This window comes from Mirounga angustirostris, unplaced genomic scaffold (genome assembly GCF_029215605.1).
Source record: "Mirounga angustirostris isolate CCGP_5_RB_7025 unplaced genomic scaffold, mMirAng1.0.hap1 SCAF_148, whole genome shotgun sequence".
Taxonomy (NCBI): domain Eukaryota; kingdom Metazoa; phylum Chordata; class Mammalia; order Carnivora; family Phocidae; genus Mirounga; species Mirounga angustirostris.
Window position 1 is genome coordinate 1 of NW_026991856.1, and position 71,192 is coordinate 71,192.

A 71,192-nucleotide genomic window follows, 5' to 3' on the forward strand; every position below is an offset into this window, starting at 1 on the left:
CACCCAGGCGCCCCTGAAATGATCTTTATTGAAAAAATATAAAATTACATGAATAGGAAAAAGATCTGATTAGTAATCCCAGAAAACATATAGGCGTGAAAAAAAGACATGAAACTAAAAGAATTAACTCTAGAATGTCCAAAGTTAAAGAATTAATAAACTGGAAGAAAGAACTGAGAATTTTACTCAGGATGCAGTATAAAGAGAAAAATTGAAAGAGTTGTTTATATGGAGTGTCCTTTGAGAATCACCGTTTCATAAAATTTTAGTGGATTCTAGTAAAAGATAATAGAGGGATAGTGCAGCAAATTAGTCAAAGATATAATAGCTGAGAAATTTTAATATATATAAATAAAAATTGATAGAGAAAATACTAAACTTTAATTATCAATCCAACAAAAATTAGCCTGCATGAATAAACTAGGCAAGCCTCTAGAAAGTTTGATCAAGGTAGATGTGTACACACATAAAAATTAGGAAAGGAAGAAAAAAGAAACCAGGAGAAATCTCTGATGAAAGAAAAATACAAAATAAGGTGGTCAGTGTAACTCAAAGTACATTGTAACGACAATAAATGTAAATAGATTAAATCACTCTATTAAAAATCAGAAATTATCAGCATGGATATAAAAAAATCAGTTATATGCTGCTTATAAGGCACACTGCTATACACACATGCACACAAACACACTCTGAAACAGAAAATATAAAAAGGAAAAAAAAGAAATATACTAAGCATATATGAACCAAAAAAGAGCTGGTGCAACAATATCTGTCAAAATAGAATATGAAGTCAACACATTAATGTGAATAAAGCAAATAAGCTATACTTCATGAAAAGGCTATAGAAGTGATAAATTTGTATTTGCCTAACAATATAGAGTTAAACTCTAAAACACCAAAAGCCAACAACTACAAAAATTCAGAATTACAAAATAAAATTGAAAAGCTCATGTAAGCATAATGGCAAAATTTAACACCTCTTTCAGAAACCACATATTTGGAGAATATACAGAGAATCTGAGGAACGCATAGGACATAATTGTGAATTTACATATGCCTGCACCCAAAAGACAACACAACAGAGGATACACATTCTCCTAAAGCATGCATGCAACACATTAGATATGTATAAAATTAACTGTATACTCTCAGTCACAAAAAGTCATAGTTATTCAAACCATATTATCTAATTACTATGTAATTTATTTAGAAATTAACTACTACCACTAGTAATTAAAATCCTATAGGTTAGAAAATCTGAAAAAAACAAAAGCTTAAACAATGAGTAAGTGAAAAAATACTTCACAAAGAGAATCATAAACTGTAATGGTTTTATCAACAAACTAAAATATGAAAAATTTGTGAGATATAGATAAAGCAGTACTTAGAAGTTATGAATAGTCTTATTAAATATATTTACTAAATTTAAATGAGCTAGCATTTAATCCAAGAAGCTAGATGAAGAAGTGAAAACAGTAAGAAAGTTGAAGCAATAGAATGGTAAAAGCAAAACACAAATTAATAACCTAGGAAAAAACATTAATGGAGATGATTTTTAAAATCTATTTCTTTGAAAGCTAATAAACTAGGCAAGCCTCTAGAAAGTTTGATCAAGGTAGATGTGTACACACATAAATGCATTATCATATAATGGAATACTAGACGGAGTGAACCAGGTCATCCATACAGAGGAATCACAAAACCTATGGTAAAAAGATAAAATTGCTGAATGATAAGAATTTCTGTAGTTTACTTATTCATTTAACAATGTTTTGTATGTTTATATATACAAATTGTGTGTGTGTGTGTGTATGCATGGGTATGTTGTGGATATTTATGTAATAAAGTCACCTCTAACATTTTCTTAAGAAGTGTAAAGCACGTGGTGAAATGTTAGCATTTTTAAATCTTTCAAGAAATTAAATTAATATATGTGTGCTTGGAGTTTCTTTTTACCCCCTTTACTCAATCCCATTCTTTCCTTCCACAGAGGTAATCACTATCCTGAAGACGGTGTTGTTTTGTTTTTTCTTTCCCAACTAGTTTTATATTTTTACATTTTGGAAAAACTCCCATTCTTACAAAGCAGTTTCGCTTTTTCCATTTTAGGAAATTACAACTTTCCTTTGACAGTTTGGTTTTCTAGTTGTTTCTTTTATTTGACAAAGGAATGATACCATTTTTTAAAGATTAAGCCAACTAAATTAATACTGACATTTAGGCCAAGGACCATAAGGAAGCCAATTTTTTCTTAGCACCAATTATGTTGTGGGTAAGTAAAACAAAACAAAACTGGAAAATAGAGTCACCATCCACTATAAATCTTCAGAGTATTACTGGCCCATTCGGCTTAAGCATAGAAAGAATTACAGAAAAATATAAAAGGCATCGTTCAGTGCTCTCTGAAAAGAAGTGGCTTCTTGTACTAATATATATTCCATTCACCAAATTCTTACATGTTGCTTTTGTGGAATAAACATTGAGTGATTATATATATATCCCACTTAATTTATCATGGTAATTAATCCCAACCATCCATGATATTAATTTGCTGATATTGGTAGCCTGTGAGTCGCTTTCTTTCTGGAATAAAATAGGAGAGTCATTCTAAGTACCTTTATTTTACTTCTGGAGATGTTTAACCTTAACTACATCACTAAGTGCAGATTGACTGATGACTACACACATCTTACTCCCAGGTACGGTAAAGGCCAATATCAGAATGTCTAATTGCCTTTTATTCATTCTAGATTAGGCAATTAAGTTCTTTTACAGTTTATCAGAGTTCCTAGGATCTTTTCCTCAAATTTAAGAAATAAATTGTTATTCTCAAGGAGACATTATGCTTGAGTCTCCTGAAGGAAATACTAACATTTATTAACCATTTTCCTAGGTCAGGAATCTCTTGAGTTGCCATTGACAAATAAGTTCAATTTCAGCTTTTCTTTACCTTCTGGTATTTCTAGCTCCTCTTCTTTTCAATTTTTTTTTTTTTTAATATCTTCCTTGGCTTAAAAACTCACAGATGCATTGCCCAGCCATGTTTTTTTGCCCCTTTTATTCTGGATTGTTGATATTTAGAAGAAATTTAATACAAAAATGCAATTATTCCCAAATGCATCACACCGATATCAGATTTTTTACATAATGAATAAAAATAATATATCCCAGAACTTGTGAATAAGGCTGTGAAGTCATATCTAAAAAAATTGGTCAAACTGATGATGTCTTATTGCCACCCATTGAAATTCCATATGTGCTGTATTCTACCTCTTCAGTTTTAAAACTTGCAGTTGCTACCAATGTGTATAAAATCTCTACACCCTTCGAAAATTGAACATATTCATTCATATTTTTTTGAGTAGAAATTTAGCCAGGCATTAAAAGTAATATAAAACTAACACAAGATACAGTTGTTTACCACAGGAATTTGGATTTGCTGAATAATGTATGAACACACTGGCATAATTCCCGACGGTGCAAAGCAGCATACGAGCCAATGTCTAGTAGGGGCAAGCGCTCATGTAAAGAACAATTAATTTGAGATCAGGAAGGCTTTGTGAAATTCTGGGAGTGGAGAACCCAGATGGCTACCTAGTTAGTGGGTGGAAACGTAGAGACCAAGGAGAGGTGAGGATTATAGTTAGAAAAGTGAGTGTGACTTATTCAGGGGCCAGTAACGTTTCTGACCTAGCTAAAGCAAAGGATCTACAATGGGAAAGAGTGAAGACAAAATTGATTACTAGAGCAGGTTGCATTGTGGAGGATCTAAAAAAGGACATTTTTTTCTGAAAAAAAAAAAAATTCAAAGATCTATTGATGGCTTCTTAGCAGGTGAGTGAAATGGTAAAATCTGTGAGTTAAGAAGAAATAAATTCAGAGCGATGTTTATTAATGTATGTTCCCAGGATCATTAATTAATGGGGTTACTCCAAAAGGGCCAAGCAATGTCAAATAAGTGTGGAAAAAACTGGAGCATTTGACTTCAAAAGGAAAATACAGAATTTCCCTAACCTATTTGACCAGGGAACCCTTTCTAGGAAAACTGTGCTTGGATCATATATTCTATATATATTGATACCAACCTCAATGTATACATTGACATATGTAATAAATGTCCAATTCTGTGTTTTTAAATAGCTCGCTTGGTGTCTAGTTTGATTCTCTGTTCCCAGATTGGTAGAAATTCAGGATCTCTTAATTTCCCCCAGGAGTGTGTCTATGTTCTGGAGTCTTCTAGTGCCAGGGAGTTAGAAGGCTATGAAATGGCGAGGTGGCACTTATCTGCTGCTTTGGGTCATTGATGTATACTAGCATCTGCTGAGATGTCCTCACTGTTCTCTGGTCCTGGGGAATTGGTCAGTACTACTGTTGTTGAGACATGTCTTTCAAACCTGGTGGCTCTCTGTAGTTCTTCCATACTATTCTGGAATTGATGGGAATACTTTTCTTACTGATCTGTTCCATGCTGAGGTATAAGAAACTCTATGTGGACCCACAGGGGCCCCGTCTTTCTTAGACAAGTCAATTAGCTATTCTGTGAGGCCTTCCTGCTTTCTTTTGGCTTCTATCCAGGAAAAGGGGCAGATGTCCCATGTACCTAATGATTTTGGGCTTTTCCCATGAGATTTCCACCTAAATCTTCTACTCTATGCCATGAGTAAGTTTTGTTTCCTAGAAAGCTAAATTTTTAAAACTCATAAGCAACAAAGGGCTCCCTTTTCCTCATATTCTCCTATAGCTTCTATTCCCTGAGGAAGTGATTTAGTTGTCCGTAAGACAGCTTAAGACCGGGACAAGGATAGAGGCAAAGAATACCTGAGGTAAAAAATCAGTTACTATTTCAAAGATACTTCCTACCACACTTTGAATGCCTTTTAGGAAATGCTGATTATAATCCACTGAGGATTAAAAGCCGATGAATAAAAGGATGTGTGTAGTAGTGGTGCTGCCTTGAGCTTTGATTATCATGTGTGGTCTTAATAAATAATGAATGCCTCCTTGTCTTGTAAATCACTGTCTTTGGCATGGTGCTTTGCACAGTCCTCTCCCACATTAACTCTTGAAAAGCCTTTCTTGCTTCTGGCAACTCTTCCTCCACCATATGCAGGACAGGCTAGCTCGTTGAAGACATGGGGACCAGCTGAGAGCCAACACCAATAAACAGACTCCTAGGTTAGCTCCAGATGAGCTGCCAGCTGACTGCAGGTGCTCAAGTGACCTCAGCTGAGACCAGAACTGCTCAGATGAGCCTCCACTGAAGTGTTGATATGAATCATAAACAAGTAAAATGGTTGTCTAACCCACTGAGTGATGGAATTACTTTTATTGCATCAGTATAAAAATATGCAATACACTACAATGCAACAAAGTACATAATATGAGATGGTAGGTATTGAAGACAGAGGAGATACTTTGTGGGAAGATTTCCTCAATATGGATAATATGAGATGAGGCAAAAGAAAAATTCTAATGGGATGAGCAAGTTCCTTGGAAGGGGCTCATTTTTCATTCATTGGAAAAACAGTTCATTTTATTTTCTATTTTATAGGAACTAAAGAAAACGGAAGAGTCAAGTGTCATTATGTAGATGGTACTCTTCAGTGACTTAGAAAACTGTAGACAAGTAGCTGGGTGGAACCATGCCAGATGGGGTCTTCGTATCATTCTGCCGTTGTGCCTTTTTGTAAATCACTCTCACTCTCACTGGCTTGGATTCAAGAGGTGGATTTCCTGACACTACTGAAATGAAAAATAAACAGTTGTCTTATATAAGCATATTCTCAGACATTACACTAGATTTATCTTAATTCCTGATGACATGTATTTTCCTAAAGATTTCCTCAAAGCAATGACAAAACCGTCATAAAACCAAGAAATGTCAAAAATATAGAGGGATTGATGAGATGTGTCTCCAAGTTCTGAATCGAAAGTCTATTATAAGGTGGACTGCTACGAGTTAGCTGTGATTAGCTAGGCTCAAATATACTAGCTCTAGTCTCAGGGGCACTTCTCCTAGTCCTATTAATGGCTTTTTTTTGAAATTTATTTTACATCCATCACCTTATTTAATCTTTACAACAATTCTAAGATTTAGACAATATTTTTATCCACAATTTTAGAGAGAAAGAACTGATGCCAGTTCTTTTCAACCCAGTTCAAAGGACACTGGAATCCTGTGGTGCCTCAAGAGCCCCTGAGCCAAAAGAGGAGGGAGGGGAAGAAAGGCCACTTGCTCTGGCTTCAACCAGAGCACATCTAATATACATAACTATACACATTGTGTTTAAAAATTAGATATTCTAAATTTCTAATTATATATTATATATATAACTAAACATATATGTATGATATGACATATATATATGGCACCCATTCAAATTTGGTTAGAGAAATTCCCAAACACTGTAGCATACCATGATGAGTCCTAATGCCCTTATGATCTACACTAGAAACTTCTTGAAGTTAGAGACCTCATCTTATCCTTTCTTTGGTCTCACAACAGTGTGGAACCTCCCTTGACCTGTGAGCCAGCCTTCGGAAGAAGGAGCCCATGGAAATCCTTGCCCTGGCGATGCTCTGGGCTCCAGAACAGCTCTGTCTAAGCATCTCCCATGACCCCTGGCAACCTTGCTGTCTGCTTCTCACTAAAGCCAATTAAATTACTCCCGGTACCTGCAGCCTTCTCGCTGTTACCACGACTCATTGAGTTCTCGCCAAAGAGGGAAGTGATGTCTTCTCCAAATATCCTGAGGCAATTTTCAATGAGAAATTGTACAAGAGAAATCTGTAACACAAAAAGACAAGAATGGGGTGCTCTTTTCCATAGGGCATAGTTATAAATCACATTTTCTATACAGACCTTGGATCTAAGAAAAAATGGGAAGGACTTCCCAGTAAAATTCAGACTTGATAAAAATACGTAGAAACCAGGGGCACCTGGGTGGCTCAGTCGGTAAAGCGTCTGCCTTCGGCTCAGGTCATGAAAGCAGGGTGCTGGGATCAGCCCTACATCACGCTCCCTGCTCAGCGGGAACCCTGCTTCTCCCTCTCCCACTCCCCCTGCTTGTGTTCCCTCTCTCGCTGTGTCTCTCTCAGTCAAGTAAATAAATAAAAGCTTAAGAAAAAACCAAAAAAACAAAAACACATAGAAACCAGAGTTCTCTCAGAAATAACTTAGAAAGAGTGATACTTTCCCGTGTACTTTGGGTATACATTTTAAAATACTGCTCATCCGTGGGCTAAAGTTATAATGCGTGGCCTAGGTTAAGAGCTAACATTTTGGGATCAGTGGTTACATCTTTAAGCCTAGGATAAATTTGGGGGCCCATCAGTTGAGCGTCTGACTCTTGATTTCGGCTCAGATCACAATCTCATGGTGGTGAGATCCAGCTCCACATGGAGCCAACTTTGGGCTCCGTGCTCAGCAGGGAATCGGCTTGGGCTTCTCCCTCTCCCTCTCCCTCTTCTTCTGCCCCTGCCCCTCTCACACTCTCTCTTTCCCTCTCTCAAATAAATACATATCAAAAAAATAAATAAAACTAGGATAATTTTCAAAGTAGCCTACCTTATTAAAGTTTATTTATTTTTTGCTTTTAAATTTTGTTTCCAGTTTTACTGAGCTGTAACTGATGTATACCATCTTATGAAACTTTATAAAGTATGAACGACAACTTAAGAAAACCATTTCTTAAATGAAGAAGTATCATAAAGTTGGGAAGCAGGGATTTTGGTGGTGTTGTGAGGGAAAACCCACACAGCTGGAGAGAAAACGTATCTGTCTGTCTAACTTCAGTCCCTTCTCACGCATTGCTTTGCCTCATGCTGGCTCTCTCTGGGTGAGCTTGGGGAAGACCTGTCATCTTATTAGGATATTCTGGAATCTCTTGCTAGTTTCCATATGACGTAGCAGAGGTGAAATAGTAGCCGAGTACTTTTCTAGATGAGCCACAATTGGCAGAGGAAGGCCAATGTGTTTGGAGGCATGGGGGCTCATATTGCCCAAGCCACCCAGGATGTGCCAGTGATGACCGGAGGAGCTGGCTGTTGTCGCCATTGTGTAGTGAGGAAACCATGGCTTTGCCCAAGGTTACGAGTCCCTCAGGGATTAGGCTGAGAGTTGAACCTTGACTGGTGAAGTTCCAAAGCCCAGGTTCTTTCCTATCGTATCACACGACTCTTCTCTCTCTCGTTTAGTCAGTCTAGTGTTTAGTCTCCTGGAGGGGGAAGAAGTGACTCGACTGCTCCGAGTTTCCCGTTTAACGACACCCCTTCCCAGACCCCGCCAGAGTAGGATAAAGAACTCTGCCACTCCACAGGGGCCTAATGAAAATGTGCACTTCACAAAGTTCCATCCGTCAGAGTTACTACTGCACTTGTCTGGTTCAAAGTAGGGATTCTACCCCCTGGGGGACAAAAATGAGAGCTCTCATTACCTTTCTTATCAAGTTGTCTTCCAATTCCAAGCTGCCGGAATCAGGTGGGTAAAGAACACTTGGGGCTATACAAACGGATAAATTATAAGCTGTCATCTGATTGGATGAGGAATGTAGCTCAATGTTGTATAGCACTCCAAAAAGGTATCGCAAGAGAACAACATTTGCTCTTGGCAGCTGGCCTAAAAGCCTAAGGTCAGAAAAACACACTTTTAAATTAGGCAAGTAATTCCACTTAAGAGGTTGGAAAAACAGAGACAGGGAACAGGATACATCCTTGTATATCTAGCACACAACCCGCTCTAGCAGAGTTCCAGGCATGAAGGTATACAAAATTGTTGCACTGAATTCAGTTCCTGAGCCAGATAACAACTTCTCTGCTTAGTTAAATGTTTCACAGACTTTTAAGGTCATAGCCCTGGAAGTCAATGCTCTAGCATCTGTCTTGGACCAGGGAATTTCGTCTACCAGTTTCATGGATCCAGAAGGGGTAAAATGGCCAAGGAGTCCACATTAATAAGATCAGGAGAAGAACAATAATAGCCCTAAAGCATGCCTCTATTCTGAAGCTGGACCCCATGGGTGTGAAGAATTGAAACTCTTTGGCGTTGGTCATGATTTTAGTAGGCAAAGCTGCAAAACGTAAGCCAATGTTTTCCTGATAGTATGTTGGGTGTATTTTGGAGATGTGACCAGAGTAGAGTAATTATGGCATCATTACCTCTGGGCTGCAGTTATCTTCTCCTCTTTGTTGCCTTGATCAATAACACTGAGCCATTTGTCATAGAGATCGGATAAAAATATACTTCCTTGGATATTTCTAAGAAAGTCCTTATGGAGATAAAAAAATATGTATATATATTATAGAAAATATTTATTGGAAATATTCCAGAGAAAATATGTAGTTAAAAAATTCAGTTCAGCCCCCACTTCCTTCACAGATACCCAAACTGGGACCCACACGGAGCTCGGCTTCGACTTTCCATTGACTTGCTCACGCAGGAGCAGGTGCTTGGATTTTCTCCCGCTAAAACTTAGAGGCATAAAAGCAGAGCTTAGCCTGTGGTGGAAATGAAGATAAAGCTCCCTTCTATCATCTGGAACTTATTTTGTGTGAGTGCTTTTTTTTTTGCAAAGTACCACAAACTGACAGGGTCTGGCTATAGACCATCCTAAATCCTATTAGCTTCCTGGACAGAAATACACATACCCATGTTGCTTGTTTTAGACAAGGTGCTAGCTCTTAATTCTAGCAAGAAAAGTCCTGAAACAATCAAAACACAAACAGGTGGGCTCTTGCACACATATTAGGAAAGAACTAGGTCTTCTCACTCGGGGTAGGTGTGCTCCCTGGAAGAAAGCTACTCTCACAATTGCTTCATTCTTCCTTTTCTTAACTGTCTAAAAGTCGAGAGTCTAATGGCAGACTCACTGTGGTCCTGAGGATAGATTCATTTCTAGTTTAGGACAATTGTCCAGTTAGTTTGCCATGATATTATCAAGGCCAAGGTTGCAGAGTCTGATTCTCCACCAAGATCCGTCAACTTCAGGAAGAGAAAACTTTAGAAATGTCTAAGCACCATACCCACAAGTGCACACCCTCTTCCTAGTTGGTGCTGATAACACAGAATCAGGAAGGAACCTCCTAACTCTTGCTAAAAAATCGATTCCATGTGTGCACCTTACAGAGGGCAACGCTCATCTTGCTACCTAGTGTATCATCATTCTTCTCCTGTCTCCCAATGCCTACATGTATATTACTACTGGATATCACTATGGCCCCAGAGTAGGAGTGGTTACCTAAGTCATTTGCTATTTATCACATCTTCGAACATTAACGGGGGACAAGGGAAGACCAAATGTGACTGAGATTCAAAGACTGTACTCATTACTACATTAACATAGGGTTGTTCAGAGCTGTTAATTAGTGCCAAGGTGGATGGATTAAATTTTTTCCCTGCTCCATTTCTTTTGGAAACTTTGCCATCATTAGCAGGGTGGTGAGGATGTCTGTTTCGGTAAACAGTGTGTTTGTGTCAGTGCGTATTTTGAAATTTATTATCATGACTAGTAGTCATTTCAGTATTAGTATTTTGCATGGAGTCTTCAGGAGTGGAGGTGGGGAGGGCGGTGTGTAGTGAAAACAGAAAGTATTTCTAACACATGGGGCTTTTAACTCCTAAAGTAGCTTCCTTAAATTTTGATTTTGTCAAGCATTTTCAGCTTGTCAGGTTCTTAATCTGTTATGTCCATTACAGTTCTTGAGCAGTCATGATGAAGGACACCAATCATAGCTTCAGTTACTCACGTGTGGATAATGCTAGAACCTTCCCTACCTTGAAGACGGATGCGACCACATGAACAGATTCGCTGTACGGGTTCACTTTGACCCCAGAATTTAGTTTTTTCTTTAGGACTCTGCAGGATTTTATATTGGCTGATTTGCGGAAGACGCCTTCTGTGAGTGGCCCTTTTTGATTAATAAAGGAAAGCATATCCTGTAGGAAGAAAAGAAAAGTATATGGCATCTCATATCCACAAACGCAGAGCACAAGCTTGCCTCCGTTTTGAAAGAGGAGGGGAATGTAATGGTACACTGTTTTTGAGCTGGAAGGACTAAAGTCAATTTAGATTGTTTTTTTTTTTCAGTGTCTCTCTATATACTTTCTACCGAAATATCTATTTTACAGTCATACACTGAAACATTTTAAACACTTCTTTTAATCAGATTTTCCTTTCCACTGAGTTTCCACTTTTAAATCAAACTTCTCTGCTTCAAAGCCTTTGGGGAATCACCATCTGTTTCCTACTTTAGCATTTCTTTCTCATTATTCCCTACATAGATGCTCTTCCCCAAGTATGGAAGTCTATTTAGGAAATACTCATTTCCCATTTGTTTATTTCTCTTTAAGTGACTGTATACTCCTTTCCTACTTGTTCTATTTCCTTCCCTCTTTTAAAGTCAGGCTCAGGAACTCTCTTCTCCTTCTCTGATTACCCTCCCTTCTCATGAGTCTTTCATTGTCTTTTGCTGTATCTTCATGTCCTCTCCCTGCTGTGTAGAATCTTAATAAGGGCTGGACTCAGGGAATCCAACGGATCTGAAGTCTATTATGCTACTTATCTATTGTGTGAGCTGGGGCACACGCATCCTGTACTGAGGCTTTTCTGATTCGTTTAGGCAGTGCGGAGGATGATAATCCTAGCTAGCCCCTAAATTTGCTGTGATGCATGGACCTGGGGTAGTAGCTAGCAGGTAACATGCTAGCTAAGGTGATATATTTCTTCATAGCTAGCGGAACGTTCCCTACATCCTGTACAGTACTTGCAGAGATACCGAATACTCAGTGAATGTACACACTGACAATTCACTACAGCAGTTTGAGATAACACCGGCCAAACTCTGTGGCTTTCATTTGACATACTCTGTTAGGATTAACAGATTCCTATTTGCCAGAGGATGAGTCTATGCTCGTGTCAGATGTTTGCAGTTGTTAGACTGAGTAGACTCTGCTGAAGGAGACTTGAGACTCATGTGAGGAGGAAGGCAATGAAGGGAGAGTGTGAAGATGAGGTGGACTCTCAGAGATTCACATACACAGAGTCCATTTTGACTCATCTGAACAGGCCTCCATGGGTCTTTGTGGAAACAAGACAGAAGTGGAATGGACAAGAATGTCTTTTCCTTTTGTATTTGCCTCATGAGTCTGCTGGACCTAAATCAGATTCTGTTCTTTGAAATAACAGTAACAGAGCTCCTCTTCCAAAGCCAGGGACTATGTAATGACGTCTCCATTTGGGGATAGATTTGGATGAGGACGCTTGGCCTTTCAGTTTCCGCTCCTCAGGAGGGCTATAGAAGACCAAAAGGAGATGACCTACCAGAATTGGAAAGGGCAGGTTGTCTTTATCACAGATATCCATGAGGGAAACTCCAAAGAGCTGTCCTGGCTTTGCGGAAGGTGGGGCTGTGCACTGGGTGAGCTGGCAAGTGCGGGAGCCCCACCAAAAGGCCCTGTCTCTGAAAAAATGGCTTTTCACAGTCTTCCGGCCGGAGTCTAAGAAGAAGAGAGAGTACTAGTAGTAGTAGTTGTTGTGTAATACGCTGAACCTTCTTTTTCCTTTTTTTTTTTTTTTTTTTATAGATTTTATTCATATTTTGACAGAGGGAGAGAGACAACGAGAGAGGGAACACAAGCAGGGGGAGGGGGAGAGGGAGAAGCAGGCTTCCCTCAGAGCAGGGAGCCCAACGCGGGGGTCGATTCCAGGACCCCCGGATCATGACCTGAGCTGAAGGCAGACGCTTAACAACTGAGCCACCCATGTGCTCCAGGCTCATCTTAATTCCTAATGACTTGTATTTTCCTATAGATTTCCTCAAAGCAATGTGGTAAGCATCATAAAACCAAGAAATGTCAGAAATATGGAGGGATTGATGATACGTGTCTCCAGGTTCTGAATCGAAAGTCTACCTTCTAAGGTGGACTGCTGCCAGGTAGCTGTGATTAGCTAGGCTCAAATCATACTACCTCTGGTGTCAGGAGCAGTTCTGCTACTCCTATTAATGGGTTTTTCTTGGATTACATCCATCATCTTATAGAGTGTTTACCACAATTCTAAGATTTAGACATTATTTTTATCTACATTTTAGAGATGAATAAACTGATGCTGAGCTGGAATAACTGGCCAAATATAATATACCTGGTAAATGGGGGCATAGGAATTTACACTCTGGAGAGGTTGTTTGACATCAAGTCAAGTCCTTTTTTCTCAATGATGCCAGTTCTTTTCAACCCGTTTCAAAGGGCACTGGATTCCTGTGGTGCCTCAAGAGCCCCTGAGCCGAAAGAGGAGGGAGGGGAAGAAAGGCCCCTTGCTCTGGCTTCAACCAGAGCACATCTTATATACATAAATATATATATTATGATTATATATTTATATAGAATAAGTATCTAATTATATATTATGTATATATAACTACATATATATGTATGATGTTATATATATATGTGTGTGTATATATATATATATAGAACCCATTTAGAATTTTGTTAGAAAAAATTCCCAAACACTGTAGCATACCATGAAGTGTCCTAATGCCCTTATGATCTACACTAGAAACTTCTTTAAGTCAGACATCTCATCTTGTCCTTTCTTTGGTCTCACAACAGTGTGGAACGTCCCCTGACCAGTGAGCCAGCCTTCGGAAGAAGGAGCACATGGAAATCCTTGCCCTGGCGATGCTCTGGGCTCCAGAACATCTCCCATGACCCCTGGCAACATTGCTGTCTGCTTCTCACTAAAGCCAATTAAATTACTCCCGGTACCTGCAGCCTTCTCGCTGTTACCACGACTCATTGAGTTCTCGCCCAAGAGGGAAGTGATGTCTTCTCCAAATATCCTGAGGCAATTTTCAATGAGAAATTGTACAAGACAAATCTGTAACACAAAAAGACAAGAATGGGGTGCTCTTATCCATAGGGCATAGTTAGAAATCACATTTTGTATACAGACCTTGGATCTAAGAAAAAATGGGAAGGACTTCTCAGAAAAATTCAGAGTTGATAAAAATACGTAGAAACCAGGGGCGCCTGGGTGGCTCAGTCGGTTAAGCGTCTGCGTTCGGCTCAGGTCATAATCCCAGGGTGCTGGGATCAGCCCTACATCGGGCTCCCTGCTCAGCGGGAAGCCTGCTTCTCCCTCTCCCACTCCCCCTGCTTGTGTTCCCTCTCTCGCTGTGACTCTCTCAGTCAAGTAAATAAATAAAAGTTTAAAAAAAACACAAAGAAACAGAAACACATAGAAACCAGAGTTCTCTCAGAAATAACTTAGAAGGAGTGATACTTTCCTGTGTACTTTGGGTACACATTTTAAAATACTGCCCATCCGTGGTCTAAAGTTATAATGCGTGGCCTAGTTTAAGAGCTAACATTTTGGGATCAGTGGTTATGTCTTTAAGCCTAGGATAAATTTCGGGGCCCCTCAGTTGGGCGTCGACTCTTGATTGTGGCGCAGATCACGATCTCATGGTGGTGCGAAGCAGCCCCACATGGAGCCAACTTTGGGCTCCGTGCTCAGCGGGGAATGGGCTTGGGCTTCTCCCTCTCCCTCTCCCTCTTCTTCTGCCCCTGCCCCGCTCACGCTCTCTCTTTCCCTCTCTCAAATAAATACATATCAAAAAATAAATTAAACAAGGATAATTTTCAAAGTAGCCTACCTTATTAAAGTTTACTTATTTTTTGCTTTTAAATTTTGTTTTCAGTTTTACTGAGCTGTAACTGATGTATACCATCTTATGAAACTTTATAAAGTATGAACGACAACTTAAGAAAACCATTTCTTAAATGAAGAAGTATCATAAAGTTGGGAAGCAGGGATTTTGGTGGGGTCGTGAGGGAAAACCCACACAGCAGGAGAGAAAACGTATCTGTCTGTCTAACTTCAGTCCCTTCTCACGCATTGCTTTGCCTCATGCTGGCTCTCTCTGGGTGAGCTTGGGGAAGACCTGTCATCTTATTAGGATATTCTGGAATCTCTTGCTAGTTTCCATATGACGGAGCAGAGGTGAAATAGTAGCCGAGTACTTTTCTAGATGAGCCACAATTGGCAGAGGAAGGCCAATGTGTTTGGAGGCATGGGGGCTCATATTGCCCAAGCCACCCAGGATGTGCCAGTGATGACCGGAGGAGCTGGCTCTTGTCGCCATTGTGTAGTGAGGAAACCATGGCTTTGCCCAAGGTTACGAGTCCTCAGGGATTAGGCTGAGAGTTGAACCTTGACTGGTGAAGCTCCAAAACCCAGGTTCTTTCCTATCGTATCACATGACTCTTCTCTCTCTCGTTTAGTCAGTCTAGTGTTTAGTCTCCTGGAGGGGGAAGAAGTGACTCGACTGCTCCGAGTTTCCCGTTTAACGACACCCCTTCCCAGACCCCGCCAGAGTAGGATAAAGAACTCTGCCACTCCACAGGGGCCTAATGAAAATCTGCACTTCACAAAGTTCCATGCGTCAGAGTTACTACTGCACATGTCCGGTTCAAAGTAGGGATTCTACCCCCTGGGGGACAAAAATGAGAGCTTTCATTACCTTTTTTATCAAGTTGTCTTCCAATTCCAAGGTGCCGGAATCAGGTGGGTAAAGAACGCTTGGGGCTATAGAAACGGATAAATTATAAGCTGTCATCTGATTGGATGAGGAATGTTGCTCAATGTTGTATAGCACTCCAAAAAGGTATCGCAAGAGAACAACATTTGCTCTTGGCAGCTGGGCTAAAAGCCTAAGGTCAGAAAAACACACTTTTAAATTAGGCAAGTGATTCCACTTAGGAGGTTGGAAAAACAGAGACAGGGAACAGGATACATCCTTGTATATCTAGCACACAACCCGCTCTAGCAGAGTTCCAGGCATGAATGTAGACAAAATTGTTTCACTGAATTCAGTCCCTGAGCCAGATAAACACTTCTCTGGTTAGTTAAATGTTTGACAGACTTTTAAGGTCATAGCCCTGGCAGTTGATGCTCTTGCATGTGTCTTGAACCAGGGAATTTTGTCTACCAGTTTCAAGGATCCAGAAGGTGTCAAATGGCCAAGGAGTCCAGATTAATAAGATCAGGAGAAGAACAATCATAGCCCTAAAGCGTGCCTCTATTCTGAAGTTGGGCCCCATGGGTGTGAAGAATTGAAATTCTTTGGCGTTGGTCATGATTATAGTGGGCAAAGCTGCAAAACGTAAGCCAATGTTTTCCTAATAGTATGTTGGGTGTATTTTGGAGATGTGACCAGAGTAGAGTAATTATGGCATCATTACCTCTGGGCTGCAGTTATCTTCTCCTCTTTGTTGCCTTGATCAATAACACCGAGCCATTTGTCATAGAGTTCAGATAAAAATATACTTCCGTGGATATTTCTAAGAAAATCCTTAGGGAGATAAAAAAAAAATATATATATATACATAAATATAAACTATAGAAAGTATGTATTGGAAATATTCCAGAGAAAATATGTAGTTAAAAAATTCAGTTCAGCCCCCACTTCCTTCACAGATACCCAAACTGGGACCCACGCAGAGTTCGGCTCTGACTCTCCATTGACTTGCACATGCAGGAGCAGGTGCTTGGATTTTCTCCCGCTAAAACTTAGAGGCATAAAAGCAGAGCTTAGCCTGTGGTGGAAATGAAGATAAAGCTCCCTTCTATCATCTGGAACTTATTTTGTGTGAGTGCTTTTTTTTTTGCAAAGTACCACAAACTGACAGGGTCTGGCTATAGACCATCCTAAATCCTATTAGCTTCCTGGACAGAAATACACATACCCATGTTGCTTGTTTTAGACAAGGTGCTAGCTCTTAACTCTAGCAAGAAAAGGCCTGAAACAATCAAAACACAAACAGGTGGGCTCTTGCACACATATTAGGAAAGAACTAGGTCTTCTCACTCGGGGTATGTGTGCTCCCTGGAAGAAAGCTACTCGCACAATTGCTTCATTCTTCCTTTTCTTAACTGTCTAAAAGTCGAGAGTCTAATGGCAGACTCACTGTGGTCCTGAGGATAGATTCATTTCTAGTTTAGGACAATTGTCCAGTTAGTTTGCCATGATATTATCAAGGCCAAGGTTGCAGAGTCTGATTCTCCACCAAGATCCGTCAACTTCAGGAAGAGAAAACTTTAGAAATGTCTAAGCACTCTCCCCACAAGTGCTCACCCTCTCCCTAGTCAGTGCTTATAACACGGAATCAGGAAAGAACCTCCTAACTCTTGCTAGAAAATCGATTCCATGTGTGCACCTTACAGAGGGCAACACTCATCTTGCTACCTAGTGTAGCATCATTCTTCTCCTGTCTCCTGATGCCTGTATGTATATTACTACTGGATATCACTATGGCCCCAGTGTAGGAGTGGTTACCTAAGTCATTTCTGGACCTTGCTATTGATCACATCTTCGAACATTAACGGGGGACAAGGGAAGACCATATGCGACTGACATTCTATGACTGTAGTAATTACTATGTTAACATAGGGTTGTTCAGAGCTGTTCATAAGTGCCAAGGTGGATGGATTAAATTCTTTCCCTGTTGTATTTCTTTTGGAAAGTTTGCCTTCATTAGGAGGGTGGTGAGGATGTTTTCATGGGTAAACTGTGTATGTATCGGTGTGTATTTTGAAATTTATTATCATGACTAATAGTCATTTCAGTATTAGTATTTTGCATGGAGTCTTTAGGAGTGAAGGTGGGGAGGGCGGTGTGTAGTGAAAACAGAAAGTATTTCTAACACATGGGGCTTTTAACTCCTAAAGTCGCTTCCTTAAATTTTAATTTTGTTAAGCGTTTTTCAGCTTGTCAGGTTCTTAATCTATTATGCCCATTATTGTTCTTGAGCAGGCTTGATGAAGGACTCCAGTCATAGCTTCAGTTACTCGTGTGTAGACACTGCTAGAACCTTCCCTACCTTTAAGACGGATGCGACCACATGAACAGATTCGCTGTATGGGTTCACTTTGACCCCAGAATTCAGTTTTTCCTTTAGGACATGGCAGGATTTTATATTGGCTGAGTTTCTGAATATGCCTTCTGTGAGGGGCCCTTTTTCATTAATAAAGGAAAGCATACCCTGTAGGAAGAAAAGAAAAGTATATGGCATTTCATATCCACAAACGCAGAGCACAAGCTTGCCTCCGTTTTGAAAGAGGAGGGGAATGTACTGGTACACTGTTTTAGAGCGGGAAGGACCAAAGTCAATTTAGATTATTTTTTTTTCAGTGTCTCTCTATATACTTTCTACCGAAATATCCATTTTACAGTCATACACTGAAACAATTTAAACAGTTCTTTTAATCAGATTTTCCTTTCCATTGAGTTTCCACTCTTAAATCAAACTTCTATGCTTCAAGGCCTTTGCGGAATCACCGTCTGTTTCCTACTTTACCATTCTTTTCTCATTATTCCCTTATGTAGATGCTCTTCCCCAAATATGGAAGTCTATTTAGCGAATACTCATTTCCCATTTGTTTATTTTTCTTTAAGTGACTCTATACTCCTTTCCTACTTGTTCTATTTCCTTCCCTCTTTTAAAGTCAGGCCCAGAAACTCTCTTCTCTTTCTCTGATTACCCTCCCTTCTCATGAGTCTTAAATTCTCTTTTGCTCTATCTTCATGTCCTCTCTCTGCTGTGTAGAATCTTAATAAGGGCTGGACTCAGGGAATAAAATGGATCTGAAGTCTATTATGCTACTTATCTATTGTGTGAGCTGGGGCACATACATCCTGTACTGAGGCTTTTCTGAATCGGTTAGGAAGTGTGGAGGATGATAATCCTAGCTAGCTCCTAAATTTGCTGTGATGCATGGACCTGGGGTAGTAGCTAGCAGGTAACAAAGTAGCTAATATGATACATTTCTTCTTAGCTAGCAGAACGTTCCCTACATCCCGTACAGTGCTTGCAGAGACACCGAATACTCAGTGAAGGTCCACACTGACAATTCACTACAGCAGTTTGAGATAACACAGGCCAAACTCTGTGGCTTTCATTTGACATATTCTGTTAGGATTAACAGATTCCTATTTGCCAGAGGATGAGTCCATGCTCATGTCAGATGTTTGCAGTTGTTAGACTGAGTAGACTCCACTGAAGGAGACTTGAGACTCATGTGAGTGCAGGAAGGCAATGAAGGGAGAGTGTGAAGATGAGGTGGACTCTCAGAGACTCACATACACAGAGTCCTTTTTGACTGATCTGAACAGGCTTCGTTGGGTCTTTGTGGAAACAAGACCCATGTGGAATGGATAAGAAAGACTTTTCCTGTTGTATTAGCCTCACGACTCTGCTGGACCTAAGTCAGATTCTGTTCCTTGAAATAACGGTAACAGAGCTTCTCAGCCAAAGCCAAGGGCTGTCTAATGACTTCTCCATTTGGGGATAGATTTGGATGAGGACACGTGGCCTCTCAGAGTTCCCCCTCCTCAGGAGGGCTGTAGAAGACCAAAAGGAGATGACCTACCAGAATTGGGAAGGGCAAGTTGTCTTTATCACACACATCCATGAGGGAAACTCCAAAGAGCTGTCCTGGCTTTGCGGAAGGTGGGGCTGTGCACTGGGTGTGCTGGGAAGTGCCGGAGCCCCACCAAAAGGCCCTGTCTCTGAAAAAATGGTTTTTCACAGTCTTCCGACCGGAGTCTAAAGAAGAAGAGAGAGTACTAGTAGTAGTAGTTGTTTTAATACGCTGAACCTTCTTTTTCCTTTTTTTTTTTTTTTTACACATTTTATTTATATTTTGACAGAGGGAGAGAGACAGCGAGAGAGGGAACACAAACAGGGGGAGGGGCAGAGGGAGAAGCAGGCTTCCCTCGGAGCAGGGAGGGAAGCCACCCAGGCGCCCCAGACTCATCTTAATTCCTGATGACTTGTATTTTCGTAAAGATTTCCTCAAAGCAATGTGGTAAGCATCATAAAACCAAGAAATGTCAGAAATATGGAGGGACTGATGATACGTGTCTCCAGGTTCTGAATCGAAAGTCTACCTTCTAAGGTGGACTGCTGCCAGGTAGCTGTGATTAGCTAGGCTCAAATCGTACTAGCTCTAGTCTCAGGGGCACTTCTCCTAGTCCTATTAATGGCTTTTTTTGGATTCCATCCATCATCTTATTTAGTCTTTACCACAATTCTAAGATTTAGACATTATTTTATCTACATTTTAGAGATCAATAAACTGATGCTGAGCCAAAAAACTGATCAAAGGTAATATAGCTGGTAAATGGGGGCACAGGAATTTACACTCTGGAGAGGTTTTTTGACATCAAGTCAAGTCCTTTTTTCTCAATGATGCCAGTTCTTTTCAACCTGTTTCAAAGGGCACTGGAATCCTGTGGTGCCTCAAGAGCCCCTGAGCCAAAAGAGGAGGGAGGGGAAGAAAGGCCCCTTGCTCTGGCTTCAACCAGAGCACATCTAATATACATAAATATATATATTATTGTTATATTTATATAGTATAAGTATCTAATTATATATTATATATATATATATAACTACATATATATGTATGGTGTTGTATATATATATATAGATATATAGCACCCATTTAAAATTTTGTTAGAAAAAATTCCCAAACACTGTAGCATACCATGATGAGTCCTAATGCCCTTATGATCTACACTAGAAACTTCTTGAAGTCAGACACCTCATCTTATCCTTTCTTTGGTCTCACAACAGTGTGGAACCTCCCTTGAACTGTGAGCCAGCCTTCGGAAGAAGGAGCCCATGGAAATCCTTGCCCTGGCGATGCTCTGGGCTCCAGAACAGCTGTGTCTAAGCATCTCCCATGACCCCTGGCAACCTTGCTGTCTGCTTCTCACTAAAGCCAATTAAATTACTCCCGGTACCTGCAGCCTTCTCGCTGTTACCACGACTCATTGAGTTCTCGCCCAAGAGGGAAGTGATGTCTTCTCCAAATATCCTGAGGCAATTTTCAATGAGAAATTGTACAAGACAAATCTGTAACACAAAAAGACAAGAATGGGGTGCTCTTTTCCATAGGGCATAGTTATAAATCGCATTTTCTATACAGACCTTGGATCTAAGAAAAAATGGGAAGGACTTCTCAGAAAAATTCAGAGTTGATAAAAATATGTAGAAACCAGGGGCGCCTGGGTGGCTCAGTCGGTTAAGCGTCTGCGTTCGGCTCAGGTCATGATACCAGGGTGCTGGGATCAGCCGTACATCAGGCTCCCTGCTCAGCGTGAAGCCTGCTTCTCCGTCTCCCACTCCCCCTGCTTGTGTTCCGTTTCTCGCTGTGTCTCTCTCAGTCAAGTAAATAAATAAAAGTTTAAAGAAAAAACAAAAAAACCCCAAAACACATAGAAACCAGAGTTCTCTCTGAAATAACTTAGAAAGAGTGATACTTTCCCGTGTACTTTGGATACACATTTTAAAATACTGCTCATCAGTGGGCTAAAGTTATAATGCGTGGCCTAGTTTAAGAGCTAACATTTTGGGATCAGTGGTTACATCTTTAAGCCTAGGATAAATTTCTGGGCCCCTCAGTTGGGCGTCTGACTCTTGATTTCGGCGCAGATCACGATGTCATGGTGGTGAGATCCAGCCGCACATGGAGCTAACTTTGGGCTCCGTGTTCAGCGGGGAATCGGCTTGGGCTTCTCCCTCTCCCTCTTCCTCTGCCCCTGCCCCACTCATGCTCTCTCTTTCCATCTCTTAAATAAATACATATCAAAAAATAAATAAAACTGGGATAATTTTCAAAGTAGCCTACCTTATTAAAGTTTACTTATTTTTTGTTTTTAAATTTTGTTTCCAGTTTTATTGAGCTGTAACTGATGTATAACATCTTATGAAACTTAATGAAGTATGAACAAAAACTTAAAACCATTTCTTAAATGAAGAAGTATCTTAAAGTTGGGAAGCAGGGATTTCGGTGCGGTTGTGAGGGAAAACCCACACAGCTGGAGAGAAAATGTATCTGTCTGTCTAACGTCAGTCCATTCTCACGCATTGCTTTGCCTCATACTGTCTCTCTTGGTGAGCTTGGGGAAAACCTGTCATCTTATTAGGATATTCTGGAATCTCTTGCTAGTTTCCGTATGATGTAGCAGAGGTGAAATAGTATCCGAGTACTTTTCTAGATGAGCCACAATTGGCAGAGGAAGGCCAATGTGTTTGGAGGCATGGGGGCTCATATTGCCCAAGCCACCCAGGATGTGCCAGTGATGACCAGAGGAGCTGGCTGTTGTCGCCATTGTGCAGTGAGGAAACCATGGCTTTGCCCAAGGTTACGAGTCCCTCAGGGATTAGGCTGAGAGTTGAACCTTGACTGGTGAAGCTCCAAAGCCCAGGTTCTTTTCTATCGTATCACACGACTCTTCTATCTCTTTTTTAGTCAGTCTAGGTTTAGTCTCCTGGAGCGGGAAGAAGTGACTCGACCACTCTGAGTTTCCCGTTTAACGACACCCCTTTCCAGACCCTGCCAGAGTAGCATAAAGAACTCTGCCATTCCACAGGGGCCTAATGAAAATGTGCACTTCACAAAGTTCCATCCGTCAGAGTTACTACTGCACATGTCCGGTTCAAAGTAGGGATTCTACCCCCTGGGGGACAAGAATGAGACCTCTCATTACCTTTTTTATCAAGTTGTCTTCCAATTCCAAGCTTTCGGAATCAGGTGGGTAAAGAACGCATGGGGCTATACAAACGGATAAATTATAAGCTTTCATCTGATTGGATGACGAATGTTGCTCAATGTTGTATAGCACTCCAAAAAGGTATCGCAAGAGAACAACATTTGCTCTTGGCAGCTGGGCTAAAAGCCTAAGGTCAGAAAAACACACTTTTAAATTAGGCAAGTGATTCCACTTAGGAGGTTGGAAAAACAGAGACAGGGAACAGGATACATCCTTGTATATCTAGCACACAACCCGCTCTAGCAGCGTTCCAGGCATGGATGTACACAAAATTGTTGCACTGAATTCAGTTCCTGAGCCAGATACACACTTGCCTGGTTGGTTAAATGTCTGACAGACTTTTAAGGTCATAGCCCTGGCAGTTGTTGCTCTTGATCTGTCTTGGACCAGGGAATTTTGTCTACCAGTTTCATGGATCCAGAAGGTGTAAAACGGCCAAGGAGTCCAGATTAATAAGATCAGGAGAAGAACAATAATAGCCCTAAAGTGTGCCTCTATTCTGAGCTGGCCCCCTTGGGCGTGAAGAATTGAAACTCTTTGGCGTTGGTCATGATTATAGTGGGCAAAGCTGCAAAATGTAAGCCAATGTTTTCCTCATAGTATGTTGGGTGTTATTTGGAGATGTGACCAGAGTAGAGTAATTATGCATCGTTACCTCCGGGCTGCCGTTATCATCTCCTCTTTGTTGCCTTGATCAATAACACCGAGCCATTTGTCATAGAGATCAGATAAAAATATACTTCCTTGGATATTTCTCAGAAAGTCCTTAGGGAGATAAAAAAAAAAACATGTGTATATATTATAGAAAATATGTATTGGAAATATTCTAGAGAAAATATGTAGTTAAAAAATTCAGTTCAGCCCCCACCTCCTTCACAGATACCCAAACTGGGACCCACACGGAGCTCGGCTCTGACTCTCCATTGACTTGCACACGCAGGAGCAGGTGCTTGGATTTTCTCCCGCTAAAACTTAGAGGCATAAAAGCAGAGCTTAGCCTGTGGTGGAAATGAAGATAAAGCTCCCTTGTATCATCTGGAACTTATTTTGTATGTGTGCTTTTTTTGCAAAGTACCACAAACTGACAGGGTCTGGCTATAGACCATCCTAAATCCTATTAGCTTTTTGGACAGAAATACACATACCCATGTTGCTTGTTTTAGGCACAGTGCTAGCTCTTAATTCTAGCAAGAAAAGGCCTGAAACAATCAAAACACAAACAGGTGGGCTCTTGCACACATATTAGGAAAGAACTAGGTCTTCTCACTCGGGGTATGCGTGCTCCCTGGAAGAAAGCTACTCTCACAATTGCTTCATTCTTCCTTTTCTTAACTGTCTAAAAGTCGAGAGTCTAATGGCAGACTCACTGTGGTCCTGAGGATAGATTCATTTCTAGTTTAGGACAATTGTCCAGTTAGTTTGCCATGATATTTTCAAGGCCAAGGTTGCAGAGTCTCATTCTCCACCAAGATCCGTCAACTTCAAGAAGAGAAAAGTTTAGAAATGTCTAAGCACTCTCCCCACAAGTGCTCACCCTCTTCCTAGTCGGTGCTTATAACACGGAATCAGGAAAGAACCTCCTAACTCTTGCTAGAAAATGGATTCCATGTGTACACCTTACAGAGGGCAACACTCATCTTGCTACCTAGTGTATTATCATTCCTCTCCTGTCTCCTGATGCCTATATGTATATTACTACTGGATATCACTATGACCGCAGTGTAGGAGTGGTTACCTAAGTCATTTCTGGACTTTGCTATTGATCACATCTTCGAACATTAACGGGGGACAAGGGAAGACCAAATGTGATTGAGATTCTACGACTGTAGTCATTACTACGTTAACATAGGGTTGTTCAGAGCTGTACATAAGTGCCAAGGTGGATGGATTAAATTCTTTCCCTGTTCTATTTCTTTTGGAAAGTTTGCCTTCATTAGGAGGGTGGTGAGGATGTTTGCATGGGTAAACTGTGTGTATGTATCGGTGCGTATTTTGAAATTTATTATCATGACTAGTAGTCATTTCAGTATTAGTATTTTGCATGGAGTCTTTAGGAGTGAAAGTGGGGAGGGCGGTGTGTAGTGAAAACAAAGTATTTCTAATACATGAGGCTTTTAACTCCTAAAGTAGCTTCGTTAAATTTTGATTTTCTCAAGGGTTTATTAGCTTGTCAGGTTCTTAATCTATTATGCCCTTTATGGTTCTTGAGGAGTCTTGTTGAAGGACTAAAGTGTGCCTCATAGCTTCAGTTACTCGTGTGTGGATAATGGTAGAACCTTCCCTACCTTTAAGACGGATGCGACCACATAAACAGATTCGCTGTACGGGTTCACTTTGACCCCAGAATTTAGTTTCTCCTTTAGGACCATGCAGGATTTTATATTGGCTGATTTGCTGAATATGCCTTCTGTGAGGGGCCCTTTTTGATTAATAAAGGAAAGCATATCCTGTAGGAAGAAAAGAAAAGTATATGGCATCTCATATCCACAAACGCAGAGCACAAGCTTGCCTGCATTTTGAAAGAGCACGGGAATATAATGGTACACTGTTTTAGAGTGGGAAGGAGTAAAGTCAATTTAGATTGGTTTCTTTTTTTCAGTGTCTTTCTATATAGTTTTCACCCAAATATCCATTTTACAATCATACAGTGAAACAGTTTAAAAACTTCTTTTAATCAGATTTTCCTGTCCACTGAGTTTCCACTTTTAAATCAAACTTCTCCGCTTCAAGGCCTTTGGGGAATCACGGTCTGTTTCCTAATTTAGCATTTCTTTCTCATTATTCCCTACATAGATGCTCTTCCCCAAGTATGGAAGTCTATTTAGGGAATACTCATTTCCCATTTGTTTATTTCTCTTTAAGTGACTGTATACTCCTTTCCTACTTGTTCTATTTCCTTCCCTCTTTTAAAGTCAGGCTCAGAAACTCTCTTCTCCTTCTCTGATTACCCTCCCTTCTCATGAGTCTTTCATTGTCTTTTGCTGTAACTTCATGTCCTTTCCCTGCTGTGTAGAAACTTAATAAGGGCTGGACTCAGGGAATCCAATGGATCTGAAGTCTATTATGCTACTTATCTATTGTGTGAGCTGGGGCACATGCATCCTGTACTGAGGCTTTTCTGATTCCTTTAGGCAGTGCGGAGGATGATAATCCTAGCTAGCCCCTAAATTTCCTGTGATGCAAGGACCTGGGGTAGTAGCTAGCAGGTAACATGCTAGCTAAAATGATACATTTCTTCATAGCTAGCAGAACGTTCCCTACATCCCGCACAGTGCTTGCAGAGACACCGAATACTCAGTGAAGGTCCACAATGACAATTCACTACAGCAGTTTGAGATAACACAGGCCAAACTCTGTGGCTTTCATTTGACATACTCTGTTAGGATTAACAGATTCCTATTTGCCAGAGGATGAGTCTATGCTTGTGTCAGATGTTTGCAGTTGTTAGACTGAGTAGACTCCGCTGAAGGAGACTTGAGACTCATGTGAGTGCAGGAAGGCAATGAAGGGAGAGTGTGAAGATGAGGTGGACTCTCAGAGACTCACATACACAGAGTCCATTTTGACTGATCTGAATAAGCCTCGGTGGGTCTTTGTGAAAACAAGACCCAGGTGGAATGGACAAGAATGTCTTTTCCTGTTGTATTTGCCTCATGACTCTGCTGGAACTAAGTCAGATTCTGTTCCTTGAAATAACAGTAACAGAGCTTCTCAGCCAAAACCAGGGGCTGTCTAATGACTACTCCATTTGAGGATAGATTTGGATGAGGACACGTGGCCTCTCAGAGTGTTCCCTCCTCAGGAGGGCTATAGAAGACCAAAGGAGATGACCTACCAGAATTGGGAAGGGAAGGTTGTCTTTATAACACATATCCATGAGCGAAACTCCAAAGAGCTGTACTGGCTTTGCGGAAGGTGGGGCTGTGCACTGGGTGTGCCTGCAAGTGCTGCAACCCCGACAAAAGGCCCTGGCTCTGAAAGAACGGCTTGTCACAGTCTTAGGGCCGGAGTCTAAGGAAGAAGAGAGAGTACTAGTAGTAGTTGTTGTTTAATACGCTGAGCCTTCATTTTCCTTTTTTTTTTTTTTTTACAGATTTTATTTACATTTTGACAGAGGGAGAGAGACAGCGAGAGAGGGAACACAAGCAGGGGGAGGGGCAGAGGGAGAAGCAGGCTTCCCTCGGAGCTGGGATCCCGTTGCGGGGCTCGATCCCAGGACCCCGGGATCAGGACCTGAGCTGAAGGCAGACGCTTAATGACTGAGCCACCCAGGCGCCCCAGACTCATCTTAATTCCTGATGACTTGTATTTTCCTAAAGATTTCCTCAAAGCAATGTGGTAAGCATCATAAAACCAAGAAATGTCAGAAATATGGAGGGATTGATGATACGTGTCTCCAGGTTCTGAATCAAAAGTCTACCTTCTACGGTGGACTGCTGCCAGGTAGCTGTGATTAGCTAGGCTCAAATCGTACTAGCTCTAGTCTCAGGGGCACTATTCCTAGTCCTATTAATGGCTTTTTGTGGATTCCATCCATCATCTTATTTAGTGTTTACCACAATTCTAATATTTAGACATTATTTTTATCCACATTTTAGAGATGTATAAACTGATGCAGAGCTGGAATAACTGGCGAAAGATAATATAGCTGGTAAATGGGGCACAGGACTTTACACTCTGGAGAGGTTTTTTGACATCAAGTCAAGTCCTTTTTTCTCAATGATGCCAGTTCTTTTCAACCCGCTTCAAAGGGCACTGGAATCCTGTGGTGCCTCAAGAGCCCCTGAGTCAAAAGAGGAGGGAGTGGAAGAAAGGCCCCTTGCTCTGGCTTCAACCAGAGCACATCTTATATACATAAATATATATATATCTTGATTACATATTTATATAGTATAAGTATCTAATTATATATATATAACTATATATATATGTATGATGTTATACCCATTTAGAATTTTGTTAGAAAAAATTCCCAAACACTGTAGCATACCATGATGAGTCCTAATGCCCTTATGATCTACACTAGAAACTTCTTGAAGTCAGACACCTCATCTTATCCTTTCTTTGGTCTCACAACAGTGTGGAACCTCCCTTGACCTGTGAGCCAGCCTTCGGAAGAAGGAGCCCATGGAAATCCTTGCCCTGGCGATGCTCTGGGCTCCAGAACAGCTCTGTCTAAGCATCTCCCATGACCCCTGGCAACCTTGCTGTCTGCTTCTCACTAAAGCCAATTAAATTACTCCCGGTACCTGCAGCCTTCTCGCTGTTACCACGACTCATTGAGTTCTCGCCCAAGAGGGAAGTGATGTCTTCTCCAAATATCCTGAGGCAATTTTCAATGAGAAATTGTACAAGACAAATCTGTAACACAAAAAGACAAGAATGGGGTGCTCTTTTCCATAGGGCATAGTTATAAATCACATTTTCTATACAGACCTTGGATCTAAGAAAAAATGGGAAGGACTTCTCAGAAAACTTCAGAGTTGATAAAAATATGTAGAAACCAGGGGCGCCTGGGTGGCTCAGTCGGTTAAGCGTCTGCGTTCGGCTCAGGTCATAATCCCAGGGTGCTGGGATCAGCCCTACATCGGGCTCCCTGCTCAGCGGGAAGCCTGCTTCTCCCTCTCCCACTCCCCCTGCTTGTGTTCCCTCTCTCGCTGTGACTCTCTCAGTCAAGTAAATAAATAAAAGTTAAAAAAAAAAAAAAAACAAAAAAACAGAAACACATAGAAACCAGAGTTCTCTCAGTAATAACTTAGAAAGAGTGATACTTTCCCGTGTACTTTGGGTACACATTTTAAAATACTGCCCATCCGTGGGCTAAAGTTATAATGCGTGGCCTACTTTAAGAGCTAACATTTTGGGATCAGTGGTTACGTCTTTAAGACTAGGATAAATTTCGTGGCCCCTCTGTTGGGCGTCTGACTCTTGATTTCGGCGCAGATCACGATCTCATGGTGGTGAGATCCAGCCCCACATGGAGCCAACTTTGGGCTCCGTGCTCAGCGGGGAATGGGCTTGGGCTTCTCCCTCTCCCTCTCCCTCTTCTTCTGCCCCTGCCCCGCTCACGCTCTCTCTTTCCCTCTCTCAAATAAATACATATCAAAATATAAATAAAACAAGGATAATTTTCAAAGTAGCCTACCTTATTAAAGTTTACTTATTTTTTGCTTTTAAATTTTGTTTCCAGTTTTACTGAGCTGTAACTGATGTATACCATCTTATGAAACTTTATAAAGTATGAACGACAACTTAAGAAAACCATTTCTTAAATGAAGAAGTATCATAAAGTTGGGAAGCAGGGATTTTGGTGGGGTTGTGAGGGAAAACCCACACAGCTGGAGAGAAAACGTATCTGTCTGTCTAACTTCAGTCCCTTCTCACGCATTGCTTTGCCTCATGCTGGCTCTCTCTGGGTGAGCTTGGGGAAGACCTGTCATCTTATTAGGATATTCTGGAATGTCTTGCTAGTTTCTATATGACGTAGCAGAGGTGAAATAGTAGCCGAGTACTTTTCTAGATGAGCCACAATTGGCAGAGGAAGGCCAATGTGTTTGGAGGCATGGGGGCTCATATTGCCCAAGCCACCCAGGATGTGCCAGTGATGACCGGAGGAGCTGGCTCTTGTCGCCATTGTGTAGTGAGGAAACCATGGCTTTGCCCAAGGTTACGAGTCCCTCAGGGATTAGGCTGAGAGTTGAACCTTGACTGGTGAAGCTCCAAAGCCCAGGTTCTTTTCTATCGTTATCACATGACTCTTCTCTCTCTCGTTTAGTCAGTCTAGTGTTTAGTCTCCTGGAGGGGGAAGAAGTGACTCGACTGCTCGGAGTTTCCCGTTTAAAGACACCCCTTCCCAGACCCCGCCAGAGTAGGATAAAGAACTCTGCCACTCCACAGGGGCCTAATGAAAATGTGCACTTCACAAAGTTCAATCCGTCAGAGTTACTACTGCACATGTCCGGTTCAAAGTAGGGATTCTACACCCTGGGGGACAAAAATGAGAGCTCTCATTACCTTTCTTATCAAGTTGTCTTCCAATTCCAAGGTGCCGGAATCAGGTGGGTAAAGAATGTTTGGGGCCATACAAACGGATAAATTATAAGCTGTCATCTGATTGGATGAGGAATGTTGCTCAATGTTGTATAGCACTCCAAAAAGGTATCGCAAGAGAACAACATTTGCTCTTGGCAGCTGGGCTAAAAGCCTAAGGTCAGAAAACCACAGTTTTAAATTAGGAAAGTGATTCCACTTAGGAGGTTGGAAAAACAGAGACAGGGAACAGGATACATCCTTGTATATCTAGCACACAACCCGCTGTAGCAGAGTTCCAGGCATGAATGTAGACAAAATTGTTGCACTGAATTCAGTTCCTGAGCCAGATAAACACTTCTCTGGTTAGTTAAATGTTTGACAGACTTTTAAGGTCATACCCCTGGCAGTTGATGCTCTTGCATGTGTCTTGAACCAGGGAATTTCGTCTACAAGTTTCATGGATCCAGAAGGTGTCAAACGGCCAAGGAGTCCACATTAATAAGATCAGGAGAAGAACAATAATAGCCCTAAAGCGTGCCTCTATTCTGAAGTTGGGCCCCATGGGTGTGAAGAATTGAAACTCTTTGGCGTTGGTCATGATTATAGTGGGCAAAGCTGCAAAACGTAAGCCAATGTTTTCCTAATAGTATGTTGGGTGTATTTTGGAGATGTGACCAGAGTAGAGTAATTATGGCACCATTACCTCTGGGCTGCAGTTATCTTTTCCTCTTTGTTGCCTTGATCAATAACACCGAGCCATTTGTCATAGAGGTCAGATAAAAATATACTTCCTTGGATATTTCTTAGAAAGTCCTTAGGGAGATAAAAAAAATATATATATATCTGTATATACTATAGAAACTATGTATTGGAAATATTCCAGAGAAAATATGTAGTTAAAAAATTCAGTTCAGCCCCCACTTCCTTCACAGATACCCAAACTGGGACCCACACGGAGCTCGGCTCTGACTCTCCATTGACTTGCACACGCAGGAGCAGGTGCTTGGATTTTCTCCCGCTAAAACTTAGAGACAAAAAGCAGAGCTTAGCCTGTAGTGGAAATGAAGATAAAGCTCCCTTCTATCATCTCGAATTTATTTTGTGCGTGTGCTTTTTTTTTGCAAAGTACCACAAACTGACAGGGTCTGGCTATAGACCATCCTAAATCCTATTAGCTTCCTGGACAGAAATACACATACCCATGTTGCTTGTTTTAGACAAGGTGCTAGCTCTTAACTCTAGCAAGAAAAGGCCTGAAACAATCAAAACACAAACAGGTGGGCTCTTGCACACATATTAGGAAAGAACTAGGTCTTCTCACTCGGGGTATGCGTGCTCCCTGGAAGAAAGCTACTCTCACAATTGCTTCATTCTTCCTTTTCTTAACTGTCTAAAAGTCGAGAGTCTAATGGCAGACTCACTGTGGTCCTGAGGATAGATTCATTTCTAGTTTAGGACAATTGTCCAGTTAGGTTGCCATGATATTATCAAGGCCAAGGTTGCAGAGTCTGATTCTCCACCAAGATCCGTCAACTTCAGGAAGAGAAAACTTTAGAAATGTCTAAGCACTCTCCCCACAAGTGCTCACCCTCTTCCTAGTCGGTGCTTATAACACGGAATCAGGAAAGAACCTCCTAACTCTTGCTAGAAAATCGATTCCATGTGTGCACCTTACAGAGGGCAACACTCATCTTGCTACCTAGTGTATCATCATTCTTCTCCTGTCTCCTGATGCCTGTATGTATATTACTACTGGATATCACTATGGCCCCAGTGTAGGAGTGGTTACCTAAGTCATTTCTGGACCTTGCTATTGATCACATCTTCAAACATTAACGGGGGACAAGGGAAGAGCAAATGAGACTGAGATTCTACGACCGTAGTCATTACTACGTTAACATAGGGTTGTTCAGACCTGTACATAAGTGCCAAGATGGATGGATTAAATTCTTTCCCTGTTCTATTTCTTTTGGAAAGTTTGCCTTCATTAGGAGGGTGGTGAGGATGTTTTCATGGGTAAACTGTGTGTATGTATCGGTGCGTATTTTGAAATTTATTATCATGACTAGTAGTCATTTCAGTATTAGTATTTTGCATGGAGTCTTCAGGAGTGAAGGTGGGGAGGGCGGTGTGTAGTCAAAACAGAAAGTATTTCTAACACATGGGGCTTTTAACTCCAAAAGTAGCTTCCTTAAATTTTGATTTTGTCAAGCGTTTTTCAGCTTGTCAGGTTCTTAATCTATTATGCCCGTTATGGTTCTTGAGCAGTCATGATGAAGGACACCAATCATAGCTTCAGTTACTCGTGTGTGGATAATGCTAGGACCTTCCCTACCTTTAAGACGGATGCGACCACATGAACAGATTCGCTGTACGGGTTCACTTTGACCCCAGAATTTAGTTTCTCCTTTAGGACATGGCAGGATTTTATATTGGCTGAGTTTCTGAATATGCCTTCTGTGAGGGGCCCTTTTTGATTAATAAAGGAAAGCATAGCCTGTAGGAAGAAAAGAAAAGTATATGGCATCTCATATCCACAAACGCAGAGCATAAGCTTGCCTCCGTTTTGAAAGAGGAGGGGAATGTAATGGTACACTGTTTTAGAGCGGGAAGGACCAAAGTCAATTTAGAATGTTTTTTGTTTTTTTTTTTCAGTGTCTCTCTATATACTTTCTACCGAAATATCCATTTTACAGTCATACACTGAAACATTTTAAACACTTCTTTTAATCAGATTTTCCTTTCCATTGAGTTTCCACTCTTAAATCAAACTTCTCTGCTTCAAGGCCTTTGCGGAATCACCGTCTGTTTCCTACTTTACCATTCTTTTCTCATTATTCCCCTACGTAGATGCTCTTCCCCAAGTATGGAAGTCTATTTAGGGAATACTCATTTCCCATTTGTTTATTTCTCTTTAAGTGACTGTATACTCCTTTCCTACTTGTTCTATTTCCTTCCCTCTTTTAAAGTCAGGCTCAGAAACTCTCTTCTCCTTCTCTGATTACCCTCCCTTCTCATGAGTCTTAAATTGTCTTTTGCTCTATCTTCATGTCCTCTCTCTGCTGTGTAGAATCTTTATAAGGGCTGGACTCAGGGAATCCAACGGATCTGAAGTCTATTATGTTACTTATCTATTGTGTGAGCTGGGTCACTTACATCCTGTACTGAGGCTTCTCTGATTCGGTTAGGAAGTGTGGAGGATGATAATCCTAGCTAGCCCCTAAATTTGCTGCGATGCAAGGACCTGGGGTAGTAGCTAGCAGGTAACAAAGTAGCTAATATGATACATTTCTTCATAGCTAGGAGAACGTTCCCTACATCCCGTACAGTGCTTGCAGAGACACCGAATACTCAGTGAAGGTCCACGCTGACAATTCACTACAGCAGTTTGAGATAACACAGGCCAAACTCTGTGGCTTTCATTTGACATATTCTGTTAGGATTAACAGATTCCTATTTGCCAGAGGATGAGTCTATGCTCGTGTCAGATGTTTGCAGTTGTTAGACTGAGTAGACTCCGTTGAAGGAGACTTGAGACTCATGTGAGTGCAGGAAGGCAATGAAGGGAGAGTGTGAAGATGAGGTGGACTCTCAGAGACTCACATACACAGAGTCATTTTGACTGATCTGAACAGGCCTCGGTGGGTCTTTGCGGAAACAAAACCCAAGTGGAATGGACAAGAATGTCTTTTCCTGTTGTATTTGCCTCATGACTCTGCTGGACCTAAGTCAGATTCTGTTCCTTGAAATAACAGTAACAGAGCTTCTCAGCCAAAGCCAGGGGCCGTCTAATGACTTCTCCATTTGGGGATACATTTGGATGAGGACACGTGGCCTCTCAGAGTTTCCCCTCCTCAGGAGGGCTGTAGAAGACCAAAAGGAGATGACCTACCAGAATTGGGAAGGGCAAGTTGTCTTTATCACACACATCCATGAGGGGAACTCCAAAGAGCTGTCCTGGCTCTGCGGAAGGTGGGGCTGTGCACTGGTTGTGCTGACAAGTGCTGGAACCCTGACAAAAGGCCCTGTCACTGAGAGAACGGCTTGTCACAGTCTTACGGCCGGAGTCTAAGGAAGAAGAGAGCGTACTAGTACTAGTAGTTGTTGTTTAATACGCGGAACCTTCATTTTCCTTTTTTTTTTTTTTTTTTTTTTTACAGATTTTATTTATATTTTGAAAGAGGGAGAGAGACAGCGAGAGAGGGAACACAAGCAGGGGGAGGGGGAGAGGGAGAAGCAGGCTTCCCTCGGAGCAGGGAGCCCGATGCGGGGCTCGATCCCAGGACCCCGGCATCATGACCTGAGCTGAAGGCAGACGCTTAATGACTGAGCCACCCAGGCGTCCCAGACACATCTTAATTCCTGATGACTTGTATTTTCCTAAAGATTTCCTCAAAGCAATGTGGTAAGCATCATAAAACCAAGAAATGTCAGAAATATGGAGGGATTGATGATACGTGTCTCCAGGTTCTGAATCAAAAGTGTACCTTCTAAGGTGGACTGCTGCCAGGTAGCTGTGATTAGCTAGGCTCAAATCGTACTAGCTCTAGTCTCAGGGGCACTTCTCCTAGTCCTATTAATGGCTTTTTTTGGATTCCATCCATCATCTTATTTAGTGTTTACCACAATTCTAAGATTTAGACATTATTTTTATCCACATTTATAGATGAATAAACTGATGCTGAGCTAGAAAAACTGATCAAAGGTAATATAGCTGGTAAATGGGGGCACAGGACTTTACACTCTGGAGAGGTTTTTTGACATCAAGTCAAGTCCTTTTTTCTCAATGATGCCAGTTCTTTTCAACCTGTTTCAAAGGGCACTGGAATCCTGTGGTGCCTCAAGAGCCCCTGAGCCAAAAGAGGAGGGAGGGGAAGAAAGGCCCCTTGCTCTGGCTTCAACCAGAGCACATCTAATATACATAAATATATATACTATGGTTATATTTATATAGTATAAGTATCTAATTATATATTATATATCTATATAACTACATATATATGTATGATGTTGTATATATATATAGATATATAGCACCCACTTAGAATTTTGTTAGAAAAAATTCCCAAACACTGTAGCATACCATGATGAGTCCTAATGCCCTTATGATCTACACTAGAAACTTCTTGAAGTCAGACACCTCATCTTATCCTTTCTTTGGTCTCACAACAGTGTGGAACCTCCCTTGACCTGTGAGCCAGCCTTCGGAAGAAGGAGCCCATGGAAATCCTTGCCCTGGCGATGCTCTGGGCTCCAGAACAGCTCTGTCTAAGCATCTCCCATGACCCCTGGCAACCTTGCTGTCTGCTTCTCACTAAAGCCAATTAAATTACTCCCGGTACCTGCAGCCTTCTCGCTGTTACCACGACTCATTGAGTTCTCGCCCAAGAGGGAAGTGATGTCTTCTCCAAATATCCTGAGGCAATTTTCAATGAGAAATTGTACAAGACAAATCTGTAACACAAAAAGACGAGAATGGGGTGCTGTTTTCCATAGGGCATAGTTATAAATCACATTTTGTATACAGACCTTGGATCCAAGAAAAAATGGGAAGGACTTCCCAGTAAAATTCAGACTTGATAAAAATACGTAGAAACCAGGGGCGCCTGGGTGGCTCAGTCGGTTAAGCGTCTGCGTTCGGCTCAGGTCATAATCCCAGGGTGCTGGGATCAGCCCTACATCGGGCTCCCTGCTCAGCGGGAAGCCTGCTTCTCCCTCTCCCACTCCCCCTGCTTGTGTTCCCTCTCTCGCTGTGACTCTCTCAGTCAAGTAAATAAATAAAAGTTTTAAAAAAAAACACAAAAAAACAGAAACACATAGAAACCAGAGTTCCCTCAGTAATAACTTAGAAAGAGTGATACTTTCCCGTGTACTTTGGGTACACATTTTAAAATACTGCCCATCCGTGGGCTAAAGTTATAATGCGTGGCCTACTTTAAGAGCTAACATTTTGGGATCAGTGGTTACGTCTTTAAGACTAGGATAAATTTCGGGGCCCCTCTGTTGGGCGTCTGACTCTTGATTTCGGCGCAGATCACGATCTCATGGTGGTGAGATCCAGCCCCACATGGAGCCAACTTTGGGCTCCGTGCTCAGCGGGGAATGGGCTTGGGCTTCTCCCTCTCCCTCTCCCTCTTCTTCTGCCCCTGCCCCGCTCACGCTCTCTCTTTCCCTCTCTCAAATAAATACATATCAAAATATAAATAAAACAAGGATAATTTTCAAAGTAGCCTACCTTATTAAAGTTTACTTATTTTTTGCTTTTAAATTTTGTTTCCAGTTTTACTGAGCTGTAACTGATGTATACCATCTTATGAAACTTTATAAAGTATGAACGACAACTTAAGAAAACCATTTCTTAAATGAAGAAGTATCATAAAGTTGGGAAGCAGGGATTTTGGTGGGGTTGTGAGGGAAAACCCACACAGCTGGAGAGAAAACGTATCTGTCTGTCTAACTTCAGTCCCTTCTCACGCATTGCTTTGCCTCATGCTGGCTCTCTCTGGGTGAGCTTGGGGAAGACCTGTCATCTTATTAGGATATTCTGGAATCTCTTGTTAGTTTCCATATGATGTAGCAGAGGTGAAATAGTAGCCGAGTACTTTTCTAGATGAGCCACAATTGGCAGAGGAAGGCCAATGTGTTTGGAGGCATGGGGGCTCATATTGCCCAAGCCACCCAGGATGTGCCAGTGATGACCGGAGGAGCTGGCTGTTGTCGCCATTGTGTAGTGAGGAAACCATGGCTTTGCCCAAGGTTACGAGTCCCTCAGGGATTAGGCTGAGAGTTGAACCTTGACTGGTGAAGCTCCAAAACCCAGGTTCTTTCCTATCGTATCACACGACTCTTCTCTCTCTCGTTTAGTCAGTCTAGTGTTTAGTCTCCTGGAGGGGGAAGAAGTGACTCGACTGCTCCGAGTTTCCCGTTTAACGACAGCCCTTCCCAGACCCCGCCAGAGTAGCATAAAGAACTCTGCCACTCCACAGGGGCCTAATGAAAATGTGCACTTCACAAAGTTCCTTCTGTCAGAGTTACTACTGCACATGTCCGGGTCAAAGTAGGGATTCTACCCCCTGGGGGACAAAAATGAGAGCTCTCATTACCTTTCTTATCAAGTTGTCTTCCAATTCCAAGCTGCCGGAATCAGGTGGGTAAAGAACGCTTGGGGCTATACAAACGGATAAATTATAAGGTTTCATCTGATTGGATGAGGAATGTTGCTCAATGTTGTATAGCACTCCAAAAAGGTATCGCAAGAGAACAACATTTGCTCTTGGCAGCTGGGCTAAAAGCCTAAAGTCAAAAAAACACACTTTTAAATTAGGCAAGTGATTCCACTTAGGAGGTTGGAAAAACAGAGACAGGGAACAGGATACATCCTTGTATATCTAGCACACCACCCGCTGTAGCAGAGTTCCATGCATGAATGTAGACAAAATTGTTGCACTGAATTCAGTTCCTGAGCCAGATAAACACTTCTCTGGTTAGTTAAATGTCTGACAGACTTTTAAGGTCATAGCCCTGGCAGTTGTTGCTCTTGATCTGTCTCGGACCAGGGAATTTTGTCTACCAGTTTCAAGGATCCAGAAGGTGTAAAACGGCCAAGGAGTCCACATTAATAAGATCAGGAGAAGAACAATAATAGCCCTAAAGTGTGCCTCTATTCTGAAGCTGGGCCCCATGGGTGTGAAGACTCGAAATTCTTTGGTGTTGGTCATGATTATAGTGGGCAAAGCTGGAAAACGTAAGCCAATGTTTTCCTGATAGTATGTTGGGTGTATTTTGGAGATGTGACCAGAGTAGAGTAATTATTGCATCGTTACCTCCGAGCTGCAGTTATCATCTCCTCTTTGTTGCCTTGATCAATAACACCGAGCCATTTGTCATAGAGATCAGATAAAAATACACTTCCTGGGATGTTTCTTAGAAAGTCCTTAGGGAGATAAAAAAATATGTGTATATATTATAGAAAATATGTAGTGGAAATATTCCAGAGAAAATATATAGTTAAAAAATTCAGTTCAGCCCCCACTTCCTTCACAGATACCCAAACTGGGACCCACACGGAGCTCAGCTCTGACTCTCCATTGACTTGCACACGCAGGAGCAGGTGCTTGGATTTTCTCCCGCTAAAACTTAGAGGCAAAAAGCAGAGCTTAGCCTGTGGTGGAAATGAAGATAAAGCTCCTTTCTATCATCTGGAACTTATTTTGTGTGTGTGCTTTTTTTTTGCAAAGTACCATAAACTGACAGGGTCTGGCTATAGACCATCCTAAATCCTATTAGCTTCCTGGACAGAAATACACATACCCATGTTGCTTGTTTTAGACAAGGTGCTAGCTCTTAACTCTAGCAAGAAAAGGCCTGAAACAATCAAAACACAAACAGGTGGGCTCTTGCACACATATTAGGAAAGAACTAGGTCTTCTCACTCGGGGTATGCGTGCTCCCTGGAAGAAAGCTACTCTCACAATTGCTTCATTCTTCCTTTTCTTAACTGTCTAAAAGTCGAGAGTCTAATGGCAGACTCACTGTGGTCCTGAGGATAGATTCATTTCTAGTTTAGGACAATTGTCCAGTTAGTTTGCCATGATATTATCAAGGCCAAGGTTGCAGAGTCTGATTCTCCACCAAGATCCGTCAACTTCAGGAAGAGAAAACTTTAGAAATGTCTAAGCACTCTCCCCACAAGTGCTCACCCTCTTCCTAGTCGGTGCTTATAACACGGAATCAGGAAAGAACCTCCTAACTCTTGCTAGAAAATCGATTCCATGTGTGCACCTTACAGAGGGCAACACTCATCTTGCTACCTAGTGTATCATCATTCTTCTCCTGTCTCCTGATGCCTGTATGTATATTACTACTGGATATCACTATGGCCCCAGTGTAGGAGTGGTTACCTAAGTCATTTCTGGACCTTGCTATTGATCACATCTTCAAACATTAACGGGGGACAAGGGAAGAGCAAATGAGACTGAGATTCTACGACCGTAGTCATTACTACGTTAACATAGGGTTGTTCAGACCTGTTCATAAGTGCCAAGGTGGATGGATTAAATTCTTTCCCTGTTCTATTTCTTTTGGAAAGTTTGCCTTCATTAGGAGGGTGGTGAGGATGTTTTCATGGGTAAACTGTGTGTATGTATCGGTGCGTATTTTGAAATTTATTATCATGACTAGTAGTCATTTCAGTATTAGTATTTTGCATGGAGTCTTCAGGAGTGAAGGTGGGGAGGGCGGTGTGTAGTCAAAACAGAAAGTATTTCTAACACATGGGGCTTTTAACTCCAAAAGTAGCTTCCTTAAATTTTGATTTTGTCAAGCGTTTTTCAGCTTGTCAGGTTCTTAATCTATTATGCCCGTTATGGTTCTTGAGCAGTCATGATGAAGGACACCAATCATAGCTTCAGTTACTCGTGTGTGGATAATGCTAGGACCTTCCCTACCTTTAAGACGGATGCGACCACATGAACAGATTCGCTGTACGGGTTCACTTTGACCCCAGAATTTAGTTTCTCCTTTAGGACATGGCAGGATTTTATATTGGCTGAGTTTCTGAATATGCCTTCTGTGAGGGGCCCTTTTTGATTAATAAAGGAAAGCATAGCCTGTAGGAAGAAAAGAAAAGTATATGGCATCTCATATCCACACACGCAGAGCATAAGCTTGCCTCCGTTTTGAAAGAGGAGGGGAATGTAATGGTACACTGTTTTAGAGCGGGAAGGACCAAAGTCAATTTAGAATGTTTTTTGTTTTTTTTTTCAGTGTCTCTCTATATACTTTCTACCGAAATATCCATTTTACAGTCATACACTGAAACATTTTAAACACTTCTTTTAATCAGATTTTCCTTTCCATTGAGTTTCCACTCTTAAATCAAACTTCTCTGCTTCAAGGCCTTTGCGGAATCACCGTCTGTTTCCTACTTTACCATTCTTTTCTCATTATTCCCCTACGTAGATGCTCTTCCCCAAGTATGGAAGTCTATTTAGGGAATACTCATTTCCCATTTGTTTATTTCTCTTTAAGTGACTGTATACTCCTTTCCTACTTGTTCTATTTCCTTCCCTCTTTTAAAGTCAGGCTCAGAAACTCTCTTCTCCTTCTCTGATTACCCTCCCTTCTCATGAGTCTTAAATTGTCTTTTGCTCTATCTTCATGTCCTCTCTCTGCTGTGTAGAATCTTTATAAGGGCTGGACTCAGGGAATCCAACGGATCTGAAGTCTATTATGCTACTTATCTATTGTGTGAGCTGGGTCACTTACATCCTGTATTGAGGCTTCTCTGATTCGGTTAGGAAGTGTGGAGGATGATAATCCTAGCTAGCCCCTAAATTTGCTGCGATGCAAGGACCTGGGGTAGTAGCTAGCAGGTAACAAAGTAGCTAATATGATACATTTCTTCATAGCTAGGAGAACGTTCCCTACATCCCGTACAGTGCTTGCAGAGACACCGAATACTCAGTGAAGGTCCACACTGACAATTCACTACAGCAGTTTGAGATAACACAGGCCAAACTCTGTGGCTTTCATTTGACATATTCTGTTAGGATTAACAGATTCCTATTTGCCAGAGGATGAGTCTATGCTCGTGTCAGATGTTTGCAGTTGTTAGACTGAGTAGACTCCGTTGAAGGAGACTTGAGACTCATGTGAGTGCAGGAAGGCAATGAAGGGAGAGTGTGAAGATGAGGTGGACTCTCAGAGACTCACATACACAGAGTCATTTTGACTGATCTGAACAGGCCTCGGTGGGTCTTTGCGGAAACAAAACCCAAGTGGAATGGACAAGAATGTCTTTTCCTGTTGTATTTGCCTCATGACTCTGCTGGACCTAAGTCAGATTCTGTTCCTTGAAATAACAGTAACAGAGCTTCTCAGCCAAAGCCAGGGGCCGTCTAATGACTTCTCCATTTGGGGATACATTTGGATGAGGACACGTGGCCTCTCAGAGTTTCCCCTCCTCAGGAGGGCTGTAGAAGACCAAAAGGAGATGACCTACCAGAATTGGGAAGGGCAAGTTGTCTTTATCACACACATCCATGAGGGGAACTCCAAAGAGCTGTCCTGGCTCTGCGGAAGGTGGGGCTGTGCACTGGTTGTGCTGACAAGTGCTGGAACCCTGACAAAAGGCCCTGTCACTGAGAGAACGGCTTGTCACAGTCTTACGGCCGGAGTCTAAGGAAGAAGAGAGCGTACTAGTAGTAGTAGTTGTTGTTTAATACGCGGAACCTTCATTTTCCTTTTTTTTTTTTTTTTTTTTTTTTTACAGATTTTATTTATATTTTGAAAGAGGGAGAGAGACAGCGAGAGAGGGAACACAAGCAGGGGGAGGGGGAGAGGGAGAAGCAGGCTTCCCTCGGAGCAGGGAGCCCGATGCGGGGCTCGATCCCAGGACCCCGGCATCATGACCTGAGCTGAAGGCAGACGCTTAATGACTGAGCCACCCAGGCGTCCCAGACACATCTTAATTCCTGATGACTTGTATTTTCCTAAAGATTTCCTCAGAGCAATGTGGTAAGCATCATAAAACCAAGAAATGTCAGAAATATGGAGGGATTGATGATACGTGTCTCCAGGTTCTGAATCAAAAGTCTACCTTCTAAGGTGGACTGCTGCCAGGTAGCTGTGATTAGCTAGGCTCAAATCGTACTAGCTCTAGTCTCAGGGGCACTTCTCCTAGTCCTATTAATGGCTTTTTTTGGATTCCATCCATCATCTTATTTAGTGTTTACCACAATTCTAAGATTTAGACATTATTTTTATCCACATTTATAGATGAATAAACTGATGCTGAGCTAGAAAAACTGATCAAAGGTAATATAGCTGGTAAATGGGGGCACAGGACTTTACACTCTGGAGAGGTTTTTTGACATCAAGTCAAGTCCTTTTTTCTCAATGATGCCAGTTCTTTTCAACCTGTTTCAAAGGGCACTGGAATCCTGTGGTGCCTCAAGAGCCCCTGAGCCAAAAGAGGAGGGAGGGGAAGAAAGGCCCCTTGCTCTGGCTTCAACCAGAGCACATCTAATATACATAAATATATATACTATGGTTATATTTATATAGTATAAGTATCTAATTATATATTATATATCTATATAACTACATATATATGTATGATGTTGTATATATATATAGATATATAGCACCCACTTAGAATTTTGTTAGAAAAAATTCCCAAACACTGTAGCATACCATGATGAGTCCTAATGCCCTTATGATCTACACTAGAAACTTCTTGAAGTCAGACACCTCATCTTATCCTTTCTTTGGTCTCACAACAGTGTGGAACCTCCCTTGACCTGTGAGCCAGCCTTCGGAAGAAGGAGCCCATGGAAATCCTTGCCCTGGCGATGCTCTGGGCTCCAGAACAGCTCTGTCTAAGCATCTCCCATGACCCCTGGCAACCTTGCTGTCTGCTTCTCACTAAAGCCAATTAAATTACTCCCGGTACCTGCAGCCTTCTCGCTGTTACCACGACTCATTGAGTTCTCGCCCAAGAGGGAAGTGATGTCTTCTCCAAATATCCTGAGGCAATTTTCAATGAGAAATTGTACAAGACAAATCTGTAACACAAAAAGACGAGAATGGGGTGCTGTTTTCCATAGGGCATAGTTATAAATCACATTTTGTATACAGACCTTGGATCTAAGAAAAAATGGGAAGGACTTCCCAGTAAAATTCAGACTTGATAAAAATACGTAGAAACCAGGGGCGCCTGGGTGGCTCAGTCGGTTAAGCGTCTGCGTTCGGCTCAGGTCATAATCCCAGGGTGCTGGGATCAGCCCTACATCGGGCTCCCTGCTCAGCGGGAAGCCTGCTTCTCCCTCTCCCACTCCCCCTGCTTGTGTTCCCTCTCTCGCTGTGACTCTCTCAGTCAAGTAAATAAATAAAAGTTTAAAAAAAAAAACACAAAAAAACAGAAACACATAGAAACCAGAGTTCTCTCAGTAATACCTTAGAAAGAGTGATACTTTCCCGTGTACTTTGGGTACACATTTTAAAATACTGCCCATCCGTGGGCTAAAGTTATAATGCGTGGCCTACTTTAAGAGCTAACATTTTGGGATCAGTGGTTACGTCTTTAAGACTAGGATAAATTTCGGGGCCCCTCTGTTGGGCGTCTGACTCTTGATTTCGGCGCAGATCACGATCTCATGGTGGTGAGATCCAGCCCCACATGGAGCCAACTTTGGGCTCCGTGCTCAGCGGGGAATGGGCTTGGGCTTCTCCCTCTCCCTCTCCCTCTTCTTCTGCCCCTGCCCCGCTCACGCTCTCTCTTTCCCTCTCTCAAATAAATACATATCAAAATATAAATAAAACAAGGATAATTTTCAAAGTAGCCTACCTTATTAAAGTTTACTTATTTTTTGCTTTTAAATTTTGTTTCCAGTTTTACTGAGCTGTAACTGATGTATACCATCTTATGAAACTTTATAAAGTATGAACGACAACTTAAGAAAACCATTTCTTAAATGAAGAAGTATCATAAAGTTGGGAAGCAGGGATTTTGGTGGGGTTGTGAGGGAAAACCCACACAGCTGGAGAGAAAACGTATCTGTCTGTCTAACTTCAGTCCCTTCTCACGCATTGCTTTGCCTCATGCTGGCTCTCTCTGGGTGAGCTTGGGGAAGACCTGTCATCTTATTAGGATATTCTGGAATCTCTTGCTAGTTTCCATATGATGTAGCAGAGGTGAAATAGTAGCCGAGTACTTTTCTAGATGAGCCACAATTGGCAGAGGAAGGCCAATGTGTTTGGAGGCATGGGGGCTCATATTGCCCAAGCCACCCAGGATGTGCCAGTGATGACCGGAGGAGCTGGCTGTTGTCGCCATTGTGTAGTGAGGAAACCATGGCTTTGCCCAAGGTTACGAGTCCCTCAGGGATTAGGCTGAGAGTTGAACCTTGACTGGTGAAGCTCCAAAACCCAGGTTCTTTCCTATCGTATCACACGACTCTTCTCTCTCTCGTTTAGTCAGTCTAGTGTTTAGTCTCCTGGAGGGGGAAGAAGTGACTCGACTGCTCCGAGTTTCCCGTTTAACGACAGCCCTTCCCAGACCCCGCCAGAGTAGCATAAAGAACTCTGCCACTCCACAGGGGCCTAATGAAAATGTGCACTTCACAAAGTTCCTTCTGTCAGAGTTACTACTGCACATGTCCGGGTCAAAGTAGGGATTCTACCCCCTGGGGGACAAAAATGAGAGCTCTCATTACCTTTCTTATCAAGTTGTCTTCCAATTCCAAGCTGCCGGAATCAGGTGGGTAAAGAACGCTTGGGGCTATACAAACGGATAAATTATAAGGTTTCATCTGATTGGATGAGGAATGTTGCTCAATGTTGTATAGCACTCCAAAAAGGTATCGCAAGAGAACAACATTTGCTCTTGGCAGCTGGGCTAAAAGCCTAAAGTCAAAAAAACACACTTTTAAATTAGGCAAGTGATTCCACTTAGGAGGTTGGAAAAACAGAGACAGGGAACAGGATACATCCTTGTATATCTAGCACACCACCCGCTGTAGCAGAGTTCCATGCATGAATGTAGACAAAATTGTTGCACTGAATTCAGTTCCTGAGCCAGATAAACACTTCTCTGGTTAGTTAAATGTCTGACAGACTTTTAAGGTCATAGCCCTGGCAGTTGTTGCTCTTGATCTGTCTCGGACCAGGGAATTTTGTCTACCAGTTTCAAGGATCCAGAAGGTGTAAAACGGCCAAGGAGTCCACATTAATAAGATCAGGAGAAGAACAATAACAGCCCTAAAGTGTGCCTCTATTCTGAAGCTGGGCCCCATGGGTGTGAAGACTCGAAATTCTTTGGTGTTGGTCATGATTATAGTGGGCAAAGCTGGAAAACGTAAGCCAATGTTTTCCTGATAGTATGTTGGGTGTATTTTGGAGATGTGACCAGAGTAGAGTAATTATTGCATCGTTACCTCCGAGCTGCAGTTATCATCTCCTCTTTGTTGCCTTGATCAATAACACCGAGCCATTTGTCATAGAGATCAGATAAAAATACACTTCCTGGGATGTTTCTTAGAAAGTCCTTAGGGAGATAAAAAAATATGTGTATATATTATAGAAAATATGTAGTGGAAATATTCCAGAGAAAATATATAGTTAAAAAATTCAGTTCAGCCCCCACTTCCTTCACAGATACCCAAACTGGGACCCACACGGAGCTCAGCTCTGACTCTCCATTGACTTGCACACGCAGGAGCAGGTGCTTGGATTTTCTCCCGCTAAAACTTAGAGGCAAAAATCAGAGCTTAGCCTGTGGTGGAAATGAAGATAAAGCTCCTTTCTATCATCTGGAACTTATTTTGTGTGTGTGCTTTTTTTTTGCAAAGTACCATAAACTGACAGGGTCTGGCTATAGACCATCCTAAATCCTATTAGCTTCCTGGACAGAAATACACATACCCATGTTGCTTGTTTTACACAAGGTGCTAGCTCTTAACTCTAGCAAGAAAAGGCCTGAAACAATCAAAACACAAACAGGTGGGCTCTTGCACACATATTAGGAAAGAACTAGGTCTTCTCACTCGGGGTATGCGTGCTCCCTGGAAGAAAGCTACTCTCACAATTGCTTCATTCTTCCTTTTCTTAACTGTCTAAAAGTCGAGAGTCTAATGGCAGACTCACTGTGGTCCTGAGGATAGATTCATTTCTAGTTTAGGACAATTGTCCAGTTAGTTTGCCATGATATTATCAAGGCCAAGGTTGCAGAGTCTGATTCTCCACCAAATTCCGTCAACTTCAGGAAGAGAAAACTTTAGAAATGTCTAAGCACTCTCCCCACAAGTGCTCACCCTCTTCCTAGTCGGTGCTTATAACACGGAATCAGGAAAGAACCTCCTAACTCTTGCTAGAAAATCGATTCCATGTGTGCACCTTACAGAGGGCAACACTCATCTCGCTACCTAGTGTATCATCATTCTTCTCCTGTCTCCTGATGCCTGTATGTATATTACTACTGGATATCACTATGGCCCCAGTGTAGGAGTGGTTACCTAAGTCATTTCTGGACCTTGCTATTGATCACATCTTCAAACATTAACGGGGGACAAGGGAAGAGCAAATGAGACTGAGATTCTACGACCGTAGTCATTACTACGTTAACATAGGGTTGTTCAGACCTGTTCATAAGTGCCAAGGTGGATGGATTAAATTCTTTCCCTGTTCTATTTCTTTTGGAAAGTTTGCCTTCATTAGGAGGGTGGTGAGGATGTTTTCATGGGTAAACTGTGTGTATGTATCGGTGCGTATTTTGAAATTTATTATCATGACTAGTAGTCATTTCAGTATTAGTATTTTGCATGGAGTCTTCAGGAGTGAAGGTGGGGAGGGCGGTGTGTAGTCAAAACAGAAAGTATTTCTAACACATGGGGCTTTTAACTCCAAAAGTAGCTTCCTTAAATTTTGATTTTGTCAAGCGTTTTTCAGCTTGTCAGGTTCTTAATCTATTACGCCCGTTATGGTTCTTGAGCAGTCATGATGAAGGACACCAATCATAGCTTCAGTTACTCGTGTGTGGATAATGCTAGGACCTTCCCTACCTTTAAGACGGATGCGACCACATGAACAGATTCGCTGTACGGGTTCACTTTGACCCCAGAATTTAGTTTCTCCTTTAGGACATGGCAGGATTTTATATTGGCTGAGTTTCTGAATATGCCTTCTGTGATGGGCCCTTTTTGATTAATAAAGGAAAGCATAGCCTGTAGGAAGAAAAGAAAAGTATATGGCATCTCATATCCACACACGCAGAGCACAAGCTTGCCTCCGTTTTGAAAGAGGAGGGGAATGTAATGGTACACTGTTTTAGAGCAGGAAGGACCAAAGTCAATTTAGAATGTTTTTTGTTTTTTTTTTTCAGTGTCTCTCTATATACTTTCTACCCAAATATCCATTTTACAGTCATACACTGAAACATTTTAAACACTTCTTTTAATCAGATTTTCCTTTCCATTGAGTTTCCACTCTTAAATCAAACTTCTCTGCTTCAAGGCCTTTGTGCAATCACCATGTGTTTCCTACTTTACCATTCTTTTCTCATTATTCCCTTACGTAGATGCTCTTCCCGAAGTATGGAAGTCTATTTAGGAAATACTCATTTCCCATTTGTTTATTTCTCTTTAAGTGACTGTATACTCCATTCCTACTTGTTCTATTTCCTTCCCTTCATTTAAAGTCAGGCTCAGAAACTCTCTTCCCCTTCTCTGATTACCCTCCCTTCTCATGAGTCTTTCATTGTCTTTTGCTCTATCTTCATGTCCTCTCTCTGCTGTGTAGAATCTTAATAAGGGCTGGACTCAGGGAATCCAACGGATCTGAAGTCTATTATGCTACTTATCTATTGTGTGAGCTGGGGCACATACATCCTGTACTGAGGCTTTTCTGATTCGTTTAGGCAGTGCGGAGGATGATAATCCTAGCTAGCCCCTAAATTTGCTGTGATGCAAGGACCTGGGGTAGTAGGTAGCAGGTAACATGCTAGCTAATACGATACATTTCTTCATAGCTAGCACAACGTTCCCTACATCCCATACAGTGCTTGCAGAGACACCAAATACTCAGTGAATGTCCACACTGACAATTCACTAGAGCAGTTTGAGATAACACAGGCCAAACTCTGTGGCTTTCATTTGACATATTCTGTTAGGATTAACAGATTCCTATTTGCCAGAGGATGAGTCTATGCTCGTGTCAGATGTTTGCAGTTGTTAGACTGAGTAGACTCCGTTGAAGGAGACTTGAGACTCATGTGAGTGCAGGAAGGCAGTGAAGGGAGAGTGTGAAGATGAGGTGGACTCTCAGAGACTCACATACACAGAGTCATTTTGACTCATCTGAACAGGCCTCGGTGGGTTTTTGCAGAAAGAAGACCCAAGTAGAATGGACAAGAATGTCTTTTCCTGTTGTATTTGCCTCATGACTCTGCTGGACCTTAGTCAGATTCTGTTCCTTGAAATAACAGTAACAGAGCTTCTGAGCCAAAACCAGGGCTGTCTAAGGACTTCTCTATTTCGGGATAGATTTGGATGAGGACACATGGCCTCTCAGTGTTTCCGCACCTCAGAAGAGCTATAGAAGACCAAAATGAGATGACCTACCAGAATTGGGAAGGCCAGGTTGTCTTTATAACACACAACCATGAGGCAAACTCCAAAGAGCTCTCCTGGCTTTGCAGAATGTGGGGCTGTGCACTGGTTTTGCTGGCAAGTGCTGGAGCCCCACCAAAAGGCCCTGTCTCTGAAGGAACAGCTTTTCACAGTTTTCTGGCCGGAGTCTAAGGAAGAAGAGAGAGTACTAGTGGTAGTAGTTGTTCTTTAATCCGCTGAAACTTCTTCTTCCTTTTTTTTTTTTTTTTTTTACAGATTTTATTTATATTTTGATAGAGGGAGAGAGACAGCGAGAGAGGGAACACAAGCAGGGGGACGGGGAGAGGGAGAAGCAGGCTTCCCTCGGAGCAGGGAGCCCGATGCGGGGCTCGATCCCAGGACCCCGAGATCATGACCTGAGCTGAAGGCAGTTACTTAACGACTGAGCCACCCAAGTGCCCCAGACTCATCTTAATTCCTGATGACTTGTATTTTCCTAAAGATTTCCTCAAATCAATGTCGTAAGCATCATAAAACCAAGAAATGTCAGAAATATGGAGGGATTGATGATACGTGTCTACAGGTTCTGAATCGAAAGTCTACCTTCCAAGGTGGACTGCTGACAGCTGTTATTAGCTAGGCTCAAAACATACTAGCTTTAGTCTCAGGGGCACTTCTCCTAGTCATATTAATGGCTTTTTTTGGATTACATCCATCATCTTATTTATTCTACACAACAATTCTAAGATTTAGACATTATTTTTATCCATATTTAGAGATGAATTAACTGATGCTGAGGTGGTATAACTGGGCAAAGATAATATAGCTGGTAAATGCGGGCACAGGAATTTACACTCTGGAGAGGTAGTTTGACATCAAGTCAAGTCCTTTTTTCTCAATGATGCCAGTTCTTTTCAACCCATTTTAAAGCCACTGGAATCCTGTGGTGCCTCAAGAGCCCCTGAGCCAAAAGAGGACGGAGGGGAAGAAAGGCCCCTTCTCTGGCTTCAACCAGAGCACTTCTAATATACATAAATATATATATTATGATAATATATTTATATAGTATAAGTATCTAATTATATATTATATATAACTACATACATATGTTTGATGTGTTTTACATATATATATGCATATACAAATATATACATACATATACATACATCCTGTACTGAGGCTTTTCTGATTCGTTATTACATATATACATATATATACAAATATATATGTATATATATGTATAGCACCCTATTAGAATTTTGTTAGAAAAAATTCCCAAACACTATGGCATACCATGATGAGTCCTAATGCCTTTATGATCTACCCTAGGAACTTCTTGAAGTCAGAGACTTCATCTTATCCTTTCTTTGGTCTCACAACAGTGTGGAACCTCCCTTGACCTGTGAGCCAGCCTTTGGAAGAAGGAGCACATGGAAATCATTGCCCTGGCGATGCTCTGGGCTCCAGAACAGCACTGTCTATGCATCTCCCATGACCCTTGGCAGCCTTGCTGTCTGCTTCTCACTAAAGCCAATTAAATTATTCCCGGTAGCTGCAGTCTTCTCGCTCTTACCACGACTCATTGACTTCTCTCCCAAGAAGGAAGTGATGTCTTCGCCAAATATCCTGAGGCAATTTTCAAGGAGAAATTGTACAAGAGCAATCTGTAACACAAAAAGACAAAAATGGGGTGTTCTTTTCCATAGGCCATAGTTAGAAAACACATTTTGTATATAGACCTTGGATCTAAGAAAAAACGTGAAGGACTTATCAGAAAAATTCAGAGTTGATAAAAATACGTAGAAACCAGGGGCACCTGGGTAGCTCAGTCAGTTACGCGTCTCCCTTCGGCTCAGCTTATGATCCCAGGGTGCTGGGATCAGCCCTATATCTGGCTCCCTGCTCAGCGGGAAGCCTGCTTCTTCCTCTCCCACTCTCCCTGCTTGAGTTCCCTCTCTGTCAAGTAAATAAATAAAATCTTAAAAAAAAAAACCAAAAAAAAAATAGAGACCAGAGTTCTCTAGGAAATAACTTAGAATGACTGATGCTTTCCCGTGTACTTTGGGTACACATTTTGAAATACTGCTCATCAGTGGGCTAAAGTTTTAATGTGTGGCCTAGTTTCATAGCTAACATTTTGGGATCAGTGGTTACATCTTTAAGCCTAGGATAAATTTCGGGGCCCCTCAGTTGAGCGTCTGACTCTTGATTTCGGCTCAGATCACAATCTCATAGTGGTGAGATCCAGCCCCACATGGAGCCAACTTTCAGCTCTGGGCTCAGCAGGGAATTGGCTTGGTCTTCTCCCTCTCCCTCTTCTACTGCCCCTGCCCCGCTCACGCTCTCTTTCCCTCTCTCAAAAAAATAAATATCAAAAAATAAATAAAACTAGGATAATTTTCAAAGTAGCCTACCTTATTAAAGTTTACCTGTTTTTTGTTTTTAAATTTTGTTCCCAGTTTTATTGAGCTGTAACTGATGTATAACATCTTATGAAACTTTATAAAGTATGAACGAAAACTTAAGAAACCATTTCTTAAATGAAGAAGAATCTTAAAGTTGAGAAGCAGAGATTTTGGTGGGGTTGTGAGGGAAAACCCACACAGCTGGAGAGAAAATGTATCTGTCTGTCTAAATTCAGTACCTTCTCACGCATTGGTTTGCCTCATGCTGGCTCTCTCTGTGTGAGCTTGGGGAAGACCTGTCATCTTGTTAGGATGGTCTGGAATCTTTTGCTAGTTTCCATAAGATGTAGCAGGGGTGAAATAGTAGTTGAGTACTTTTCTAGATGAGCCACAATTGGCAGAGGAAGGCCAATGTGGTTGGACCCATGGGGGCTCATATTGCCCAAGCCACCCAGGATGTGCCAGTGATGACCGGAGGAGCTGGCTGTTGTCGCCATTGTGTAGTGAGGAAACCATGGCTTTGCCCAAGGTTACGAGTCCCTCAGGGATTAGGCTGAGAGTTGAACCTTGACTGGTGAAGCTCCAAAACCCAGGTTCTTTCCTATCGTATCACATGACTCTTCTCCCTCTCGTTTAGTCAGTCTAGTGTTTAGTCTCCTGGAGGGGGAAGAAGTGACTCGACTGCTCCGAGTTTCCCGTTTAACGACACCCCTTCCCAGACCCCGCCAGAGTAGCATAAAGAACTCTGCCACTCCACAGGGGCCTAATGAAAATGTGCACTTCACATAGTTCCATCCGTCAGAGTTACAACTGCACATATCCGGTTCAAAGTAGGGATTCTACCCCATGGGGGCAAAAATGAGAGCTCTCATTACCTTTTTTATCAAGTTGTCTTCCAATTCCAAGCTGCCGGAATCAGGTGGGTAAAGAACGCTTGGGGCTATACAAACGGATAAATTATAAGCTGTCATCTGATTGGATGAGGAATGTTGCTCAATGTTGTATAGCACTCCAAAAAGGTATCGCAAGACAATGACATTTGCTCTTGGCAGCTGGGGTAAAAGCCTAAGGTCAGAAAAATACACTAAATTAGGCAAGTGATTCCACTTAGGAGGTTGAAAAAAAAGACAGGGAACAGGATACATCCTTGTATATCTAGCACACAACCCGCTGTAGCAGAGTTCCAGGCATGAATGTATACAAAATTGTTGCCCTGACTTCAGTTCCTGCGCCAGATAAAATCTTCTCTGGTTAGTTAAATGTTTGACAGACCTTTAAGGTCATAGCCCTGGCAATTGATGTTCTTGCATCTGTCTTGGACCAGGGGATTTCCCCTAACAGTTTCATGTATCCAAAAGATGTAAAACGGCCAAGGATTCCACATTAATAAGATCAGGAGAAGAACGATAATGGCCCTAAAGTGTGTCTCCATTATGAACCTGGCCCCCATGGGTGTGAAGAATTGAAACTCTTTGGCATTGGTCATGATTATAGTGAGCAAAGCTGCAAAACGTAAGCCAATGTTTTCCTAATAGTATGTGGGCTGTATTTTGGAGATGTGACCAGAGTAATTATTGCATCATTACCTCTGGGCTGCAGTTATCTTCTCCTCTTCGTTGCCTTGATCAATAACACCGAGCCATTTGTCATAGAGATCAGATAAAAATATACTTCCGTGTATATTTCTAAGAAAATCCTTAGGGAGATAAAAAAAAAAAACTATATATATATGTTATAGAAAATATGTAATGGAAATATTCCAGAGAAAATATGTAGTTAAAAAATTCAGTTCAGCCCCCACTTCCTTCACAGATACTCAAACTGTGACCCACACGGTGCTCGGCTCTGACTCTCCATTGACTTGCACACGCAGCAGCAGATGCTTGGATTTTCTCCCACTAAAACTTAGAGGCATAAAGCAGAGCTTAGTCTGTGGTGGAAATGAAGATAAAGCTCCCTTCTATCATCTGGAACTTATTTTGTGTGTGTGCTTTTTTTGCAAAGTACCACAAACTGACAGGGTCTGGCTATAGACCATCCTAAATCCTATTAGCTTCCTGGACAGAAATACACATACTCATGTTGCTTGTTTTAGACACAGCGCCAGCTCTTAATTCTAGCAAGAAAAGGCCTGAAACAATCAAAACACAAACAGGTGGGCTCTTGCACACACATTAGGCAAGAAATAGGTCTTCTCATTCGGGGTATGTGTGCTCCCTGGAAGAAAGCTACTCTCACAATTGCTTCATTCTTCCTTTTCTTAACTGTCTAAAAGTCGAGAGTCTAATGGCAGACTCACTATGGTCCTGAGGATAGATTCATTTCTAGTTTAGGACAATTGTCCAGTTAGTTTGCCATGATATTATCAAGGCCAAGGTTGCAGAGTCTGATTCTCCACCAAGATCCGTCAACTTCAGGAAGAGAAAACTTTAGAAATGTCTAAGCACTATACCCACAAGTGCTCATGCTCCTCCTAGTCAGTGCTTATAACACAGAATCAGAAAAGAACCTACCAACTCTTGCTAGAAAATCGATTCCATGTGTGCACCTTACAGAGGGCAACACTCATCTTGCTACCTAGTGTATCATCATTCTTCTCCTGTCTCCTGATGCCTATATGTATATTACTACTGGATATCACTATGGCCCCAGTGTAGGAGTGGTTACCTAAGTCATTTCTGGACTTTGCTATTGATCACATCTTCGAACATTAATGGGGGACAAGGGAAGACCAAATGTGACTGAGATTCTAAGACTGTAGTCAGTACTACATTAACATAGGGTTGTTCAGAGCTGTTCATATGTGCCAAGCTGCATGGATTAAATTCTTTCCCTGTTCTATTTCTTCTTTTTTTTTTTTTTTTCTTATTCATTTGAGACACAGAGATAGAGAGGGAGAGAGCATGAGGAGGGAGAGAGGCAGAGGGAGAGGGAGAAGAAGGCTCCCCGCTGAGCAGGAAGCCCGATGCGGGGCTCGATCCCAGGACACTGGGATCATGACCTGAGCCAAAGGCAGACGCTTAACCATCTGAGCCACCCAGGCGCCCCTCCCTGTTCTATTTCTTTTGGAAAGTTTGCCTTCATTAGGAGGGTGGTGAGGATGTCTGCTTCGGTAAACAGTGTGTTTGTGTCAGTGCGTATTTTGAAATTTAGTATCATGACTGTAGTCATTTCAGTATTAGTATTTTGCATGGAGTCTTCAGGAGTGAAGGTGCGGAGGGCCGTGTGTGGTGAAAACAGAAAGTATTTCTAACACATGGGGCTTTTAACTCCTAAAGTAGCTTCCTTAAATTTTGATTTTGTCAAGCGTTTTTTAGCTTGTCAGGTTCTTAATCTACTATGCCCGTTATGGTTCTTGAGCAGTCATGATGAAGGACACCCATCATCGCTTCAGTTACTCACATGTGGATAATGCTAGAACCTTCCCTACCTTTAAGACGGATGCGAACACATGAATAGATTCCCTGTACGGGTTCACTTTGATCCCAGAATTTAGTTTCTCCGTTAGGACTCTGCGGGATTTTATATTGGCTGAGTTTCTGAAGATGCCTTCTGCGAGTGGCCCTTTTTGATTAATAAAGGAAAGCATACCGTGTAGGAAGAAAAGAAAAGTATATGGCATCTCATATACCATGCCTGCCTCCGTTTTGAAAGAAAAGGGGAATGTAATGGTACAATGTTTTAGAGCGGGAAGGACTAAAGTCAATTTAGATTGCTGTTTTTTCAGTGTCTCTCTATATACTTTCTACCCATATATCCATTTTACAGTCATACACTGAAACATTTTCAACACTTCTTTTAATCAGATTTTCCACTAAGTTTACACTTTTAAATCAAACTTCTCTGTCTCAAGGCCTTTGCGGAATCACCGTCTGTTTCCTACTTTCCCATTCTTTTCACATTTTTCCCTTACATACATGCTTTTCCGCAAGTATGGAAGTCTATTTAGGAAATACTCATTTCCAATTTGTTTATTTCTCTTTAAGTGACTGTATACTCCATTCCTACTTGTTCTATTTCCTTCCCTCTTTTAAAGTCAGGCTCAGAAACTCTCTTCCCCTTCTCTGATTACCCTCCCTTCTCAAGAGTCCTTCATTGTCTTTTGCTGTATCTTCCTGTCCTCTCCCTGCTGTGTAGAAATTTAATAAGGGCTGGACTCAGGGAATCCAACGGATCTGAAGTCTATTATGCTACTTATCTATTGTGTGAGCTGGGGCACACGCATCCTGTACTGAGGCTTTTCTGATTCGGTTAGGCAGTGCGGAGGATGATAATCCTAGCTAGCCCCTAAATTTGCTGTGAAGCAAGGATCTGGGGTAGTAGCTAGCAGGTAACATGCTAGCTAAGATGATACATTTCTTCATAGCTAGCGGAACGTTCCCTACATCCCGTACAATGCTTGCAGAGACACCGAATACTCAGTGAATGTCCACACTGACAATTCACTACAGCAGTTTGAGATAACACAGACCAAACTCTGTGGCTTTCATTTGACATATTCTGTTAGGATTAACAGATTCCTATTTGCCAGAGGATGAGTCTATGCTTGTGTCAGATGTTTACAATTGTTAGACTGAGTAGACTCCGCTGAAGGAGACTTGAGACTCATGTGAGATCAGGAAGGCAATGAAGGGAGAGTGTGAAGATGAGGTGGACTCTCAGAGACTCACATACACAGAGTCCATTTTGACTGATCTGAACAAGCCTCCGCATGTCTTTGTGGAAACAAGACCCAAGTGGAATGGAGAAGAATGACTTTTCCTTTTGTATTTGCCTCATGACTCTGCAGGACCGAAATCAGATTCTATTCTTTGAAATAACAGTAACAGAGCTTCTCAACCAAAGCCAGGGGCTGTCTAATGACATCTTCATTTGGGGATAGATTTGGATGAGGACGCTTGGCCTCTCAGAGTTTCCCCTTCTCAGGAGGGCTATTGAAGACCAAAATGAGATGACCTACCAGAATTGGGAAGGAGAAGTTGTCTTTATCACACACATCCATGAGGGGAACTCCAAAGAGCTGTCCTGGCTTTGCGGAAGGTGGGGCTGTGCACTGGTTGTGCTGGGAAGTGCTGGAACCCCGACAAAACGCCCTATCTCTGAAAGAACGGGTTTTCACAGTCTTCAGGCTGGAGTCTAAGGAAGAAGTGAGAGTACTCGTAGTAGTAGTTGTTGTTTAATATGTTGAACCTTCTTTTTCCTTTTTTTTTTTTTTTTACAGATTTTATTTATTTTTTGACAGAGAGAGAGAGACAGCAAGAGAGGGAACACAAGTAGGGGGTGGGGGAGAGGGAGAAGCAGGCTTCCCTCGGAGCAGGGAGCCCGACTCGGGGCTCGGTACCAGGACCCCAGGATCATGACCTGAGCTGAAGGCAGATGTTTAACGACTGAGCCACCCAGGTGCCTCAGACTCATCTTAATTCCTGATGACTTGTATTTTCCTAAAACTTTCCTCAAAGTATGTGGTACGTGTCATGAAAACAAGAAATGTCAAAAATATGGAGGGATTGATGATACGTGTCTCCAGGTTCTGAATCGAAAGTCTACCTTCTAAGGTGGACTGCTGCCAGTTAGGTCTGATTAGCTAGGCTCAAATCATACTACCTCTAGTGTCAGGGGCACTTCTCCTAGTGCTATTAATGGCTTTTTTTGGATTACATCCATCATCTTATTTATTCTACACCACAATTCTAAGATTTAGACATTATTTTTATCCACATTTTAGAGATGAATAAACTGATGCTTAGCTGCTATAACGGGCCAAAGATAATATAGCTGGTAAATGGGGGTACAGGAATTTACACTCTGGAGAGGTTGTTTGACATCAAGTCAAGTTCTTTTTTCTCAAAGATGCCAATTCTTTTCAACCCATTTCAAAGGGCACTGGAATCCTGTGGTGCCTCAAGAGCCCCTGAGCCAAAAGAGGAGGGAGGGGAAGAAAGGCCCCTTTCTCTGGCTTCAACCAGCGCACATGTAATATACATAAATATATACATTATGTTTATATATTTATATAGTATCAGTATATAATTATGTAATATATATAACTACATAGATATATATATAGCACCCATTTAAATTTTGTGAGAAAAAGTTCCCAAACACTGTGGCATACCATGATGAGTCCTAATTCTGTTATGATCTACACAAGAAACTTCTTGAAGTCAGAGACCTCATCTTATCCTTTCTTTGGTCTCACAACAGTGTGGAACCTCCCTTGACCTGTGAGCCAGCCTTCGGAAGAAGGAGCCCATGGAAATCCTTGCCCTGGCGATGCTCTGGGCTCCAGAACAGCTCTGTCTAAGCATCTCCCATGACCCCTGGCAGCCTTGCTGTCTGCTTCTCACTAAAGCCAATAAAATTATTCCCGGTACCTGCAGCCTGCTCGCTGTTACCAGGACTCATTGAGTTCTCTCCCAAGAGGGAAGTGATGTCTTCTCCAAATATTTTAAGGCAATTTTCAATGAGAAATTGTACAAGAGAAATCTGTAACACAAAAAGACAAGAATGGGGTGCTCTTTTCCATAGGGCATAGTTATAAATCACATTATGTATATAGACCTTGGATCTAAGAAAGAATGTGAAAGATTTCCCAGAAAAATTCAGAACTGATAAAAATACATAGAGACCAGGAGCGCCTGGGTGGCTCAATCGGTCAAGAGTCTGCCTTCAGCTCAGCTCATGATCCCAGGGTGATGCGATCAGCCTTATATCGGGCTCCCTGCTCAGTGGGAAGCCTGATTCTCCCTCTCCCACTCCCCCTGCTTGTGTTCCCTCTCTCGCTGTGTCTGCCTCTGTCAAGAAAATAAATATAATCTTAAAAAAAATAATAAAATAAAAAACAGAGACCAGAATTCTCTAAGAAATAACTTAGGAAGAGTGATACTTTTCCGTGTATTTTGGGTACACATTTTAAAATACTGCTAATCAGTAGGCTAAAGTTTTAGTATGTGGCCTAGTTTAATAGCCAACATTTTGGTATCAGTGGTTACATCATTAAGCCTAGGATAATTTTGGGGCCCCTCAGTTGAGCATCTGACTCTTGATTCTGGCTCAGATCACTATCTCATGATGGTGAGATCCAGCCCCACATGGAGCCAACTTTGGGCTCCGTGCTCAGCGGGGAATGGGCTTGGGCTTCTCCCTCTCCCTCTCCCTCTTCTTCTGCCCCTGCCCCGCTCACGCTCTCTCTTTCCCTCTCTCAAATAAATACATATCAAAATATAAATAAAACAAGGATAATTTTCAAAGTAGCCTACCTTATTAAAGTTTACTTATTTTTTGTTTTTAAATTTTGTTTCCAGTTTTATTGAGCTGCAACTGATGTATAACATCTTATGAAACTTTATAAAGTATGAACAAAAACTTAAGAAAACCATTTCTTAAATGAAGAAGTATCTTAAAGTTGGGAAGCAGAGATTTTGGTGGGGTTGTGAGGGAAAACCCACACAGCTGGAGAGAAAATGTATCTGTCTGTCTAACTTCAGTCCCTTCTCACGCATTGCTTTGCCTCATGCTGGCTCTCTCTGTGTGAGCTTGGGGAAGACCTGTCATCTTATTAGGATATTCTGGAATCTCTTGCTAGTTTCCAAATGACGTAGCAGAGGTGAAATAGTAGCCGAGTACTTTTCTAGATGAGCCACAATTGGCAGAGGAAGGCCAATGTGTTTGGAGGCATGGGGGCTCATATTGCCCAAGCCACCCAGGATGTGCCAGTGATGACCGGAGGAGCTGGCTGTTGTCGCCATTGTGTAGTGAGGAAACCATGGCTTTGCCCAAGGTTACGAGTCCCTCAGGGATTAGGCTGAGATTTGAACCTTGACTGGTGAAGCTCCAAAGCCCAGGTTCTTTCCTATCGTATCACACGACTCTTCTCTCTCTCGTTTAGTCACTCTAGTGTTTAGTCTCCTGGAGGGTGAAGAAGTGACTCGACTGCTCCGAGTTTCCCGTTTAACGACACCCCTTCCCAGACCCTGCCAGAGTAGGATAAAGAACTCTGCCACTCCACAGGGGCCTAATGAAAATGTGCACTTCACAAAGTTCCATCCGTCAGAGTTACTACTGCACATGTCCGGTTCAAAGTAGGGATTCTACCCCTTGGGCGACAAAAATGAGAGCTCTCATTACCTTTTTTATCAAGTTGTCTTCCAATTCCAAGGTGCCGGAATCAGGTGGGTAAAGAACGCTTGGGGTTATACAAACGGATAAGTTATAAGCTGTCATCTGATTGGATGAGGAATGTTGCTCAATGTTGTATAGCACTCCAAAAAGGTATCGCAAGAGAACAATATTTGCTCTTGGCAGCTGGGCTAAAAGCCTAAGGTCAGAAAAACACACTTTAAATTAGGTAAATGATTCCACTTAGGAGGTTGGAAAAACAGAGACAGGGAAAAGGATACATCCTTGTATATCTAGCACACAACCCCTCTCTAGCAGAGTTCCAGGCATGAATGTAGACAAAATTGTTGCACTGAATTTAGTTCCTGAGCCAGATAAACACTTCTCTGGTTAGTTAAATGTTTGACAGACTTTTAAGGTCATAGCCCTGGCAGGTGATGCTCTTGCATGTGTCTTGAACCAGGGAATTTCGTCTACAAGTTTCATGGATCCAGAAGGTGTCAAACGGCCAAGGAGTCCACATTAATAAGATCAGGAGAAGAACAATAATAGCCCTAAAGCGTGCCTCTATTCTGAAGCTGACCCCCATGGGTGTGAAGAATTGAAAGTCTTTGGCGTTGGTCATGATTATAGTGGGCAAAGCTGCAAAACGTAAGCCAATGTTTTCCTAATAGTATGTTGGCTGTATTTTGGAGATATGACCAGAGTAGAGTAATTATTGCATCATTACCTCCGCGCTGCAGTCATCTTCTCCTCTTCGTTCCCTTGATCAATAACACCGAGCCATTTGTCATAGAGATCAGCCAAAAATAAACTTCCTGGGATATTTCTTAGGAAATCCTTGTGGAGATAAAAATAAATATGTATATATATTACAGAAAATATGTATTGGAAATATTACAGGGAAAATATGTAGTTAAAAAATTCAGTTCAGCCCCCAATTCCTTCACAGATACCCAAACTGCGACCCACACGGAGCTCGGCTCTGACTCTCCATTGACTTGCACACGCAGGAGCAGGTGCTTGGATTTTCTCCCGCTAAAACTTAGAGGCATAAAAGCAGAGCTTAGGCTGTGGTGGAAATGAAGATAAAGCTCCCTACTATCATCTGGAACTTATTTTTTGTGAGTGCTTTTTTTGCAAAGTGCCACAAACTGACAGGGTCTGGCTATAGACCATCCTAAATCCTATTAGCTTCTTGGACAGAAATACGCTTACCCATGTTGCTTGTTTTAGACACAGTGCTAGCTCTTAACTCTAGCAAGAAAAGGCCTGAAACAATCAAAACAGAAACAGGTGGGCTCTTGCACACATATTAGGAAAGAACTAGGTCTTCTCACTCGGGGTAGGTGTGCTCCCTGGAAGAAAGCTACTCTCATAATTCCTTCATTCTTCCTTTTCTTAACTGTCTAAAAGTCGAGAGTCTAATAGTAGACTCACTGAGGTCCTGAGGATAGATTCATTTCTAGATTAGGTCCATTCCCAGTTTTTTGACATGATATTATCAAGGCCAAAGTTGCAGAGTCTGTTTCTCCACCAAGATCCATCAACTTCAGGAAGAGAAAACTTTAGAAATGTCTAAGCACTATACCCACATGTGCATACCTTCTTCCTAGTCGGTGCTTATAACACCGAATCAGGAAGGAACCTCCTAACTCTTTTTTTTTTAATGATTTTTTTTTAAAGATTTTATTTATTTATTTATTTAAGAGAGAGAGAGAGAGAAACAGCATGAGATGGGATAGGGTCAGAGGGAGAATCAGGCTCCCTGCTGAGCCGGGAGCCCGATGTGGGACTCGATCCCAGGACTCCGGGATCATGACCTGAGCCGAAGGCAGTCGCTTAACCAACTGAGCCACCCAGGCGCCCGGAACCTCCTAACTCTTGCTAGAAAATCGATTCCATGTGCTCACCTTACAGAGGGCAACACTCATCTTGCTACGTAATGTATCAGCATTCTTCTATATGTATATTACTACTGGATATCACTAGAGCCCCAGTGTAGGAGTGGTTACCTAAGTCATTTCTGGACTTTGCTATTGATCACATCTTCAAACATTAATGGGGGACAAGGGAAAACCAAATGTGACTGAGATTCTAAGACTGTAGTCATTACTACGTTAACATAGGGTTGTTCAGAGCTGTTCATAAGTGCCAAGGTGGATGGATTAAATTCTTTCCCTGTTCTATTTCTTTTGGAAACTTTGCCTTCACTAGGAGGGTGGTGAGAATGTTTGCATGGGTAAACAGTGTGTATGTGTCAGTGCGTATTTTGAAATTTATTATCATGACTAGTAGTCCTTTCAGTATTAGTATTTTGCATGGCGACTTCAGGAGTGAAGGCAGGGTAGGCGGTGTGTGGTGAAAACAGAAAGAATTTCTAACATATGGGGCTTTTAACTCCTAAAGTAGCTTCCTTAAATTTTGATTTTGTCAAGCGTTTTTCAGCTTGTCAGGTTCTTAATCTATTATGCCCATTATGGTTCTTGAGCAGTCATGATGAAAGACACCAATCATAGCTTCAGTTACTCGTGTGTGGATAATGCTAGAACCTTCCCTACCTTTAAGACGGATGCGACCACATGAACAGATTCGCTGTACAGGTCCACTTTGACCCCAGAATTTAGTTTCTCCTTTAGGACCCTGGTTGATTTTATATTGGGTGATTTGCTGAAGATGCATTCTGTGAGTGACCCTTTTTGATTAATAGAGGAAAGCATATCCTGTAGGAAGAAAAGAAAATTATATCGCATCTCATACCCCAAACGCAGAGCTCAAGCTTGCCTCCGTTTTGAAAGAGGAGGGGAATGCAATGGTACACTGTTTTTGAGCTGAAAGGACTAAAGTCAATTTAGATTGTTTTTTTTTTTCAGTGTCTCTCTATATACTTTCTACCCATATATCCATTTTACAGTCATACACTGAAACATTTTAAACACTTCTTTTAAGCAGATTTTCCTTTCCATTGAGTTTCCACTCTTAAATCAACTTCTCTGCTTCAAGGCCTTTGCACAATCACCGTCTGTTTCCTACTTTACCATTCTTTTCTCATTATTCCCTTACACAGATGCTCTCCCCCAAGTATGGAAGTCTATTTAGGAAATACACATTTCCCATTTGTTTATTTCTCTTTAAGTGAGTGTATACTCCATTCCTACTTGTTCTATTTCCTTCCCTCTTTTAAAGTCAGGCTCAGAAACTCTCTTCTCTTTCTCTGATTACCCTCCCTTCTCATGAGTCTTTCATTGTCTTTTGCTGTATCTTCATGTCCTCTCCCTGCTGTGTAGAATCTTAATAGGGGCTGGACTCAGGGAATAAAATGGATCTGAAGTCTATTATGCTACTTATCTATTGTGTGAGCTGGGGCACATACATACTGTACTGAGGCTTTTCCGATTCGTTTAAGAAGTGTGGAGGATGATAATCCTAGCTATCCTCTAAATTTGCTGTGATGCAAGGACCTGGGGTAGTAGCTAGCAGGTAACATGCTAGCTAAGATGATTCATTTCTTCATAGCTAGCAGAACGTTCCCTACATCCCGTACAATGCTTGCAGAGACACCGAATACTCAGTGAATGTCCACACTGACAATTCACTAGAGCAGTTTGAGATAACACAGGCCAAACTCTGTGGCTTTCATTTGACATATTCTGTTAGGATTAATAGTTTCCTATTTGCCAGAGGATGAGTCTATGCTCGTGTCAGATGTTTACAGTTGTTAGACTGAGTAGACTCTGCTGAAGGAGACTTGAGACTCCTGTGAGTTCAGGAAGACAATGAGAGGAGAGTGTGAAGATGAGGTGGACTCTCAGAGACTCACATACACAGAGTCCATTTTGACTGATCTGAACAAGCCTCTGCCTGTCTTTGTGGAAACAAGACCCAAGTGGAATGGAGAATGTCTTTTCCTGTTGTATTTGCCTCATGACTCTGCAGGACCTAAATCAGATTCTATTCTTTGAAATAACAGTAACAGAGCTTCTCAGCCAAAGCCAGGGGCTGTCTAATGACTTCTCCATTTGGGAATAGATTTGGATGAGGACACGTGGCCTCTCAGAGTGTCCCCTCCTCAGAAGGGCTATAGAAGACCAAAAGGAGATGACCTACCAGGATTGGGAAGGGCAAGTTGTCTTTATTACACACATCCATGAGGGAAACTCCAAAGAGCTGTCCTGGCTTTGAAGAAGGTGGGGTTGTGCACTGGCTGTCCTGGCTAGTGCTGGAGCCCAGACAACAGGCCCAGTCTCTGAAAAAACCGCTTTTAACTGTCTTCTGCCTGTAATCTAAGGAAGAAGTGAGATTAGTAGTAGTAGTTGTTGTTTTATTCGCTTAACCTTCTTTTCTTTTTTTTTCTAAAGATTTTATTTATTTTTTGATAGAGAGCCAGTGAGAGATGGAACACAAGCAGGGGGAGCGGGAGAGGGAAAAGTAGGCTTCCCACCCAGCATGGAGCCTAATGCAGGGCTCAATCCCAGGACACAGGGATCATGACCTGAGCCCAAGGGAGACGCTTAACAACTGAGCCACCCAGCCATCCCGCTTAACCTTATTTTCACCATTCCCATTCTACGGTACATTCACTGCAATGGCTAGAAGAGGGAAACTGAGGCATTTTTTGTGTAGAATTTTCCATGTTTTGAAATTGGCCAATAGCATTCTTATGGTGTTAACAGTTGTTCCCCAGATCCTGCAAACTGATGGTTAAACCTAGAGACTTGATCAGACTTAGTGTCAATGCTTTCAATCCCATCTACTGCCCGTTGTGCTTTATCATGAGGCACTTAACTTGTTGTTTGTTTCCTATTGGTAAGTATGATTAGTGGATTCATCCAGCGTCAGATCTGATTTTAAAAGCTCAAAAGATCTGGTATTCAAATCAAGCTGAGTTTGTTAATCATCTGCTTTCACAGTGAGTCTCCTTCCAGTCTTAAGTTTCCTCTTTGGCTTTCTGAGTGCTCAACTTTTTTTTTTTTTTTTTAAGATTTTATTTATTTATTTGGCAGAGAGAGACAACGAGAGAGGGAACACAAGCAGGGGGGGATTGGGAGAGGGAGAAGCAGACTCCCACTGAGCAGGGAGCCCGATGAAGGGCTAGATCCCAGGACCCTGGGACCATGACCTGAGCTGAAGGCAGACGCTTAACGACTGAGCCACCCAGGTGCCCCTGAGTGCTCATCTTTCTATGATCAAAAGGATCTGCCTTTCATGACATGATCCGCCTGACCCCACTTCTCAGGCAGCCTCTGGTGTCTCTGCTCTGGGCCATCCCCAAGGATGACTCCCTGCAGTCAGGGTTCTTGGGAAATAGTCATTACATGCTGGCTATGTGGTAAGATTCCAGGTGACTGTGTTTTCTTGTGATACCCCACCAAGCTACCCAGAGATGACTTTTTTTTTTGTAAATTATGTTTGATATTTACGGAAAAGAGTCTAATCCACAATGAATTGCACCCAATTCCTCACACATACTCAAACATACATGTATATACACCATACCAGTACAAGGCTTGAAAGAAAACATACAAAAAGAAAAACAATGAGAGATTATGAATGCCTGATTTATCCCCAATTTCCAGAGATGATTTTGAATTACCCAACATTCCCTATCAAAGGAATGCAGAAGAAGAGCTTTACAAAGAAAAGGTGATCTGCAGTGAAAAGCTGAGTTGAAAGTTTCTACTGCTCAGCTATGAATGTTTTCCTTAGAAGATACCTTAACATTTGCTTCCAAAATCTGCTTAAATAACTGAATTCTTTAAAAGTCCACAGAGGAGCCAAGCTGTAGAAGGATAAACAAATGAGCAACATTTCACCAAACACCCATAAACACCTGTCCACTGGGCTTTTCTGGGATGTAGTGAGTGCATCACCGTATCCACTCACGTGGGTGGCAACACTCATGGCACCTGACCAGAGAGACCAGGATCTAAGAACCAGAAGCATCCTGGTTCTGCCACCTAGTTAGATTACTCAAAAATTCTTAAGCTTTGGTTTGCTTAACTTTAACATAAATGCTGCTGCCTACAACTCGTTGAACTAAATGTAATGTACTACTCAGCACAAGGCATGGCTCGTGGCAGCCTTGATAAAAGTAATTTCCTTGCTCAGAAGGCCTCAGGCAGTCTAGACATCAGTCTCTTCCCCCTCCAAAGCAGACATCACTCCCATTCTCTATTTGATTTTGCAACCTCTAGAAGGTAGGCAATCATGAAGGATGGCTACCACTTTACTTAACTAAGGCTCTTTCTTCCTGCTCTGAAATTGATACCGCTACCATTTTAAAAGGAGAGAAGAAAGAAAGCAAACACATTCTTAAATCCAGGAGGAGATTCCTGTACATCAAAATGTATGCATTTGCTGAAGATACGTGTTAATATGTAAGTTGAGTTGTTGTATGCAACCTGGGTTCCCTACTCTTCCCCTAGTTTTATTATTTCTAAAACTACCCAAATATATTCCATTCTTCAGCTTTAATAAGAAGAATGCTCTTAAGAAGAATGTTGTATCCCTTGGTACAAAGCTATATATCTAGCTACTCTATGAGTATACAGAAAATAAGTACACATTGAGTCCTATACTTTCTCCAAGGTATTTTCAGGCTTAGCTGGATGTTTCATAATGTACATTATTTGCTGTTAGAGGTCATGTTGCCTCTATTACTAATAAAAATATATGCTATAGCCATGAAAAATATAGGAATGATTAAACAAGCTAACTTTATGGAAACCTATTCTTTCTTAAACAGTCCTGGCAAGATTTGGGTTAATGTTTCCTAATGCTTGAATTAGGGTATGAATATTAAAAAATAAAATTTTTGAAACTTTGTGCTTATAGAATAACAATCATAACAATAAAATACTTTCTATTTTGGCCCAATACTTCTCAGATGAATAACACATTTTCATCAGAGAAAAAAATATCAATGGGAGAATACTGGAATGGTAGGGAAAAAAATAGCAAGAAGGAAGATGAAAAAGCCCTGACCATAAACATTCAGTCTAGCTCCAGCCTTGACCTGTGTCTGAAGCAGACATGGAAAGTGGGGGCAGAATTGAGACTTGAATTCTAACTGTAAGCCCAAGGCCACTTCAGCCTAAGCCCAGAATAAATCCAATTCAGTTCCATAACTCTTTACTCCACTGGAGTTCTTCCATTCCAGGTGCGTCTAAGCCATGCAGTCATTTGATTCCATCCTGTGATGGCCTGAGATACTAGATAAAACCCTGGAATAGGGAAGACCTGTTTCCAGGCCACAAACAGCTTGTGCTCTAAGAAGACACACAGATGTGTACTCACATAATTATATGTAGAAAGTGTTCTGGGGATACAGAGAAAGGAGCTAACAGTCTACCTAGGAGAATTAAAACAAGCACACAACCTTCCTCGAAGTGAGTTGGGTCCTAAGACCTTTGGGTTTCTCTAAGCTCGATTCTGTGCAGTTTTGGGGTTCTTGCCTCTACTGTTCCTCCCCACCCCCCACAGAGAGAGTGAGCTCTGTGTCCTCAATTTGTGGGCAAGAGTGGAGACATGAGCCAAGAGAAGACACCTGAAGAAAGGGAAGGGGCTCACCTCTCCCTTGCTCATTCTGCGCCGGGTGCCTGGGCTTCAGGATGAACCGGCCTTGCATCTCTGCGAACCCCTGCTCCAGAAGGAGGGACTCCTGGAGGGTGGAAGGAGAGATGGAGTCCTCTGGTGTCTGCGGCAGCAGTGTGGTAGATGGAAGATGGCTCATTTTAATTCCATAGGGATGTTTATGTCCTATATGGAAAAAATATAGATTCAGGCTGATGGTGATGGCTCTGATCAAATCCCCCTTCCCATGAGTGTATGCATCACACTGGTATATGCTGCTATTCTCCTGGGGCTTCTGGCACTCACTCTGTGCCTCCTGAGTGAGCATCATATTCGCTCTTGTTGGAGACACCCTGCAGAAAGCAGGTGCCCAAGGAAAAGATTTTAAAAAGAGAAAAAAAATTTAAAGCATGTTACTTTACTTGGAATACAAAGATTCATCAGTGCATTGCACAATGCTGACTTTTGCTGTGTTTCCATCTGAGAATATTTAAGGCCTTCTAGTTTCTGCCTTGACACTAACGAGATCTGCACATCTTAGGCAAATTACTTGACCCCTCTGAGCCTTACATTCATCCTTTGAAATGCTTGCCCTCACACAAACTTATAAGGATCAGAGTAAATATATTAATATGCATTGGTGGGTAATATTTTTTAAATAATTGAACATATATATTAAGAATTGCTATTCTCTCTCACATAATGTCAGTTGAGCAGATTTTTTTTTCATTTCCTTTTGTCAATTTCTAGAGGCAGAGCTACTCAAGGGCAGTGGGATGGGTTGCCTTTATGCTTTATACTTCCCTCCCACTGCTGCCCTTCCTCCAAGGGGAGTCCTGCCAGGTGATGATCAGAGGGAAGGCTGCACAGTGTTGGGAACCCAGAAGCAAAGTGCAAAACGATGTTTACAGAGTGGAAAACTGCACCCAGAGTCAGTGAGAGTTGCCTGCCAAGTGATTTGTTTTGTTCTTGTATGCTTTAAATTGTTTCCTCTCTATAGAATTCTCAAAGACCCTGTGCTATAGGATATGGATCTCATTTTTTAAGAACAGAATGGAAGTTCTCTTTCTGTCGTTTCTGATTTATTATTGAATGTAACTTGGGGAGCTTTTGCTGTTCCTTCTCATCTGTCATAGATGCAGTGTCAGTGATGTGTTCACAAGAATCACAGTGACTTCCCTCTTTTAAGGAAAAAGAAGCTTCTACGACAGCAATACAACCAAATCACAAAGATAACCAGGAGATAATCCGCAATTGAGAATTGAGAGCATTGGTAAAAAATGCATTTTGAATGCTGCCAATGGATCATCATGAATGACAGGCTCTCTGGATTCCTTAGAGCTGCCTTGGTGTGTGAAGCTGCTCAAAGTCTAAAAAGTTATCATCTCTATTGTTTTACCTAAATTAATGCACTTTATTAAAATAAATATATTTAAGTATTTGACTTTTTTCCTTTTTGTGGTTGGCCGACTTTTACAGAGATGTCAATATTAATATGAAACATGAAATGGTGGGGGGGATTTTTTTCCTCAGCTATGCCCTTGGTGACTCTCTGTATTCTAAGACTGGGAATATACATTTCGTAGAAAGAAATTGGTTATTTAGATTTCTAGATCACTTGAAAATATTCTTTAGATAACTTGAAAAAGAGTAATAGCCTCACGGGATTATTTTCTTTTTAAGATTTTATTTATTTATTTGTCAGAGAGAGAGAGAGAGCACAAGCAGGGGGAGCGGCAGGCCAAGGGAGAAGCAGCTCCCCACTGAGCAAGGAGCCCAGGACCCTGGGATCATGACCTGAGCCAAAGGCAGACACTTAACTGAGCCACCCAGGCATCCCGCCTCACAGGATTATTAAAAAGATTTTGAAAAATGCATGTAAGAAGGAATGCTCTAAGATTTCTAGCAGAAATCATTGTCACCATTACCATACATTACTATACTTCAAGGTCTGCTACAGATCCTCTCTTTTTTCTCTGGTTTTTTAATCCTTCTATTTTTGGTAAGCACTGAACAATTTTGCTAATCCAAAGATTTTTTTTTAGAGAACTTGTGCTAATAACTATTTTAGGAGAGGTGTAATCTGTTTATCAATAACCTTAAGAACAGTGATGGAAAAAGCCTGAGAAACAACAAAGTGCAGGTAGTTTAGTCAGTGAAGACTTGAGGAGTTTAAATGTGATTATCTCATTCTCTTTATGATGCTGAGAAAACTTCTGGGCACAGAGCAGGTGTTAAATACATACCTATACCTGGATTCAGAGACATGATTGGATTTTAGCGGATTCTCACAAAATAGAGGCTATTTAGTTGTTAGGAACTGGAATTCAAGACTGGAATATGAAAAATAAATGTATGGGAAAAAGAAATTCCAATTCTATGCTTTCATACCTAAGTGAGTAAATAAGTAAGTAAACAATAAACAAAAAAATTTTTAAGACAGCTCTGTTTGTCAGGTAAAATGAAGTAGAAACGAAAAATTTACATTTCTCTCCCTAACTAGACCTTAAGCTGATGAATGAAGAGATGTCCTCAGTGCCTGGGAACAAGTAAGCACCTGGTAATTCTTTAATAAACGTGAGAGTGAATATTGCATGTGATTTTCACTTTTAAGGGTATTTAAGCTGAAGACAGAACAACCATTACTTTGAGATGTAGAGTTACAATTTTGAACCTAATCAATCCCATCTTAGATTTTCCCTGACACTTACCAGTGAGTGGGTGTGGGGACGCTTCCTTGCCAGCACTCACCCACAGCTGGTAGTCTTTCTCAGAGCCCTTGGAAACAAAAAGAACTATGCATCATAACAAATCTTTCACAGTACTTGAAGAACACATTTCCTTTGCATTTCTCTGTTTCCAGAAAGAAAGAATTGGGGCCAGTATAAATGCCATTTGGTCCATGGAGGTAGCTACAGTACTTGTTAACTTGTTCCCTCATAGCCTCCAGTGGACCGTCCCAGGTTCTTGTCATTTTTGATAAAGGCCAGGAAACCACAGTACAATCAGCCCCTCACGGTGTGGGTGGCCCATGGCCTAAGAAATCACAGTTGTGCCCCTTCGCTAAGGAGGAAACTTCTAATCTCAGAGTCCTGCCTTCCGCTGTCTCTAGATTCCTTGGATAATGCTGGCTTTTGCCGCCAAATGTCCCTGCCCTGACATGCATATTGTCCAGAGAGCCATATACCCTGCTATGACTATTCCTGAGCAAAGTAACTTGAAAGGCATCAATAGTTCAGCAGCCCTGGGCAAAAGGAGACAAACGCCCAAGAGGCCTTGAGGAGATAGTGGACTGAAGTCAGCCACTGGCTTTGGTGCAGGCAAGCCCCACTTCAGGGAGAGAAAGAACAAGGACTCTAACCTAGACAACATATGAGATGCAGAAAACAATTACTCCCAGCAGAATTACCGCCCAGTAAACCTGGAAGTCCTACTTGAAACAAACACATCTAAATTATAAAGATCGCTGAACTATTTTAGAGAGTCTTCCAGGAGACTAAAGCAAAAAATGTTTGACATGGAGTTGTTGGTGATAGGTACTATGCTTGACCTGGACTCCTGATTAAGAATCATGGTCTTGCCCTTATGAAGAAAGGTCATAGGTATGGACACAGACACACACACAGACACACGCAGACACACAGACACACACACATAGCTAAATCTGCTCAAAATTGTATTGCAAATAACTCGTGAGAGCTAGTAAGGTAGGGTAGGGTTTGGAAATGCTATGCTGAAATCCCTTAAATCAGGCATACATAAAGCCAAATAACCCCAATTCTTCATTAAAACAGAAATTCTTTGTGTGGTGAGATTGATCACTTTATGCAAAGGAAAATCACAAACATGAAATAAAATGAGCTTCATCATTAATCAATCTCCTCAACTTCATCCCTAAAACCACTCACTCTCTTTCTAAGACTTAATTCCTATTTAGGGTATATATATCATACAGGTTAGAAATCAATGTAGATATGTGCTTTACTCAGTACATATAAATTCAATTTTATTTCAGATATATTATTAAATTTTGTTTGTACAGAAATCATTGATTTCTTATGCTAAATTCCAGTTGCCCTGAATTTTTAAGGGGCTTTATTATACCATTGGGTCAGACAGAATTTAAGGAAGAATCTTGTAATTATGTCATGTCATAATAGCAAGACATTTTTGCATTTATAGAGGATTTTATATAAGAAGCTGTGCTTTACAAGTGCTCCCTTCAGTTCTGTCCATCTGACTATCACTCTCCCTCTCTTTTCCCTTAGAAAACCTCATCCTCAAATATGTCCATGTCTTTCATCAAAAAAAAAAAAAAAAAAAAAATCCAGCAACTCACACCAGCACCATCAAAACATAAAGGAACAGGCCGTTAAAACCAAAACAAGATGAAAGTGATATGTACGAAACTGCCCCCAGATCATGGTCTTATTCAGAACTTGTCCTCTTTACCAGTTCATAAGGGGTGTGAGCCGCCTCATCCCAAGGAACTGCATCAAGAGGAGGTAGCTTCTAGCCATGTGGTCTTTATGTCAAAATGTACAACAAAACATATAATTTAGGATTCATCTAACTGGGATTGAGTCCTTGGGTGATGACCAGGGTAAACAGGGATGGGGAGGAATCAGGAATGAAGACACAGACAGAAGAGTCCAATAGAGGAGGAAATATTTAGAAACTTAGAAATATTTTATTGTCTGTGTATAAAATATATACAATAAACTGCATGTTGTTATTAGCACTCTAAAATTATAGCCCAATTTTATGCTATGATTTTGAATTCGCAGAAAATTTAAAATGGGAAGACAAGAAGAGCACCCATGTATAGGCTAATAATATAGCTTTGCTGCCTTCAATTTCTAAATCTGGGGGACAAAATATGACTATGATATGTATAATAATCAGCTGTCTTATAACGGGAGGTACACAACACACACACACACACACACACACACACACAAATCTCAAAAGTCAAAGATGGTTTTTAAATTAAAAATAGTTTGCAAGGGAACTTACAGTTATTCCTAGCATTGGTAGTGACATGTTGATAATGTCATTCACTGTGTCTGAATTTGTTACTGTTACAGTTACAGACTGTAAAAAAGAAATGAGAAAAATTGCTATAAATTTTTAAAAATTTAAAGCAGGTGACCAAATAATTATTGTCAAATTATTATCCATACTCTAAAGGCAAAGCTTGTTTTCAGTTAATGACAAAGTAAAGCATATGTAGAGCACACACCCTTGATTACAATATTTTCATTTCTTTACATAACATGAAGCTAGTAGGAAACATTTCAGTGAAACATATATTTCCCTTCAAGGATTTGTGGCTTACAAA

General features: G+C 41.5%; 4 protein-coding genes across 4 annotated transcripts in view; all 4 read right to left on the bottom strand.

Moving 5' to 3' along the window:
* Positions 1–1,441: 1,441 nt before the first annotated feature.
* On the bottom strand, positions 1,442–13,867 carry LOC135363378 (rho GTPase-activating protein 20-like). The gene is made up of 6 exons (XM_064583930.1): positions 12,321–13,867; positions 10,775–10,936; positions 9,160–9,269; positions 8,439–8,628; positions 6,679–6,790; positions 1,442–5,745 (listed from the first exon to the last, which is right to left on the bottom strand). The coding sequence occupies exons 1-6, from the start codon at positions 12,360–12,362 to the stop codon at positions 5,612–5,614; spliced, it is 750 nt and encodes a 249-aa protein (XP_064440000.1). The 5' UTR covers positions 12,363–13,867; the 3' UTR covers positions 1,442–5,611.
* Positions 13,868–22,903: 9,036 nt separating this feature from the next.
* Positions 22,904–27,957, bottom strand: LOC135363380 (rho GTPase-activating protein 20-like). Its single transcript, XM_064583935.1, has 4 exons — positions 27,870–27,957; positions 26,456–26,631; positions 24,906–25,067; positions 22,904–23,385 (listed from the first exon to the last, which is right to left on the bottom strand). The coding sequence occupies exons 1-4, from the start codon at positions 27,898–27,900 to the stop codon at positions 23,272–23,274; spliced, it is 483 nt and encodes a 160-aa protein (XP_064440005.1). The 5' UTR covers positions 27,901–27,957; the 3' UTR covers positions 22,904–23,271.
* Positions 27,958–38,971: 11,014 nt separating this feature from the next.
* On the bottom strand, positions 38,972–56,730 carry LOC129045750 (rho GTPase-activating protein 20-like). The gene is made up of 7 exons (XM_064583934.1): positions 56,536–56,730; positions 55,122–55,297; positions 51,748–51,857; positions 51,037–51,226; positions 49,330–49,420; positions 47,769–47,944; positions 38,972–39,260 (listed from the first exon to the last, which is right to left on the bottom strand). The coding sequence occupies exons 1-7, from the start codon at positions 56,564–56,566 to the stop codon at positions 39,063–39,065; spliced, it is 972 nt and encodes a 323-aa protein (XP_064440004.1). The 5' UTR covers positions 56,567–56,730; the 3' UTR covers positions 38,972–39,062.
* Positions 56,731–58,990: 2,260 nt separating this feature from the next.
* Positions 58,991–71,192, bottom strand: part of LOC135363381 (rho GTPase-activating protein 20-like) — a 27,115-nt gene continuing 14,913 nt past the window's right edge. Inside the window, exons 6-11 of the mRNA XM_064583936.1 lie at positions 70,868–70,945; positions 68,563–68,629; positions 65,849–66,037; positions 62,387–62,562; positions 60,841–61,002; positions 58,991–59,119 (exon numbers count right to left, since the gene is read on the bottom strand). Of these exons, the coding sequence (XP_064440006.1) occupies positions 59,006–59,119; positions 60,841–61,002; positions 62,387–62,562; positions 65,849–66,037; positions 68,563–68,629; positions 70,868–70,945 (786 nt within the window). The 3' untranslated portion in view covers positions 58,991–59,005. The remainder of the gene's footprint in view (positions 59,120–60,840; positions 61,003–62,386; positions 62,563–65,848; positions 66,038–68,562; positions 68,630–70,867; positions 70,946–71,192) is intronic.

Coding starts and splice junctions, on each gene's coding strand:
- LOC135363380 (XM_064583935.1), bottom strand. CDS start 27,900: ATGAGTCGTGGTAACAGCGAGAAGGCTGCAG. Junction 26,632..27,869: donor TAACAGCGAGAAGGCTGCAG/GTACCGGGAGTA, acceptor CTTCTTCCTTAG/ACTCCGGCCCTAAGACTGTG. Junction 25,068..26,455: donor ACCTTCCCTTCCCAATTCTG/GTAGGTCATCTC, acceptor TTCTTCCTACAG/GATATGCTTTCCTTTATTAA.
- LOC129045750 (XM_064583934.1), bottom strand. CDS start 56,566: ATGAGTCCTGGTAACAGCGAGCAGGCTGCAG. Junction 55,298..56,535: donor TAACAGCGAGCAGGCTGCAG/GTACCGGGAATA, acceptor CTTCTTCCTTAG/ACTCCAGCCTGAAGACTGTG. Junction 51,858..55,121: donor ACTTCTCCTTCCCAATTCTG/GTAGGTCATCTC, acceptor TATCTCCCTAAG/GATTTTCTTAGAAATATACA.
- LOC135363378 (XM_064583930.1), bottom strand. CDS start 12,362: ATGGATATCTGTGATAAAGACAACCTGCCCTTTCCAATTCTG. Junction 8,629..9,159: donor AAGATAACTGCAGCCCAGAG/GTAATGATGCCA, acceptor TTCTGACCTTAG/GCTTTTAGGCCAGCTGCCAA. Junction 6,791..8,438: donor AAGACAACTTGATAAGAAAG/GTAATGAGAGCT, acceptor TTTGTGTTACAG/ATTTCTCTTGTACAATTTCT.